The 72089-nt window shown below is 32.6% G+C and overlaps 1 protein-coding gene, 1 long non-coding RNA gene and 1 pseudogene across 2 annotated transcripts; 2 read left to right on the top strand and 1 right to left on the bottom strand.

Annotated features, from left to right (window-relative positions):
• Positions 1 to 24329: 24329 nt before the first annotated feature.
• On the top strand, positions 24330 to 25835 carry LOC107854886 (annotated as a pseudogene).
• A 422-nt stretch (positions 25836 to 26257) lies between these two features.
• Positions 26258 to 28322, bottom strand: LOC107854877 (fe(2+) transport protein 1). Its single transcript, XM_016699875.2, has 3 exons — positions 27373 to 28322; positions 26847 to 26996; positions 26258 to 26740 (listed from the first exon to the last, which is right to left on the bottom strand). Exons 1-3 carry the CDS (start codon positions 27985 to 27987, stop codon positions 26435 to 26437), a joined length of 1071 nt encoding a protein of 356 aa, XP_016555361.2. The 5' UTR covers positions 27988 to 28322; the 3' UTR covers positions 26258 to 26434.
• A 23890-nt stretch (positions 28323 to 52212) lies between these two features.
• Positions 52213 to 55654, top strand: LOC107875388. Its single transcript, XR_007044521.1, has 2 exons — positions 52213 to 52431; positions 52655 to 55654. It is a non-coding gene; the product is annotated as an uncharacterized LOC107875388 (long non-coding RNA).
• The last annotated feature ends 16435 nt before the right edge of the window (positions 55655 to 72089 follow it).

Genomic DNA, 72089 nt, shown 5'->3' with positions numbered 1-72089 from the left:
AGTAAAAAGTGGGGATTTGTTGAAATAGAAAAAGGAGAAAAATCAGTTGCTCTTAGTTGTAAACAAACTAAGACAAACACTAGACTTGTTTTCCCCCTAGCTTCTCAACTCAGTAGACTTATCGTTCAATGTCGGACTATTCTAATATCTTGCATGCAAAATTGATAAGTTATGTACCTCTTATAGTCTTTTTGATGAGTAGAAGGATTTCACTCTTTAATTTTTGTGTCTCAGGGTGTCTCGTTACAAACTCTTATATTGATCTCAGTTAACTATTACCTTTTGAGTATTGAGTTATTAGATGGAAGAAAATGTCCATTCACTATATTTCGTTGTACTGCAACAAATCATAAATTAACTCCCAAATTACTGTTGTCTTTATCTTTTCCTAGTCACTACTCCTCTTTTGGAGTAAGTAGCAATATCTAGGCAGGATCCTAATGTGTGTAAACATGAAGAAATCAATCATAATGAAGATAAAGCAATACATGCAAGAATCTTTATCTAGAACGACTTGGCACTTCCTCTACTTCGTTAATTCTTCGGGGTTCCCACAACCCTTGCTAAGAAAATTAGTCGCTCATATTTATGAGATAAATCAGGTAATCCATAGAAAAAATTACCAAATCAATCTCAAAATAATAAGAGAAGAATCCCAAAGTCTTAAATTGAATAACAAACCAAGATGGTTGAGAACTCGGCCCCAAAAGGGCCTCCTTCTCAATCAATCAATATGTGAATGTGTTTTTCTCAATATGTCAATAAACTGAATAAAATTAACAAATCCAAAGGGTATTTATAGATTTTAAGAAACCCTAGAATTCAAATCCTAAATAAAATAGGAAAACTTAATTACCCATACATAATAGGACTTAAAAGCCTCAAAGGAGTGTAATTGGGATACATGGAAACCTTAGAACCAAATCGTGAACAAAATAGAAAAGAAGTGGTTTTGTAAAGTCCTTTCTTTCAAATAGATAATTGAATTAACTTTCCAATGATACCAATTTTGCCTTAATCTGATATCAAGGTGAAAAGTTATGGCCAAATTACTGAAGCATCATCAACTATCAGGATGCACTTGCGATCAATACCTGCGCTCTGACCCTGGGGATAGGTAGTACTTACGGTCCTAACTCTGGACATAGTTACAAGGAGTAGGTAGCAGGGGAAAACGTCTTGCAAGTTTAGCTCTTGGGATTTTGGACTTTTGACACTTATTTTGCCTACGTGCGGTCTATAGGGACTACTTGCGGTCCACATGTTGCCTTAGTAAGTGCTGGGAGTCATCTTTTCAGCTCTTCTTCAATTCTCGAACATGCTTTGATTACGAACAAGCTAGAAATTATCCCGAAAATCCATAATTGCATCAAAAAGTAGCCAAAAATAACACTTTTCATCTTTTTCTCGAATTTAGCATCCAAAACCCAATTTCCTGCAAAACACTCCAAAAATGCCTCAAATCCAACAAAATAGCCTTAAGTACATGCATATTCTCATAGTTTTAAGCATTGAAAGTGCTATATTTCTATAGAACATCAACACCCTCAACTTTGAACGTCATGTCCTTAGGCAACAAAATATAACAAAATAATATGATGATGCTTAACCAAGAGAAACCTAAGATACCTATAGCAGTCAATCATCAAATTTAAGCTCTAGATCATTACCCTCTCTAAGTTTAATAATTTAAAACCCAACTGTGTATATTAATGAAGCACAACCATGTGATAAAAAGAAATCAAGCTATGACATTACATTATCAACAAACAACCATGTATATAAACAAGTTACACTACCCAAATAAGTAAGCAGCTAGAAATACAACCCATGTTCCCTCACATCAAAGAAGTCCCACTCACTCATATATAAAATCAAGCATGTGAATGTAGATACAGTTAAGAGACACTCACACTCACAAAAGAAGTTTGAATCAATGCATGTCAAATAGCATAGGCTTGCCCTTATTTTCTTTACCTTAGCTTTCAGACAGTCAAGTTAGGATTACTATAGGACTTTTCTTGACTCGTAATGTAGGCTTGGGGCTGGTGTGATATATATGGACTTTTAAAGTGACTAAGCCTCCTTAGCACTACACTAACTTTGGGGTCCCACTTATTAACCATTTTTTCACTTTATTTTCACCCTTATTACTCCTTTTTTCTTTTAAAGCACATGCAAGCTAGTTGTGGTTTCTTTATTCTTTCTTTTTCACAATTTTTCTTTTCTTTTCTTTTTCTACCACACCTAGCCGTACTTCCTTTTTATCTTATTTTACCTTTCTTCACACTTACTTTATATTACGTACCCCCATTATAGCCACCCTTAACTTAAGCGATTTGCCTCAGTTGAGGTGCACAATGTTCAAAGAGGACCAAGGCCAAAATAGGTTCATGGTAACACAAATGGGAAGGTGAAAGGTGTAATAACAAAAATAGGCATTCATGCTCAAAATCGAGATCAAGGGATATAAATCACACATGGAAGGTCATTTAGGCTAAAAGTGGACTAATATAAAAAATGCTCTATGATCTTTCCTAACCGACTATCATTCAACCTAGGCAAGACTAACCAGACAAGTTCTAAATTTAGCACACAAAGGAAAGTAAGTAGCACCCCACACACAACTGTCACAGAGTCAATATTACAAGCTACTACCTATCTGGTTCGTACAATTATTAGCAATGATTATCATGTCATTAATTCTAATGCTATAACAAGATTCACAATAGTCATATATATATATATATATATATATATATATATAAATATATATATGCTTATTTCATAATTCAAAAACAAGCTATTGAAGGGGCATCATTAACAAAAACATATTAACTATCCTAGATACTTATTTTTCGCCTAGTTAACCACAAAACATCAAGAAACAAAACACAATATGCCTAAACATACCGCTCTACTAGGAACAAAACTCCAGATAAAAGAGGCACGACAAAAAAAATTCCAAGAGGACATCAAGACCCACAAGCAGTCCCACCCCAACTTAAAATCATGCATAGTGCCTAATGATTTAAACCAAAATAAGAGGGTTAAAAACATACCTGTGGCACCATAGGTGTAAAGATCGATGTCAATTACACAATACAAATACAAATAATAAAATACCTTGGGTCATCTCCCAAGCAGCGCCTGATTTCACGTTGCGGCATGATGGGACTTGGTTGTGTACTCAGACTTCCCCAACAAACCCATGGATACCTTGATTACTCAGACTTCATCAAGGTAGCCCAAGAGTTGGCCTTCGAATTTCTCTTTCCACTTTGAACTTATGAACTGTACCCCTAATTTCTTTTTTGATATCCCATTATGCTCATGGGTGGAGGTATAAAAGTAAAGGACCCAAGAAATAGATGTGGCATATTTGAATTCTTGGCCCTTAAGTTAGGAATATAGTTCTTTAATTCTGACTCAGCAAATTCAAGAATATAGTCATATGTTTCCTCTTCTTTGCACTCTTCTTTAGGTTCGGATGACTCAATCAAGATCTGATTATCCAAATACAATGTGAAAAAAATGCTTAGAATGAGATCCAACATGCCCTAACTCAGGATTTGTATTCTTCTTTACATCCCCACATAATTCTAGTATGCTCTCCTTAAGCATGACACTATCCATAAGAGCATGAGTAATTTTAGACTCCTCCAATTTCAGCTCATCAAGTTGGCTCTTCAGAATTCTTTCAGTATCACACCACCTATAACTAAGTTGTTAGGTGTTCAATGCAGCAGCGTTTGAATTCAACTCCACTTATAGGTAGTAAATATCCAAAACAAACAAGTTAACCTCTTGAATAAGATTATGATTGTGGTGGACCAGGTGTGTTATTATTTCCAACAGGCTATCCTTGTGCTCACATACTATGTTTGCCATACTCCTACAATAATCACCATATCAAAAGGAAAGAATCTATAAATAAGGAGTCATTATCATTCCATACTTCCTCTAGCCAAGTTGTCGTCTCAAGAAGAATAGGAAACAAAACAAAAGAAAATAAAACTCAATAATTCCAACAACTTCAATAAAGAATTCCGAGACCGCATTCCCCGACAATGGTGCAAAAATTTGATAACACTCAAAATATACCTCTAATTAAACGATGAAACGGTCGTTGTAAAATATAGTAACCTAACTAGGTTGGGGTCGAATCCCAAGGAAATATGTCAGAAATCTTTCTCGAACTTATTACAATTACTAGGTAGTGCAGGAAAGTAAAAAAGGGGGAATTTGTTGAAATAAAAAAAGGACAAGAATTAGTTGCTCTTGGTTGTAAACAATCTAAGACGAACACTAGGCTTGTGTTTCCCCTAGATTCTCAACTCGATAGACTTATCATGCACTGTTGGACTATTCCAATATCTTGCATGCAGAATCGATAAGTTATGCACCTCTTATAGTCTTTTGGACGAGTAAAAGGATTTCACCCTTTACCTTTTGAGTCTCAAGGTATCATGTTACTAACCCTTATCTTGATCCCAGTTATAGAAGCTAACGGACATTAACTATATTCCATTGTACTACAATGGATCAGAAATTAACTCCCAAATTATTATTTTCTTTATCTTTTCCTAGTTACTACTCCTCTTTTGGAGTAAGTAGCAATATAGGTGGGATCATAATGTGTGCACTAATTAAGAAATCAATCATAAAGAAGATAAAGCAATACATATAAGAATCTTTATCTAGAACAACTTAGCTTTTCCTCTACTTCATTAATCTACCATGGTTCCCACAACCCTAGCTAAGGGAATTAGCCGCTTATATTTATGAGATCAATCATAGAATTCACAGACAAAATTACCAAATCAATATCAAAATAATAAGAGAAGAAATCCAAAAGTCTTAAATTGAATAACAAACCAAGATGGTTGAGAACTTGGCCCCAAAGGGGGCTCCTTCTCAATCCATCAATATATGAATGTGTTTTTCTCAATTAGTCAATGAATTGAATAAAATAAACAAAGCCTAAGGGTATTTATAGATTTCAAGAAACCCTAGAGTTCAAATCCTAAATAAAATAGGAATACTTAATTACCCATACATAATAGGACTTAAAAGCCTCATAGGAGTGTAATTGGGATACATGAAAACCCTAGAACCAAATCTCAAACAAAATCGAAGAGAAATGGTTTCGAAAAGTCCTCTCCATAAGATATATAATTGAATTAGATTTTCAACAATACTAATGTTTCCTTAGTAAGTGTTGGGAGTCATCTTTTTAGCTCTTCTTCAATTCTCATACATGCTTTGATTACGAACAAGCTGGAAATTATTCCAAACATCCATAATTACACCAAAAAATGGCCAAAAATATCACTTTTCATCTTTTTCTTGAATGTAGCATCCAAAACCTAATTTACTGCAAAACACTCCAAAAATGCCTGAAATCCAATAAAATAGCCTTAAGTACATGCATATTCTCATAGTTTTAAGTATCGAAAGTGCTATATTTCTAAAACACATCATTTTTCTAAGAACTGAGAATGATCATATGTTTGCATAGATAGTGTCACTTTAGGCTAAGACATGACTTAAAATGAGTTGGTAACGTATAAAGAGTATAGTTTCTTAGAACCAAGCATAAAGTGAGACATGGGTCTATGGATCATGAGCATAGTAACATAGTGTGTGAATACTTGGAATCTTAGATTTCTCAATGACGTTATTGCTTCTAGTTCAGAGGTTGGAGCATGGACATAAGTTACATAAATAACCCGGACCATAGGCATAGGCATAATTTGAATGAATAAGGCATTGGTAGAATGTCTTCTTAAATCAAAGTAGGAGGAATTTGCTAGGATAAGAATAGATTATAATGACTCTTGCCTGAAACTCACAACCATGTGAAAATTCAAAATCTACCTTAGTTTAAATAATCTCCTTCTTAGCTCAAAAGTCACTATCCTAGACTTTTTGAATATCGTCTCATTAAATCTACAAGCATAATACTTAGCACAATGGGGTATCACCATACGCATGAATGTCAATCTCTCCCTGATACTATTATATGAGGACACTAAGTTCTTTCTAGGATATCGCTTCCAAGGATACTAATCATAATTTTTGCTAGGTTCCATAGTCATCACCCTATAACTCACACCCTCATGAGCATACACATCCACACTACTTAACACATAACAATCCATTCTCCACTCCTTAGTATACTAGCATTAAACCTCTAATCGCATAACCTTACAACTTTACAAAATATTTAAAACTATACTAAGGGATCACATCATCTATATTTTCCTCAATTTAGCTCTAAAGAACACCATATAACAACTCCTTATACTTATTCATACTAAGAAATTTAAGAACATCAAAGAGGTACTCACGACACTTATAAACTTAAAACCTCATGTAACAACACACTAACTGGGGTTCAACTTATTCTCATAAACTTAACGCTCTTATTCACCTAATGTTTTAGCCACAATTCATCATTTAAACACTAGGCCACATGTATATATATCACAATTATCCACTCAAATTTTTCATAGCCATCAACCTAAGCTCTTTCACCAACCAAATCAAGCCTACTAATTTACTCCCACAAATCTCACATCACTATTCTTGAGCTAACATTCTTATCACCACAATCAACATCTAAAGTTCAAGCTTAATATCTATTACCAATTATGAATTTCTAATGAAACATCACACATATTGTACTGGTCCATCAAAATATATGACAAATCAATCAATCTAAATTCTTTATTTCACTTAACTACGGCTTACAAGCACATCTTCTTCACAACATTACTACTACTACACCTTAAAATTTACTAAATATCTTCTCACCTACTAAACTGAATTATAAAATTCAAGGGTTCCTCCGTGTAGTAAAACCACATAATAAGAACAGTCAATCTTAATTCTTATAATATAACTCATTATGGTCTATTAGCACATTCTACTTCCTCACATCATATCTGCTTTCTCATGCATACCTTTAAACTATCTTCAAAATTCTATAAACACTACTGAGTTCCTCTTTCTAAGATTTTCCAATTGAATGCTAAATTGATAAGTTATTAGCCAATCCGCCCTTCTATTCACAACATGAGATTAATTATTTTTACTACTAAAATAACTATCCATAATGATCTCCTTCCCTATTTCAAATAAAATCTAAATAATTATAACTAATCACTTCTCAACTAATTATTATAAAATCTACAAGTATAGCCAATCACCATAAGAACATACTACCCCTAACACCCACTTAATGATTACACAAATACAACTATCTTCTTTACTCAGAAGTTGCCTTTGCTATAATTTCTAAACCTATAACTTCATATCACCAAACCTGGGATCATATTACTACTCATAAGTTATAACATCTTAACTTATACTACCTCTTGGGTAGAAATACTATCCCAATATTTAGATATATATCTTTTCACTTAGCGAAGTCTGTAGTAATATTTTTTTAAAAGGACTAAATATACATCTTAACTCAGACTGAAATGTACAATTCATAAAGATAGTGGTATACACTTGAATTGATACACTTTCATGCACTAATAGACTCCTATCAAGCCCTTGTGTTATTTCATAACTTTTTTGATGACTCAATCGAAAAGGACCACATCATTAGGAACCTAAGTTCATGCACTTATATCGCCTTGATAATGAGATATAGCCAATAATATTAGAGAAAGGAAGGAATTTGGATAAATTTCATGTGGACAACATTATTGCACGATCAAGAGTATGAAATAATGAGAAACATCTCTAAAATGCCCAATAACCTCCTGGTTATAAGTATGGTACACAACACACCCATAAGAAAGACTCTACTAGACACAACCATCTTCTGATACCAAGATTATCATGATCCAAGTTGAGACTTTGGCCGCAATGGGCATCCCAAACCATGAAGGCTTGAGAAACCCCTTAGCGTACTATCATATGCATAATTTATACAAAATAGAAGTGCAGAAGATATAATGAAATTTGAGGAAATCTTATAATCAAACTATGTTAATAAAGTCATGACAATACATTAACCAAATCTAGTCTATGAAGCCTCTACTAAAGACTGAGAGGTCGTTTGGTTGGCCGTATTAGGAGAAATAGTCCATTTATTAAGTGTGGTATTAATTAATACTATGTTTGGTAGGATTTTGAACCAATGTATTACTAATACCATGTATTAGTTATACACTCTACATGGTATTATAGGGTGTATTACTAATACATCACATATGGTGGTATTTGTAATACATGGGTTTTAATACCATGGGATTAGCATGTGTAAAGACAAGAATATCCCTCAAATTCTTTTAAATATTTTTTTATTTTTTTAATTTTATTTTTTATATTTTTACTAATAAATTTATTCAAATAAGTTAGTTTACAAATTTTATTATTATTTACAAAAATGTCCTCAATTTTTTTTAATTTTTTTCTAAATCTTTTTCAATTTATTCAATATGAGTTACTTCTTTTCAATTTATCAAAATAATAATATCCCTCCAAATAATTTTAGTTATAAAAAACTACTCCATTAACTTAAAAAACTATTTATTGGTCAAAATCCAAAAACAAATTGCATAACTTTAATTTTGTAAATAGGATATTCATAAATCAAAATAATTTTTCTACTTAGTTTTAACACACTATAGAATACAATTTTATTTTAATAATAATTTTATTGTCTCATCCAAAAGTTATACTTATCTCCCCCAACTTAAAAATAACACAAAGTGGGAACAACAAGAAAATAATGAACAAACAAAGAAAAGCTAATTAAAAAAAACAATTTTTGTAAGTGAATAATTAAATCTTAAAATACTAAAGTAAATAATTAGTTATATTGTTAACTTTTTTTATTCTAAAAAAGAATAATAAACTTTTGCAAAAAAATACACAAAGTTATAATATGTCGAGGGTATTTTTGTAAACAAACAATATTCTTTTTAAAATATAACAATACATATTACTTTCAATGCATCAAACCAAACACTGCATAAAAAATAATCTCAGTATTACGAATCCCTGCACAACTAATCCCAGTATTACTAATACAACATATTCAGTATTATCTTATACACTCTACCAAACGAGTCCTGACTGTCTAGGCAGGGACAAGCCCTCGACCAGACCATAAACTGAAAGAAATGAACATATGAATAAAATATCTTTCAGAAGATGGATGGTTCACCAACTCATACATTTATGAAGGTTCTACTATTGTGATGGACCATAGAACTGAACCTCAAAACCTACATTATGAGATAATATAGCCATCCGAGGAAGGTCAATACTTGAAATGTATTGGTATGCTGAACAATCAAAAAATAACATATATTTTATATAAAATAGCCAAGAGCATCGTGAAAATAATTTAACATAATGGAGATAAAAATACATAGCCATAGTTAAAATCTTCAACCAATCTCGTAAAACATGGACACAACTCTTTGCTTAAGTTCTAGGCTAGATGACGTACCTGACATGGTCTGAAAAATTCTATGAGCTATATAGGGTCTGACATTGACTCGTCGGTCAATCCCTCAATCTAAGTTTGCCACAAGGATTAGAGTGTCAGGTCTGATGGTATACCAGATCACAAAGCAGGAATACCATAACTATCCCTCTTTCGGATAACATGACATAAACCCCGCATCGACAAAATAAGATTTTCAACAATGAGTATTTGAAGTTGTGCCTTCTCAGTTAATAATTTAACCTTCTTTAAGCCCAATTTGAGTCTTCTAAAAGCATGTTTTATGCTTGTCAAAGTTCATTTCTTTCATGTTAAGGGCATTCCGTTATAGGTATCATCATACCTAGACTTGCAAGCCATATCCATATCATATCATATCATATCATATCATATCATATCATATCATATCATATCATGTCCGTAACCCTTTATTTAAAGTATATTTATTTGACCACTAAATTGATTCATATATTACATAAGAGTTCTCTTTCGAAATCGTTATGCAAGCTTAAGTAAAACATCTTTCTTTCAAAACTTAACTCTTAGGGTGGTCATCTATTTCATAATCACTAGAATCTCCATGATAAAATAAGAGTACTTAGAAATAAGAAACACTCTTTTGAAAACACGTAACAATGACAATGCATAATTGATAAAGAGACATTTAAAACTCAAGATAATAATCATTCATTAAACAGCCCCAACACTTGTCATTAAATAAATCTCATGATTGAAAAAGAGGATTTATAGTTCATGCTCTCAAATCTATTTCAAAATCCATAACACATGCACATAAATAAAATTTAAAGTTTATAAAAAGCCAATAGTTAATACATAATTTCATCATAAGAAGGAGTGTCTAAATTCATGTTTTCCAATCAATTTCAAACTTTAACTTCTACATATACCATATAGAGTTTATTAAAAACATCGTATTTACGCCCATGAGTGTTAGGATAGTTCTACATAACTTTCTGATGAACAAAATTCGAGATAGCTTGAATCTAAGCCTTGAAAGTGTGAGTTTTTTGAAGAAACCCTAACTTTTTCTCTGTTTAGAGTGGAGAGGAGAATGAGTGTTTCAAAATTAATAACTGATGCTTAAATAATGCTTAGACAATAATTTAAGTTGTGAAGTTTGAAGTGAGAAAAAGACCAAAATAACTCTAAGGAAACTGAAAAAATTACAGCAGTTGACGATGGGATTTGATAGCCCATCAAATAGTGACGTCTCATCTACACAGGTCTTCAATCTCTAGCTGATTTTGAGTTTTCCTGGTTAAGGTTGACGATAGGAGTTGACTGCTCATCAACTAGTTAACGGCTCGTCAATCTCTAGCTATTTTTGGTCTTTACTGGTTAAGGTTAAAGACGGGAGCTGATAGACCATCAACTAGTTGACGGTTCGTCAACTTAGATCATCAACCTCTGACTGACAGACACTCTCAAGTAAAATAAGCATAACTTTTTACTCAGATATTAAATTAAGGTGAAATCAGATGCATTGAAAAGAAGAATCAATGATCTTTTGTTTGGTACATAGCAAGCCACCTAAATAATTATATTGGAGGAGTAATGATTGTCTACTAAAACTCAAATGGTAGAAAAGTTCTCAACTCAACTTGAGTTAGGAGATTTTTATGACCCTAATTTATCTCAAAAGAAGTTCCCACACTATAGAATTGATCGTCAAACTTATGTTTCATAGAAATCATTGGGTTTGAATCTATACACGCAGGAATGATGGATTAAATTCTGGCCCAAAATATGGAGTGTTACAAAAATAAAATCCAACATCAAGTCCTAATCAATTCTCAACACCCCTCCTCAAGTTGAAGGTGGGGAAGAAATAGCCAACTTGCCGAGAAGTTGGTAATGCACAGGCCCTGTTAATGATTTAGGGAATATATCGATGACCTAGAAAAAAAATTATACTTATGACAAGGATATCAATCCAATGAGGTACTATTGACGGATGAAGTGACAGTCAATTTTTACATGTTTCATTTGTTCATGAAAAATGAGATTTTTGGTGATGTAAATAGTGGCAAGGATATTAGAGTGTGGTACCAATAAATAGATCAAAACAATAAGATCTTCAACTAATAATTAGGCATTATATGAGTCAGGTAATTTAATTTTCTCAGTAGAGGCCTATACAAAGTTGGATCTAGAATTACAAGTCCTTCATCTGGTTTTAACTTGATAGAAGAGATCATTGGTGCAGAAACAGGTGATAGATGCAAACAAATAAATTCTCTCGATAAATCTAGGATAAGTTTTCATTTTGAGAATTAAACCATATGATTCCCTAATGACTTTCGAACCCAGAAAAAAATATAAATTGCCAAGAACTTTAATCTTGAATTCGACATTTAAAAATAGTTTTAAAGCTTGTAACTCCTTAACATTATCATCGGCTAACAAGATATCATCCACATAACCGCAACAATGAAAATAGAGTTATGTGATTTCTTAAAAAATAAAGAATAGTCATTTAGAGAATGACTTAATCCTTTGAAATTGAGAGTTTCTATAAGTATTGAGTACCACTATCAAGATGCCTACTTAAGTTCATAAATGGATGTTTTTTAACAAACAAACATGGTCAGGTGAAGGATGAGTAACCCCCAATTGAAAATTTCATATATACCTCTTCATTAAGATCACCACGTAAAAATATGTTATTTACATTCAACTGAAAATGACCTTATCCTCTCTTCATAGCAATAGCAAGAATACACTTGACAATAGTCATTTTCACTACAGGCTAAAATGACTTATTGTAATCCATACCCTCCTATTGTATATCACTTCTAATAACTCGTTGAGTTTTGAACCTCTCAATAATCCCATCTAAATGATGTTTTACATTATAAACCCATTTATAGGGCAAGGTATTCTTCCCATAAGGTAAAATAACAATGTTCCAAGTCTGATTCAAATCTAAAGCAGCTATTTCCTTATCCATAGATTCCTTTAAAACTGGATTTCGCATTGCCTACTTATAGCTAACAGGTTTATGTATACTAGAAATAGAGTTGAGTGTGACTTGATTAGGAAAAGATAATTTATTAAAATAAAAAGAGATAGGACTGACAGGACTAAGAAAATATGTAGAACTCAGATCCTTTAATTGAATTGAATTGAAAACATAATCCTTAAGGTAAGAAGGTGTTCTAGTGGTCCTAGAAGACTTTCTATGTAAAGTGTCTAGAACTGAATTTTGAGAGGGAGAAATACAATCTCCAGTAGAAATAGAAATAGACGATAAAACAGAAATAGTTGAATGAAAAACTAACTTAGTAAAATTAGGAGTTGGCATGGTAGAATCGCTGACAAGAGAACTAGGGTTAGAAAGATTGCAATCAGATGCACTCTGATTGGAATAAGGGGAAATCAAAGATGGAAGAAAAATTAGAATCATCAGAATCTGAAAAAGAAGGTAAAGAACAGAAAATTATTTATGTGAAATACTGGATATCTCTGAAGAAAAAAAAACACTTCATGAAAAATCACATCCCTAGAAATAAATATTTTTCTAGTTTTGAAATGTGTTACTTTATATCCTTTCTTTTCATATGGATAACTCAAGAACACATAGGGAAAAACTTTTGAATCAAACTTTGTTCTATGACTAGTCGAGGTGGAAACAAAACACAAACAATCAAAACATCTCAGATTTGAATAACTAGGTTTAAAGTCAAAAAAAGAATTTTAAAAAGAGTTTTAAGTTATAAATTTCAGAAAGAAAATCTGTTTATGATATAAGTAGATGTTAATAAATATTTTTCAAATAAATGATAGATAAGTGAGACTGATATAATAAATTTTTTGACGTCTCTAGTAAATGTTTGTGTATTCTCTTTAATATTTTATTTTATTGTGGAGTGTAAACACAAGTATTTGGTGGATGATCCCTTTGAAAAGGAAAAAATCATATTGTATTTTACTACTTTCTAATTCAAACGCATTTTTTGCTCTAATTATTTTAACCTTAAAATTAAATTGTCTTTTCATCATGAAAAGAAAGGATCATAAAATAGGAAAAGCATTTGACTTAGTGTTAAGAAGATGAGTTCAAGTAGCTCTACTAAAATCATTGTGGCAGTTTTATAAAGTCGTCAGGTATTCACATGAATTAGATCGAATCTTGATTTAGTAGAAACAATACTTTTAGGGAAAGCTAATTTTTATTGCCTTATCATTGGACAGATAGCACAAGAAGACAATAAAAATGGAGCAGTTTTCTTCATATTACTTAATGACATATTACCCAACCTGGAATATCATAGTTTTTCTTTTACATTTGAATCAAAAAAACTAAAACAAGAATTGAAGACATTTGCTACTTAATTTGAAAAATATAAATTGCTAGTGCTAGAACTGGATAGACTATCCTTTGGCTGAATTTCTAAAATGAAATCGAAAAAACTTTTTCAGAAATTGTTGGTTGAGTTGACTTAAAGATATATAGACCTCCTTATTCCTTATCAAGCTTCAGAGGGCTCTTTAGTGAAGGACCCTGCAACATGAAACAAGGGCTAGCAGTGAAAAGCATGAAGTTTTGAAATTGTTTACACAATTTGTGAATAGAATGTAGGTTGAATTTGAAAGAAAAAATGTAAAGAACATTATGTAGGAGTAAATTAGATAAAAGATATGCAGATCTTGAATGAGTGACTTTTACCTTTTGAGAATTAGGGAGAGTTATCATAATAGGTTTAAACAAAAGATTGGCATTAGAGAAGAATTTTTTATTAAAAGTCATATGCTCAAATGCTCCACTATCTAGTATCCATGAATTATTGTCAACTTTAAACAAATCAGCATATGAATTAAAAAATTTGATCATACTTGTACTAGTGATGTTTGTAGAAGTATCAGCAGTTTCTATATTTTTTTTATTCATTTTTTGCAGAAGTGAGCACAAGTTATGCAACATTCTCTTGACTGAGTGATATAGGATCAGCAGAATTGTCCAGTATCTGTTGATTTGTTTCTGCTACATTAAAAGCATTGTTGACCATAACTTCTTTTTGGTATCTTTTGATTTTAGTGAAATTTGAAATCTAGGAAATCCATAAATCTTATAGCACTGATCAATACTGTGTCCTATTTTCTTGAAATAATTATATATCTAGTTATTTTTCTAGGTGGGATTGCCTTGTTGATTTTTATACTTAACAAATCTTCTTCCTCTTCTATTACCAACAATAAATGATGATGATTCTCTTGTATAAGCAAGAGTTGCATAAATTTCTCTGTTTTTCATCTTGAATTACAAGAGAGTATGCTTGACCAATAGTAGGAAGAGGGGAAAAAAGAAATATTATTCCTTACTTCTATAAAAGTGTCATTCAACCTCATAAGAAATTGAAGCATTCTCTCATCTTGATGGATTTTAACTCCTTTTTACTTTGCACCACGCACGTATTTACAACTACAAGCAGAAAAAGTGTTAAGAGCATCTAATTCATCTGATAAACCTTTTATTTTTGTGAAGTAGAAATATTAGACTTTTCTTGATACAATATTTAAATTCTTTTGTGATTGAATAGTTTCGCTCCATTATCTTTGATAAATTTGTCTTCCAAGTCAGATCACAAGACATGGCACTCTTGAAATATAAGACAGATTCAGTAATTTTCTTTGAAAGAGAATTCAAGAGTCAAGACAAGACCATGTTATTATATCTTGTCCAAGCCTTTTGAAGCTCTTTATCAATAGGAACGGCTAGGGATTCATCAATAAATCCTAGTTTGTTCTTAAGTGAAAAATCAATGATAACACTGTTTTTTCATCCACCGCATCTGCTTTAATCAAAGACGGTGGAGATGAGGTTCATACTAGGATAATCGAAAGGATGAACATAGAAAGCATGTGAAGAATCCACTGCATTAATTGCAGGGATTCCATCACTCTTTTTCATAATTTGAGCATGAATATCTTGATTATAAGTCATTGCAGAAAACAAAGAGAAAGAAGGAGAGAGACAGAAAAGAACGAAGAAATGAAATATAGATTAGCACTGTTCTGATTCCATGTAAAAATTAAATAATAAAAATAAAAAAATTTCTTCTTGTATTATTGAACTATTCTGTATAAAGCAGCTTTATTTATACAAGATAATAACCGACTTATTCTTAACAACTAAATCATAAACGAATTACATAATTAAATAAAAGAAGATAAATATTGTGTACACATAAAAAGGAAAAAAGAATATTCAGTACACTAAATGAATATTTTGTGTATCTGCAATAAAATAAATCCACAATAAATGTGGGCCTTTAAACCAGCGTCCAGCAGCAAAAGCAAAGGGACCGAGTTGGGCCTCTTCACATGTCCATTGTGGAGGCCCAAACCCAAAATATATAGGCTTAAAAAAGGTCCCCAAACATTGGTTTTCAAAAGGGAAAATTTCAGAAATGACAACTATAGAGCCTTAATTGCAAATTTTATAGCAACAGTTTCATAATTACAAAAAATAGCAAATTGTATTTTGTATTTAGGTAAACTGTTGCTATACAAATACATACACAATAAGATTTACAGCCCTTTTTTTACTCAAATTAGTTGAGTTAAATAAAAAATAATTATCCCATCTAATTAAATTCCCATAAATTATTCTTATTTATATTAGTAGATTCATTTTCCAAATCAAACTCAAATATGAAGATTATTATTTCCATGATCTTCAAAATTTCAAAATATTATTCTCTTATATCTCTAACTATTTTTTCTTGTTAGTTTTCATTTTTTTTTTTCTTTTTCTTTTAAATTTTTTTCGCTTTTGTTTTTACACTTGTATTTCTAGTTTCTATTTCTCTTTCTTCTTCTTCTTTTTCCTTTTTCACTTCTTTTTTTTGAATTTTTATTTTTCATTTTTGTTTTTTTTCTTTTTTTTTTGTTTTTTACTCTTTTATCTCTATCTTTTTAAAAGATAAATATCTATATCATATATACATATTCAAAAAATATAAAAAATAAATAGATATACAGACCTGCATATGTATTTATGGTAAAAAATATAAATATATAAATACTTGCATATGTATTTATGGTAAAAAATATACATATATATTTGTATATATATTTACAGAAATACATATCTGACTCACATGTATATATAAACATATAGGACACAAAATCTCTATAACAAAAATAACAATTATATACATATACATATAGGTAATAAAAAAATACATGATACATATCTTAAACAGTAAAAGAAAACAAATAAGTACATATGTTACCCTCTAAAATGACATAGTATGTACAGTTCAAAAATAAATCAAACACCGTATAAAATACATATAGCTCTGTGTATGTATTTACATAATACATACCTGATCCATATGTATATTCTTATTTTATATGAGTCACCTTTGTATTTCGCCAATACATATGAAGATATATAGTATAGTTGAGTTTGTTACTGTTTAATATGAATATGATATGTATTTCGTAAATACATATGGATGTTTTGTACCGTAAATACATATTCAGATCTGTATGGCTACATATTTTGTATGTTTTTTGAATATGTGTATGTGATATACATATTTATCTTTTCAAAATAAAAGTTAGAGATAGAAGAGTAAAAAAAGGGGAAAAAACAAAAAGAAAAAAAATGAAAAAAAAGAGAAGTGAAAAAGAAAAAAAAGAAGAAAGAGAAATAGAAGTATAAGAATAAAAGAAAAAAAGAAACAAAATAAAATAGAAAAAAGAAGAAGAAAACGAAAATAGAAAAAGGAAAAAAGCTATGAGAAAGGAAAAAAGGAAAAAAAATATAAGAGAGAAAATAAAGTGAAAAGAAAAAAAAAATCAAAATGAAAAAATATAATGATAAAAAAATAAAATGAAAAAAAAACTAACAAGAAAAAAAAGGCAGAGATATTAGAGAGTGAAAGACAGTAATGATGTTTTATTTTGAAATCTTGAAGAACATGGAGATAATTATCTTCAAATATGAAAAAGGAAAAAAAAACAAAAAATAAAAAAAGGAAAAAGGAAAAAAGAGAAGAGAAATAGAAGAGAGAAAATAAAGTGGAAATAAAAAAATGAAAATAAATAAAATAAAAAAATGTTAAAAACTATATGATGAAAAAAAAAAGGTAAAAGATATGGCTAGGAAAATGTAAAGTAGTGAGATTAAAGCATGCACTTGCCTAGTTAATGAGTAAAATAATGTTACTCTTGTTATAAACTGTAATTTTACAAAAGTATTGCTATTTATTAAAATTGTTGTCTTAAATATGCTACTTTCTGTGATTTTTCCTTTTCAAAATTAGTTGAACCTTGTCTCTTTCTTCTTGATTTGGAAACAAATATTAAACACAAAATGAAATCTTACATCAAGTCCTAATCATTTCTCAGCAATTATCGACTTTTAAAACATAAATAATTCGGAGGCAAAGGTTTGAGCTCTTCGTAACTATTATGCTCTGAAATTTTTTGTTATCTTTAAAGTATTTTGATAAGGAAAAGATATCAAATCACCCTTAAACTTGTCCACACAATTTACTTTAGATCTTTAACTTTACGAACAATTATTTACCCCCCTCCCCCCACCTTACCAACTTTATAGTGAATTAATCTCAACCCCAAAGATTGATTTGGTGTAAAAAAAAAAAAAAAAGCACATTTTTTTAATTAAAAAAAAATAAAGACGGTCCCATTAAATTATTTATTATATAATAAAAATTAAAAAATAAAAAAAAATCCCTATCCCTATCCCATCCCCTTCATTCTTCAACCCCTCTTCCCTCTTAATTCTACTGCAAATTCACTCCCTTTCTCTTTCTTCAATCTCCTTTCTCCCTCTTCTAACCCACAATTGTCATTTGTGCACTTCATCAATATCTTTAAGAATATATATATATATATATATGTGTGTGTGTGTGTGTGTGTGTGTGTGTGGCCCCACTAAATTATTTATAATATAATAAAAATTTTAAAAATAAAAAAACATCCCTATCCCCTTGCTTCTTCAACCCCTCTTCCCTCTTAATCCTACTACAAATTCACTCCCTTTCTCTTTCTTCAATCTCCTAATCTCATTTTTCCCTCTTCTAATCCACAATCTTCATCTATGCACTTCATCAATATCTTTAAGAATGGTGCGTGTGTGTGTCTAAATAAGTAGCAAATTTTAACACCCTTTTTCCAACTTCACTATTGAAGAGAAATAATTATTTCTTTCTTCTAATATCTAATTCAATTTTTTACAAGTAAATAACTTTTAAATTTTTGTAATCTTCATAAGCTTAATTTTTTAATACCCTTTTTTTTGCTTTGAAGATGCTCAATCAATTTCTTGCTAGAATTATTCACTACAACATAATGTATCTGTTGCTACGAACTCTAAGATATGAATTGAAAAATCATAGCAATTACTTAGTAATAGCCACAAAAATTTAAATTCAGTAGCTATTTACAAATTTATAAAATTTCATAGCCACGAAAATTAATCTGATAAAGCCAATTTCTTATTTTTGCTACAATTACTAATAATCGTAGTAATAGTTGCTTAAAAAGCTATAACTTTACTGCTGCGATAAAATTTGATAGCTGATCATAAGTTTTTGTCACGTGATAAAAATTATTGTAGCAATAGTGACCTTTTAGCGATAATAACTATTTGAAACAAGATATTATAGCTAAATATATATTTTTTTCTTCAAATTATAAAAATTGTGGCAATAGTTAAATGATATAGCCACACATTTATTGCTATAGAAAAAAATTTGTAGCTAATTATTAATTTTTGTCACGAGCTATAACTTAGTAGTAATAATAACCTTTTAGACACAATAAATTAGTTAAAATATAATTTTGTGGCTATTTTTTTCTTTGCTTCATGTAAGTAAAGATTGTTGCAATAGTTAAATGATATAGCCATAGATTTTTTGCTATAATAAGATTTCGTAGAGAATATTTAATATTTGGCATGTGCTGAACTTCAATTCGATTATATTTCTTTTGATTAACTAATCATGTCAAATTTGCTAAACTTCAATAAATTTCATTCAAACTTCTTTATGACTAACTGTTTTCATAATTATTATTTATCTCGAATATATTTATCAATTCAGTATAATTAGAGGTGTTTATTATTCTACCGATCGTTACAAATTCAATTTTATAAGATCCAATTTGTAAGTGTTTCAAATATAATTAAAATAAGAAGGTGATATATATATATATATAGAGAGAGAGAGAGAGAGAGAGAAAGTAGGTAACCTTCAACCATAGACAATTTATATAACAATTTATAATTTCAAACTTATCAGCTAACTTTTTAAACTTATACGACGTTGTATTTTATCTTGTTGCAACATGTTATTTTTGAATGTTAGTTGTACTTTTTAAAATATGTACAACTATTTTTTTCATTCAAAATTGTAAAGTTATTTTGGTATATTTGATACTTTATTACTTTAAAATTAGCACTTATTTTTTCTTATATGTAATCACTTATTTCCTCCAAAAGTATTCATAAAAAACTTTACTAATTTTTGAGGTAGTAGGTATACTAATATTTGTATTCGTGGGATATACAAAAATTATTAAATGACGTAACAATTAAATATTTATAACTTATTTAACAAAGTAAATTGTATGTTTATTTTGTTTTATTCAATAAAAGTTAATTCAAATTATAATCTCTACATTATTTATCTCCCTTTCTGTAATTTCTACACATGATATCTAAATGAATTTTCTAATTTAATTTTTAACCTTTAATTAATAATTTTCACACTTTATTCAAAGATGCAATACCAATTAGTCTAGAATTTTTTTTAAAAAAAATGATACCTTGATGAAAATAATTAATATGCATACTACAATAAAGAAAGAGATACTAACAATTTTAACTTTTTTAAAAAAAAATTCTATTATAAACAATTTTTTCTGAATTTTTATTTTAAACTTGATATATTAAGTCATACAGTTCAAATAATTTTTATATTTTTAATTCAAACTAAATAAATCAAAATTTAAAATTCATATTTCTATTTAAATTCAAATTAAGATAATTGAACGCTCTAGAAGTATGAACCCCCTTCCCCTCCCCCCTTCTCTCCGACCCTGATAAGACACTTTAATTTGAATTTAAATTTTACGTTTTTTGATATAAAAAAATTTGAATTAACATTTAATTTTCAAACGTAAGATTTTATGGTGATTGTCATCACAATATTGTTTCTTTTCTCCTACTCCATATAAATAGGTTAATAACCTTATTTTATTTTTAAAATTTTCATAAAAAATAAATAAATTGGATATTTAAGTCATATAATTCATTTAAAATTTATATAAGTTTGATATTTTCACTTAAAAAATGTTAGTTAAAATTCATATGTATTTTAGATTTAAATTGAAGTAATCGAATATTGTAGAAGTATAATTTCACCAATGAAATTAGGACACTTTGATATAAATTTAAATTCACATTATAGATATTAATAAACTAAATTGACATTTAATATTTTGAAATTCCTACCTTAATATAATTTTCAAACTTAAATTATATGATAATTGACACTTGTCATTACAATATTATTTTGTTTCTCCTACTATGTATAGATAAATTATATAGATTTTGTAATATTAGAAAAAATTATTTGAAATTTCAATCTATATAAGTCATTTTAAATTCGCATTTTAAATAAAAATTCCAATTTCAATTAAAAAATAATAATTTAAACTTAAAGAATCATCATAAATTCAATTATACACTATAAATTATTTTTTAAAAAAAAATATGAAGTATATAACTAAACTAATAACAATATTATAGGGACGAAAAAAAGTTGAAAAGTAATATATTTAATATTTATTTCATATAAATACTTGACTTTTCCCATTAACTTAAAGTAAAGTATACATAATTTTACTATGTATTTTATTTCTATTTTCATTTGATAATTTTGTTCTTTATATTTTTTTATTAAATAATACTATTGGCATTTGTTTATAGGAAAAAGCAACTTTATAATAATACTTAAAAAAATTAAAACACACACACAAAAATTAATTGATCAAAACAGAAAATTTACTAACCTAAACCCTCCACCACCCCCTCACTCTTTTTCCATATTTCCCCAAAAACTTAAAAATTATCAAAAATTAAAAGTTTTCCTCCCAAAATTTTAAAACTCAATAAATTAACCTAATCTCTCTTTTCATTAACAAACCTAACTCTCTTTCCTCTTTTTCATTCCTTCCATGTTTCCCACACCCCTTTCACCCCTCGCCCTTTCATATTTTCATTTTTTTTTTAATTTAAGTCAAATTTTTTATATGGTATGTTTGTCTAATTAATTTAAATTTTTTTTGTAGGTTTCAAACAAGAAATTCTTCAAGTAAAAAAGATAAGTTTTTACTATATGGATATTGTATTAAATTGTTTAGATTTTTTTTTTTTTAATGTAAAGGTGATTTTCGTGTGGGTATTAGAATTGATACTGAAACTTGAGATTTATATTTACAGATTTTGAAGAAGCTTACAGGTTTGTTTACTTATTCGTTGTTTTATATTTTTTTGCTTGTTTTTTATTAGTTAAGTTTTTGTACAAAAATTATCTAAGATATATTTTTCTCCTTGAATTTTATGTATACACAATTGAATGTAATGATACTTATTTTCTTGGTGTTAAAATACTTTATCATTATCAACCGGTGTAGTAGTAGAATAAAAGCAAATAAATGACAAATTAAGACGGATCTTGATCAAACAAAGGTGCTATTGAAGACCGTGGAAGTAGAGACTATGTAGCATGGACTCAAGCAAGATGGTGTTTTAAAAAAAATGTAAAATGTAATTATATGTAACTTTTGATACTAACAAAGCTTGTGGAAGATTCTCTAAATGATAATAATATAATTATTGAATCTATTTTGAATTTTTCTTTTAGTCTTAATTATATTATAGAGATTTTGGTGGTTAATAATGCTTATGCCAATATTCTTTAATGAATATTTGTAATTATAGCTAAATCTAAATATAATTATCAAAAATTGACTAATATTCACTTTCCATTTCTAATTCAAATGAGCTATAACCTATACATTTTGTAGCCAAAAAAATATAGTCTTAGCCACGTCACAAAAATATTTGTGTCAAATACATCAGTGTATAGCTATATATTTTTTATTTGATAGCTAAATACAAGTATTGTTAACACGAGATTGAAATACGAAATAGCGATAAATTTTAAACTATCATAGCAAATAAATCAAATCTTTTTCCACAATAGAAGACATTGGGGCTATAATATAAAAATCACTACAAGTTTTATTTGTCGTGGCAAAAAAATTTAATTATTTGTCACAAGTGTATATTTCGTATAGCAAGAATTTTTTTATCATCACAGCTACAACATAATATTTTTTGTAGCTGTAATTAGGTATTAGCAGTTAGCCGCGGACTATGTAAAGTTCGTAGCTAACTTTAGCTACGCCACTTCTTGCTCCGAATACTACGAAAAAAATTGATGGCTAAAGTGTTTAGCCATGAAACTTTTCACATTTAGCTACGATGTATTCTAAAGCTATATATGCATTTTGTTGTAGTGATTGTAATTGTGTTTCTTCAAATTCGACAGTATTTCTTATTTGTTTTGCTCGTAATTGTATCCAATCAATGAATCTGTCTATTGATATATTTTTTTTTAAAGATTTTTGAATTTGTAAGTTGTGTTGGTTGAACTTTTTCAAGTTTTTGAATTATAGAAGGAGTAAGGGGTGTGGGGACTTACCAACAGCAGTGGTGGCGCAGCGGAAAGAGGCTGCCCCAACCTACCCAGAGGTCGAGGGTTCGACCATGGGTATGGATAAACACTCTGTTGGGAGCTCTCCCCCTCCCCCCCAAATGGGGCTCGACGCGGGGCGAATCCGGATATAGTTGGACTCCTAAAAAGCGGGTACCGGATACCAGGTGGTTTAAATTAAAAAAAAAAAAGTGGGTGTGGGGACTTGAAGAAGTAGAAAGAAAATGAAGGTTTTGCCCAAGAATAAAGGAAAGTGGTGGGGCTCGAAGAACAAAGAGGTGGGGTTGGGGTGTTTCGAAAGGAGGTGAAGAGGCCTGAAGAAGAAAGGGTGGGGCGAGGGGTGTTTTGAAAGGAGGGGGAGGGGTTCTTTTTTCTTTTTTATTTTATGATATAATAAATAAATTAGTAGGATCATTTTCCAAAGGATAATTTTTGACCTAGCAATGATGTGGCACTGATGTGGTGATGATATGGTGCGTTTGTAATACACTGTCCGTTATGAAACTGATATTATATATTTAAGGCGATATTTATTCACTTAAAAAAGATTTAAGGGATAAATAATTATCGATAAAATTGAAGTATTAAAATAAATTATGCGGATAAATCCACAATGATTCTATGTCTTTTTACATTTTAATATTTGATACTTTGAGAGGTTCCATTTAATTATCCCAAAGTTGTGTGAAATGGAATTTAAGAATTTTTTTAAATCCTAATAGGCCTCCTTTTATTGTCATGTGTTATGTTGTGATTACCTATTAAACAATCATCATGCAGATATATTACATGGGATAAAAGTCCATGCATACCACCGTCATTTTTGGGTTGGAACTTGTGCAAATTTTCTTCATTTGTGACTTGCACTATTATGCCATGGAGTGCCTCACTTTGTATGCTTGAATTCTTCAACTTTAATTCTTTTAGCTGAAATAAAAAAAGAGCGCTAGCAAACGAGAGAATGAATACGGTTTTGCGACTTGCCTATATAAGAAGCAATAGAATGGTTCCTTAGCATTACAATTCCACCCCATGGTTTTCCAGTTCTGTTATAATTAGTTCTATTTTAGTTTATGGTTTTGTGGCACTTGTTCACTAAAAGTGGCATGGTTGCAGCTGTCCTTGTATTTATTGGGCTGTTGATGTGTAATGGCCAAATGATCACATTTGTCTTTCTTTCTAACTCTGCACATACACACATCATAGGCGAATTCATAATTTAGAATTACTGAAATTAGATTAATGGCCATATATTGATCGATTAAATATATAATGTCGGATATATGTATGTTAACTCTAATCACTCGGGTTATGGTATATTTTGATTATTCTATGATATTGTTGCAAGAACCGAATATAAAGCTACTTTAATTGTCGATCACTTTAGTTGATCGTCGAACCCACTTTAATCCACCTCTAATACACAAACATCTTATATAAGTGACACCACCCGTTTATGTTTTTTCATGGCCTTAATTAACCATTATCCATCACTATGTAGAATTGATTATGCCCCTAACCCTCTATATTGAGAAAGCTCACTATACTTTCACATATTGGTATATATATTTTTCTAAAGTACTATTTTGACACTATTTTCTTCTTTTCCCTCAAATTGTTGGAGCTTCTTCTAATATTGGAGTTTGCTATGGAAAAATTGCCAACAATTTACCAAAAGATCAAGATGTCATAACTTTATACAAGGCCAATGGGAACCTACTATCCAGATACAAACGTTTTCAATGCTCTGAAAGGAAGTAACATTGAAATAATTCTTGATGTCCCAAATCAAGATATTGAAGCCCTGACCAATCCTTCTAGAGCCAATGGCTGGGTTCGAGATAATATAAGAAATCATTATATATCCAGATGTTAAATTCAAATATATATCTGTAGGAAATGAAGTTGATCCCGGAACAAGTACCGGTCAACATGCGCGATTTGTTGGTCCAGCAATGCAAAATGTTTACACACGTTATCAGTAGCAGGGTTGCAAGATAAGATCAAGGTCTCAACCTCGACATATTCAGGGCTGTTAGCCAACACCTACCCACCAAAAAATAATATTTTTTGCGAAGAATATAAAGGTCTCATTAATCCAATAATTGCATTCCTAGCACGAAATAACCTTCCCAATCTTAGCCAATATTTACCCTTACTTTGGCCATGTTTATAACAAGGCTGATATCCCGCTTTCTTATGCACTTTTCAACCAACAAGGGACAAATTCGATAGCATATCAAAATCTTTTTGATGCCCTTTTGGATTCTATGTATTTTGCTATAGAGAAAGCTAGAGGACCAAATGTGGAAATTGTTGTATCGGAAACTGGTTGGCCTTCGGAAGGGAACCCTTCAGCAACTAAAGAAAATGCTCAAACGTATTATAGGAATTTGGTTAATCATGTAAAAGGCGGGGTTGGGATACCAAAGAAACCAGGAAAGATCATAGAAACTTATTTGTTTGCCATGTTTGATGAAAATCAAAAGCAAGGAGAAGCCACAGAGAAACACTTTGGACTCTTCTATCCCAATAAAACTGCAAAATATGATCTCAAATTTATGTATGCCGATAATTAACAAGGAAGAATGGTATACAATAAATTTGCCTATTTATTTATAACAGTTCAGTTCACTAGTGATTTTGCCCACTTTATGCATAAGCTCGCATGATTTTATCATTTATTTGTCACTAGGTCACTTGTTTCCTCATGTAAACATCATTAGTTTTCCAAGTTTTGCCCACTACAAGATTTGCCTAAGATGTTACATATACTTTAGGGAATCGACATCCTCTTTGAGGTTTACTCAACATCATTTTAAAGATGTAGGGTTTTTCTATACTCAATCGAACGTTGAGGTTGGTCTTATCATCACCTCCAAGGTTGTAGAGAAGCTTTGATATCATACATGTAATAATCTAATACATTAGTGATATTGCTCACTTTGGACAATGCCTAAACAGCTTTAAAATATGTCACTAACAGATAAGGCTTGTTTTCTTGTATAAATATCATTTCATTTATGTTTTGCGGACATGATAGAACACTCAACCAACAAGGTGAAAGTTCAGATACATATCTAACGATCAACTGAGCTATTATGATTTCCTAAAGTTACACAATGATATTGTAAACAAAACTAAATGAAATCGAAAAATGATTAATTGAAGAATCTTTTTAAGCCCATATGGCCATGACAGACATTCCACCAGCACCTAGTAAAACAGCAAGATAAGCCCATGTTTGAAGCTTCATATTGTTCTGCAATTTGGTGCCCATGAATTCATAAGCAAGGAGATCCACAAGTGCCATGTAATTCAATAGACCTGCTGAACATGCATTCAACAATCCCACCACTATGAGTGCTGTTGGACTATCCTCACTATACACATTTGATAATCCTATTCCAAGTGCTATTCCCAATGGTGTTGTTAGTGAGAAAAACGACACCAAAGTAGCTTTCATCTTCATCCCATATTCCCCCTGAACGCAAAAAACAAAATAAACAAAAAGAAAACAATTATGTTACTTGAAATTGAGAAGTAGTTATTGGCATATATACGCGATTCAAATATATTTATATATATACCTGTAGGATGCAACCTCCTAGACCCATTCCTTCAAAAAGTTGATGGAAGCACATAGCAGCTACTAGTGGCCTAATTGTACATGGATTATCAGATGCTCCCATGGATAGTCCTATCACTACTGAATGCACGATAATTCCTAACTCCAAAACCTGCATTATATATATGACCATGACATTCAATTATTAAGGTGAACAAACTTGAAAAAAAGTAACTTCTTTCTATATTCATATGTAAACATCACTCTAGCTACAAGAAAAAGGCATCATACATATACCATATATAATCATATATACAATTATAGGCCTCTCTATAATAGCATTCTTATTATACAACACCACTATAAGTTTATAACACAGTGAAGTTATTATTTGGCGTATCAAATGTTGTTATAACAATCTATCACTATAACAGCCAAAATATTATTTAAATGTCAACATTATTATAGGTGTACACCAGTCAGTTGCTGTAACAGCGAAAAAATCTCAAAACCATTATAAAAGAAGATAGTTAGGAAAAAAATTATACCTGAGCCACAACCCTATACCTAAGCAATTGCGATGCTTTATCTTCACATTTGGCTAGTCCATGAACGTGGCCATTTTGTGACTCCATCTTACCATTATTGTGAACATAATCTCCCCCATTTCCATCTCCACTTTCCAATTTATGCTTCTTAAAGTAACTCATGGCATATGAATCCACACTTAATGTCAAAATAGCCGAAAGCATAGCAACAAACGTGGTAAATGGAAATTTTCTCCAAGGTGTCTCCGGCAAGCACTCTGACCTAAGATCATCGAACGAGTCAGGCAAAACGTGCATGTACCCCGTGGCTAATATAACTCCAGAAGCAAATGCCTTAACCAACACGAATAATTTTGTATCGGGTTGTAACGCAGGAATCGTACGAGAGAAAAGTGGTAAACATACACCAATCATGCTTGTCACAAGAATTGAAGCAATGGCGATGAGTTTCAATTTTAAGGCGTCATTTTTGTTGGCTTTACATCCTTCTTTACCAGTATCTGAACCACATGTTGCTTTACGATTAATTTCAGATGCACTTTTGGCTTTTGATGGAAATGAGACAAGGATGACAATGATGAGAAGAATAGGTACAAATTTAGAAGAAATTGCCATTGGAGAAATTTGGAAAATTAAGAGATTATGTCACAGTAACTTGATGGAATGAATTTTAATATTGATCTAATGGCCTTATAAGAATTTTGAAGTGAAAGAGAGTTGATCAAATGACATTATACCCTTAGAGTTTAATCTAAATTAAGGAAATTCTTTAGTTTTACGAGGGGTAGAATAGAAAAAAATGACAAACTTATGCTATGCGCGTGGTGTCATTCTTTTGATTACGCACTGTATGTTAAAGTCACCATCAATATGTAATTTTACATGTGACTAAGATGACTTGTCATCCTACGTGGCATAGATTTTGGGCCCACATATTCAAAACAATTATACTCCGGTAATTTTTTTTAGGGAAAGGTTAAAAGTATCCCTCTACTATTATTTATTATCAGTTACATTTAGTTCTAATTATGCTATAGGATCAAATATGTTTCTTCTTACCAAAATATATAAAAATATTCCTTATTTTAGCGGTTATCCACATGGCCATGTATTTGGGTGAGGTGGCATGCTAAGTGGCGTCTACGGTCCACCTCACCCAAATATATAATCATGTGGATAACGTTAAATGAGGGATATTTTTGTGTACTTTACGAATGACGGAGACATATTTAACTCTATAATATATTAAAAATCTCTCTCTATATATCTATCTATCTATCTATCCATATATACACATACATATATATATATATATATATATATATATATATATATATATATATAACAATCTAGCATAAGATTATGCCAAGTGACATCTTGAGAAATAGCCGCTTACAATAAGAACCAATTTTATAAAACAAAAAATTATTTTATAGATTATTTAATTATTGCATATTTATGTCATATTATGATTAAAAAATAGCTAAGTTTGACTTCTATTAGATGAAAACTATTAAGATTAATCCCTATTAGATCAAAACAACCTAAATTTTTTCTCAAAATTGTCTTCTTCAATTATACATATTTAAATTCAGTCAAAAGTTTTGTGAGGATTATTATTAATAATATAATTTATGACGCTATAATCATGTATTAGTTAATAATTTAAAATAAAACAATTTATATAGAAAAATTATAATCATTCCAAAATAAAAAAATATTGAAAAAAGAGGTCATCCCTCAAAACATATAAGCAATATAAATAATGATATTATATAAAGAAGTATTTATGATTTTATAACAATTGAGTAATTCAAAAAAGTATTACATGAAAAATAAATTAAGGGATAACCAATTAATAAATAGTAATTAAAGAGTCACTCCAAAATTAAAAATATTATAAAAATAATGTCACTCCTCAAAATATGTACTAAACTAATTTATATATATAAATAATAATAATATTATTCTTTTAAAAAGAACATTTATGACTTCACTGCAATTGAGTAAATCAAGAGGGTATTAATCAAAAATCAATTGAGAGAATAACCAATTAATAATCAAGCAACTTATATGGAAAGTATTATTATAACCAAAGAATCATTCAGTAAACATGCTATGACAAAAATGTCATCACTAAAAATTGTACATATTAATTTAAACAATAATATTATATAAAAAATAACATTTACGATTTCATTATAATTGAGTAGATCAAGAAAATGTCAAGAAATATCAATTAAGAGAATAAAATAATTATTAATCAAACAACTTATATGGAAATGATTATAAAGACCAAAGAGTCATTACAAAATTAAAAATATTAAGAGAATAATCAAGCAACTTATATAAATTAAAAAATTTATCATGATCAAAGAGTCATTCCAAAATCAAAAATATTATGAAAAATATCATCAATTTAAAGATGTTCATAATTAATTTAAATAATAATATAATATAAAATAGAGAAAATTTATGATTTCATTACAATTAAGTAAATCAAGAAAATACCAAAACATATCAATTAAGAGAATAAACAATTAATAATCAAGCAACTTATATGAGAAAGATTATAATGACTAAAGAGTCCTTCCAAAATTAAAAATATTATGAAAAAGATTCCATCACTCAAAATATGTCATGATGATTAATTTAATACTATATTATATAAAAAAAAATATGATTTCATTGCATTTGAGTAAATGAAGAAAGTATTATAAAATATTAAGTAAGAGAAAATCTCATTAGTAATCAAGCAACTTATAATGAAAAGAATTATAATGACTAGAAAGTCATTTCAAATTAAAAATATTATGAAAAAAATGTCATCACTCAAAATATGTTTATAGTTAATATAGTTGTTGTATATTATATATAAAAAAAAAAACATTTATGAACTTTATTACAATTGAGTAACTCAAGAAAGTATAGCAAGAAAGTCAATTAAGAGAATAACTCATTAGTAATCAAGCAACTTATATGAAAAAAATTATAATGATCAAAGAGTCATTTTAAAATTAAAAATATTATAAAAAAGATGTCACCGCTCAAAATATGTTTACAATTAATTTAAATACTATACTACATACAAAAATATTTATAAGTTTACTACAATTATCTAAATCAAAAAAATATTACAAAAAAGTCAATTAAGAGAATAATGAATTAATAATCAAGAAACTTATATGAAAAAAATTATAATGAACAAAGAGTCATTTAAATATTAAAAATATTGTGAAAAAAGATACCATCACTCGAAATTTGTTCACAATTAATTTACTATATTATATAAAAAAATATTTATGATTTCACTATAATTGAGTAAATTAATAAATTATTACAAAAATTTAATGAAGATAATAATCAATTAATAATCAAGAAATTTATAAAAAAAATATTATTATATTTAAAGAGTCATTTCAAAACCAAAAAATATTACGAAAATGATGTCATCACTCAAAATAAATCTTAGGATTTTATACAAATATAGATTGGTCTTTTTAACAAACTGATATGATTTTCTAAATTGAATTAAGATTGAAAAATGGCCTCTTATATATATATATATATATATATATATATATATATATAACACATAAATTAATTTTAAAGCTCTTTTCTCCCTACCCGCTCTTTTTTTTTCTTTAACATCATTAACTCTGATTTTCTTCGAAAATGTCAGGATACAAATTTGATTTATTCAGTCACGGTGATCACCTACCTCCTCATAACCAATCAATAGATACAAATAGCTAAGCACACATCTTTACCAATCTAGGCTATCCTTACAAACGGTCACAACAATACTTATAACTAAGAAAAGTAATTCAACTTGTGCAACAGATTCTGTCAGGATGTAATACCTCTTCCTTGAATGTACAGGTGTGTGGCTATGGCATGACATGTGATGGTAACCGCTACTTTTCCCCTCTTGAACCTCAAGGTATGCCTATCTCTCCAGATATTATAGATACTCATTGCAAGAGTACAACAAATGGCTTCAGCATATGTACCTTTTTTGTCATTGTGCACAGCCACTCCACTTCTTGTTGCCATGTAACAATGCTTCTATTGATTTTCAACCACCACAATAATCTTTTTTCACACCTGATTGCCATACGTACATCTGAAAAACAAGTGATCGAATTATTCTATCTCCTGATAATAGAAAATGCAATTCGATAGGACTTGAATCCCAATCTTTTGTAGTCTCTCTACTTTTGCTAACCTCTATTGCACTACAAGTCATGAACAAACTTAAACCTTGGATCACTAGCTTGTGTAGTGTCAAGCTTTTTCATGGAACCTTAGGTAACTGAAACTGCAAAGCGAGGTATGCTTTTTTAATCTTGGACTTGCCATCTGTATCATATTTCCCAGAAATTGTTGAATGGAGCCCTGAAATAGTTGTTGTGACATGATGAACTGCCTACAGTCTATAATCTTCTGCACTACCCAAGCTGCAAAGTTGGGATTAGGCATCATTTTAAGACTACAATGCCTTATACAGTAATAGTGTACTCACCTGATCTACAAGATATCTTTCTCCATAGATGTAGCCCATAAGTGCTTCAAAATGGCAGCTCTGTTCCATGGTTTGAGATCAATAATACTTAATCCACCTGTTGAACCTGGATAATACATCATTTCCCATGCCAATAATGGATTCTTTGAAAGTTCACCTTGACTTGTCCACGAAAAGGTTTTACACATTGCTTCAAACATCTTAATTACTCTTTTTGGCAAGATAAAAATCCATGTCCAATAACTTTGCATTCCAAATAGTACGGCCTTTATAAGTTGAAATGTACCTGAGTATGATAGTAACTTTATTGACCAACAATTTATCTTTGTAACAAAACTCTCAACAAGAGGTAAACACTATCGGATTGCCAATTTTCTAGTAGAAAAAGAAACTCCCAAATATTTGAAAGAAAGTTTTCCTTTCACATACACCAATTTATGTAATATGTCAGTTCTAAGGCTGCTGTGAATACTTGCCATGTAGATAGGGCTCTTCTCAAGATTATCTTTCAATCTAGATGTATTGGGGAATTTATAAGAAGCTTCTTGCAACAGGAAAATAGATACCAAATCAGCCCTACAGAACATAAGTAGATAATTCGTAAATCATATGTGCATCAATTCAAATCTCCTGCATCTTGGGTGAAAATAGAATTGTCTATTTAGTACCAATTGTAGAACTCGATCTACGACCCCTCAAGGTTAGGAGCACTCAAAAGCATAATTGTCAACGGTGTAATTTATAGTGCCTCCAAGGCATCCATCCAATCATTATCCTTTCAAGTGAGAAAAAGTACACCACACTTATTGATCGATTTTTCTCAAGAATCACATTCGACGAATTTCGGGCATTTCTCTTATTAAAGGAATCGGTGAGTGAAGATAAGATCGGATCTTTAAAGCTGGATTCTTTTTCTTCATCAAGGGTGAGAGATCTGTCTAAGAAGAATAGAAGAGGGATATATCATCGAATCAGATCTTAGAGAAGTCTTGAATTTCCTTGTACAAGTACTCCATTGTTATTACAAAGAGGTATGGAGATATATGACCCCCTTGCCTTAATTCCCCCTACCCTAAAATGGCCTTGTGAGCCCTCCATTCATCATCAGTGAGTAGGTTATTGTAGACACACATTATATTACCCAATTTATGAACTTCTGAAGGAGCCTCATCTTAGTCATCATAGCTCTCAAGAATTATCATTCAATTATATTAAAAGTTTATCAACCATTAGTACACACCTAGGGGATATCAATTTTCTTGTATAGCCTTTAAATAGCTTATGACATAGTTGAATATTATCAAAAATACTCCTCCTCTCAACAAATGTTGACTATGAGCTTCCTATTAAACCATTCAACACCTTTTTCATCTTATTGATCGGAATTTTTGCAACCAATTTATACATTGTAGAACAACAAGTTATAGGTCTAAAGTCTTTCACCTTGGTGGGTGAAGGGACCTTAGGAAGTACTGTAAGGATAGTACAATTCCAAGCCTTCAGTATTTTACCCTTGGAAAAGAATTACTGCACAGTTGCATATACCTTTTCTTTAACCTCTTCCCAATTCCTAGTGAAAATTTCAAAAGGATATCCATCTACCCTGGGACTTTGTCAAGTGGCATTCCTTTAACAGCTTAATCAATCTCCTTTTTACTGACCATTTGTATGAGCATCATTTATTTATCCCTGTCAAGACATGGCCCTTCTCTAATCACTATTAAATTAGGATAAGGCATTTTCTCAACTTTGTCCTCCATAAGGGAGGTGAAAAAAGATATAAATTCTTCTTCCACTTTCTTAGGGTCAACTAAATTTACTCCATGCTCAGTATATATATAGAGGATATTGCATTGTGGATAAAACTATTTTGTCAAACCTGCCAAACTTAGAAATTGTTAAAAAGGTTTAATCCCTAAACTGTATCCTTGCTCTCTGAATAATCACCCAAATCAAATTATGCTAACTTTGCGTACGAGGCAACCCTGTCATAAAATCTATGTTCACCACTTCCCACTTCCAAGTGGGGATGCTAATCTCCTGTAATGCACCACTAGGCCTTTGGTGCTCAACCTTAACCTGCTGCCAATTTGGGCACCTAGCCACAAACTGTAATGTCCCTCTTCATATCACTCCACCAATAGATCTTTCGCAAATCATGATACATCTTGGTGGCTCCTGAATGGATCGAGCATCGCACACCATGCATTTTCGCAAGTATTTTGTCTCAAACCATCGACACATAAAACACATAACCTGCCCTGAAAACAAAGCATACCATCTCCCTCTGGGAAAAAACCTCTACTTTCTGATCTCTAACTACCTCTTTCAACTTAACCAAACTAGGATCCCTAACTTTCTTTTCTTTCACTTCGACAACCAATGAAGATTCTGAACCATTTTGAACCCATGTACTACCTTCAGCCGAATCAACCAATCGAACACCTAATCTAGCAAGCTGATGAACCTCCTGGACTAACTTTTTCTTATCCTCCGCAATATGAGCAACGCTACACATAGACAACCTACTAAGGGAATCTGCCACTACATTGTCCTTGCCCGGATAATACAACACACTCATATCATAATATTTTAACAACTCAAGCCACTTTCTCTAATGAAGATTCAGATCTTTCTGCATGAACACGTACTGTAAAATCCTATGGTCAGTGAACACATCAGAATGAACCCCATAAAGATAGTGTCTCCAAATTTTCAAGGCAAAAACAATAGCTGCCAACTCAAGATCATGGGTAGGAAAATTATTCTCATGGGGTTTAAGCTGCCTAGAGGCGTAGGCTATGATCTTGCCTCTACATCAAAACATAACCAAGTCCAACTCTAGAAGCATCATAGTAAACTACAAATCCATACGGACCATATGTCAAAGTCAAGACTGGGGCAGAAGTAAAACGAGTCTTCAACTCCTAAAAACCCTTCTCACAAAAATCTGACCACTGAAATTTGACTTTTTTCTGAGTCAATCAAGATGTGGGGGAAGAAATAAAATAAAAACCTTCAACAAACCATCTGTAATAGCTTTCCAAACCTAAGAAACTCTAAATATTTGATGGAGAGATGGGTTTAGGCTAGTTTCTCACTACTTTAGTCTTTTGAGGATCAACTCTAATGCCATCGCCAAAAAAATATGGCCAAGGAAATCTACTGATCTTAGCCAAAATTAGCACTTACTAAACTTGGTGAATAATTAATGAGCTCTAAGGGTCGGCAACACAATTCTCAGATGGTCTGCATGATCATTCTCACTACGAGAATAGACAAGAATATCATCAATGAAGACTATAACGAACATGTCCAAGTACTACTTGAACACTCTGTTCATCAAGTCCATAAAAACTTCAGGGGCATTCGTTAGTCCAAAAAACATAACTAGGAATTCAAAGTAACCATACTAAGTTCTAAAAGCTGTCTTCGAAATGTCACAATCTCTGACTATAAGTTGATGATAGGCAGATCTGAGGTCTACTTTAGAGAAATAACTGGCACCCTAAAGTTGGCCGAACAAGTCAGTGATTCTGGGAAGCAGATACTTATTCTTGATGGTGACTTTGTTCAACTAACGGTAATCGATGCACATTATGAGAGAACCATTTTTATTACACACGAAAAAAACTAGAGCACCCCATGGAGAAACACTGGGCCTGATGGAGCCCTTATCTAAGAGATATTTTAACTGTTATTTCAATTCCCTAAGCTCTGCTGGAGTCATTCTGTAGGGTAAAATAGAGATAGGTTGGGTATCTAGAAAGAGATCTATTCTGAAGTTGATTTCCCTCTCGGGAATAACTCTGAGAAGATCTTCAGGAAACACATCTGGAAATTCCCTTAATACTAAAACTGACTCAAGGCTTGGAATCGCAGAACTAGAGTCCTTGACTCGAACAAAATGGTATATGCACCCCTTTGATATTATTTTTCTTTCCTTGAGATAAGAAATATTCTGACCCTTAAGCACTGAAGTACTACCCCTAAATTCAATGACTGGTTCATTGGGAAACTAAAACTAAATGACTCTATTTCTACAGTCAACTGAGGCATATCATGAGTGGAGCCAATCCATGCCGAGAATGACATCAAAATCAGTCATCTCTAACTCCACAAGATCAACTGAGGTAAGTTTCTAAGATACTATTACCGAGCAATTTTTGTATACCCATCTGGATGTGATAAATTTACCCGTTGGGGTAGACACTGAGAATGGTTCTACTATAGATTCAGGACTGACATCAAAATTGACTGCTATATAAGGAGTCACAAAAGAAAGTGAAGCTCTGGGGTCTAATAAAACATACACATGAAGATGAAAGACTTGTAACGTACTCATAACCATATCAGGAGAACTCGTCTAATCATGCTGAGTATGGAGAGCATACAGTCTGTTCTGGGATTGCTCACTAGTGACACTTGAAGTAGCACTCTATTGAGTCAGGCGACCTGCTAGAGCTACTGAAGAAGTAGTCTGGCCCTGCTGGTGATCATTTTTGCCCCTCTACACAACCACTATACACTTCCAGATCTTGTGGCCTGGTATGCCACATCCAAAACACACATCACTAATAACCTTAAACACATCCTGATGATTTCTACCATACTTCCCGCAGAGTGGATTAGTACGACCATTGTTCACATTACTCTGAGTCTTAGATCCTGGTGCCTTATTTTGATTATCTTACCTGAACTTAGGTACTAGTGCACAAGCGGAAGATGGAGCTGGGGTTGATAACTTCTAACTAAACTGAGGGAGGTTACCACCTTCCGACCTTGGCTGAGAAAAGTTAAAACTACTTGTTCTGGCCCTTTTGTTCTCTCTTTCCCTCTCCTTATATTTCTCCTCCTTAATCTGTTGAGCGTGAACTAACAGCCTAGATAGGTCCATCCCCTTAATCTTCTTGGAAGTCTGACACTCCTTAACCACACTATCAGCTACACCAAACACAAACTTACTCATTCTAGACCTATTATCAGTCACCATCGAAGGAGCATACCTTACCAACTGAGTGAACTTAAGCGAGTACTCCTTCACTCTCATATTACCCTACTTCAAATTAATGAACACCTGCACCTTAGTTTCTCTCAACTCTAAGGGAAAGAACCTGACTAGAAAAGTAGTGGCAAACTCCTCCCACTCTACAGGTCCTGACTGAACACCTAAGTCTTCCTACAACGGATACGCAGCCAACTCTGTACTCTCACTCAAAGTGATACCCATAATGTCAGTCACCTTCTGCACCATATCCATAAAACTTCTGTGGATTCTTCTTAGACTTGGATCCTAAAAATAGAAAGAGATTCATCCGAGTGAAAACTTGAATCCTAACTGCAGCCTTATTGGCCACTAGATTGGCTGGGGCAACAACTTGCTGGTTGTTCTGACCATCTACTGAACGGGATAAGGTAGTGAAAACATTCTTGAATTTAGCGTGGCAGACATGATCTTTTAGGGAATCTTCCTAAATAGGTGGTACAGACGGACTCTTGTTTCCCCTTCTGTTATTTCTTTTGGGAGGCATAGTCTCTAAACGGAATGAAGGAGGAGTTGGAAAGAGAGTTTAAATAGAGCTCATGCTCTTTCACATGACATGAACACTAAAAGAAGGGTAAACTTTCCTAAAGACGTCTCGTAGACTCTTGCCCATAAGTGTGGCGCGCTTCACACCCATGCACAAGACTCTACGAGATGCGGCTTTTAGATTCCCTATGACACTTTAAAACCTTAGGCTCTGATACCAATTTTTGTCACGAACCAAGGCTACCCCTTAGTTGCGACAATGGTGATTACAGTCACAAACTGGTATCTGCTATGAGCACAAAATAAAATGATATTGATGTAACATATGCAGAAGATAAGCTGATAAAATACTAAAATTATAAATACTGAATATATTAAATGACAAGTCTAAAATGTTTGTAACAACTGATAATACTGAACTGATTCTGATTGACTATCTAACTGATTGTCTGAAAGCCTCTAAACTGACTCAGGAGTTGATGGGACAAGCCCCCAACTAAATTCGATTGTCTGAACATAAGAAAATACTGAAATAACTGAGATAAATAAATCATGTCCTCAATGGATGAGTACTCACCACTGCTACTGCTGAGTTATGCTGAGATGTCTAAGAATGGTCAGGAAATTGAGCATCCAAACTTATGTTATAAGACAACATAGAGCAAAGAAAAAGTTTGCGATCACTACTTTAATGTACTAGTACGTGAGATAAGGACTGACTGAAATACATGAAATAACTGAGCATAAATGCATAAGCATGTAATATCTGAGAATGCAAGACCAAGTATGAACATATTTTTGAAATAATCTATAAAGAGAGACTGAATTTTATATAACTTAATAACTGTAAATCTGATTTGTACACTTGGTCAAGCAAACCTGAACTGAGATATACTGAAATACTGACGGAAACTATGGGAGGTATCATATAATCGAAATGACCCAATCTAAGCTAATTGGGGTCCAACCTGTAACCCCAGTTAGAAGGGTGTCAGTAACGTGCCAAGAGTACTAACACTAGTTGTGTGGATCTACTAATTTGTTGTCCCGAAAGATTGGGGTGTAAAGCCTAAACTGACGGGTGACTCCTGAGGGGAAGTCAAGTCTAAACTGACAAGTCACCCCTCATATCCTATGCTGGCTACATAGTTTTAGAATGCAGGGACTACTACTAACGATTTCGCCTAACTGATGGGGAGGCCGTCATTCCTGCATTCACTTGGTACTAAATCCTACTCCTAACTGAACTGACACTGGTACTGAACTGAACTAACGTTAACTAAAAATTATTTTTTATAGTGCTCGTCATAATCATATCAACTGAATAAATTAGAATATTTATGGTTTAACTGAATCATTACTTGAAAATCTGAAATCATGTAAAACACGTAGGTATCGGGTGTTCATATCCTACCAGCGCTGAATGATCATAAAATATAACATTTAAGCTTAAAATTGTAGTATGGAATCATGGTTCAACCCAATACATTGACATTTCACCAAACATGTGGAAAGCATGGACTTGAACATAAGGATATTCTAAACATGAGTGATCAACAACATGAAATCACTTGAATAAGACACGAGAAACTGAGATTTAAAGCATGAGTAAGTCAATTATTTTATGGGATCATACATGGGCTGAATTAAATTTAAATTACCAAGGAAAACATGAATTAAACTCATCTTGAACATATAAAATGCCATAATAATAGAAAAATCCATTCTTTAATTTAAAAGGGAGTCTTTTTAGGCACCATGGGTGAAAGGGACCCATGAATGAACACCTCACATACCTTAACCATCTTAACTTGAAAGGAAAATACTAATCTTGATGCTTTCTTTAAGGTTTTTGAATTTGGGGAACTTGAATTCTTGATTTCTTGGGAAAATAGAAACTAAATTTTATTCTTGGGAAAAAGAAGAGGGTTTTCTTGAGAGAAGACTTGGAGAAGGGGGAAAATAATGCCCTAACTGATATCCCAAGTCGTGATATGAATGATTGGATTGATGGGGAAAAGACTCAATTGCCCCTTAGTCATTTAAATTCAAAACTGGATACAACAGGTTCACCGCAATGTGGTCATTGACTTCTCTCACCACGACGCGGTCTACATGACATCGGGACTAATGCCGCATCGTAGGATTATCACGGTAACCCACTGGTTTTGTGATCCAAACATGACCCAAACCTTGGTCGAAAAATCCAAAACTCCTTAGAGACATACCTTTTACATCCCTAAACATGAATCAACTTAAAAGATAACGTCTCGGGGTTAAAAAGACCAAAATAAAAATCCTCGAAGTTTGAGGTCATAAAAATGACTAAATCCCCAACACTTGGTGAGATTTCAGGCCTTAAGCCCCTTATGCATGTAACTAAAAGTTGAATCGAGCTAAGATTAGTATGGGGTACTACAACCATATATCGCCGCTAAGGAAACCAACAACCGAATGGAGGGTATCCTTGTTGTAGTAGAGTATGTATCAAAATATTCACGACCTTCTTTTTGTTGAAATTCTTTTACCATAAGTCTTGTCTTGTATTTATCAATAGTACCATTAGCTTTCATATTTCTTTTGAAGATCCATTTAGGACCTAAAGGTTTATTTTCTAGAGGAAGATCAATCGAATATCAATCAACTCCTAAGTATGGTTGCTCAAAATTGAATATCTCACTATTGACTACCTTTTTCCAAAAGGAAGTGTCCAAAGACGACATCCTTTGAGGCTCATTTTCAAGAAAAAATGTTACAAAATATAATCCAAAGAATGTTGACGTTCTTTTATGTGTACTATACCTTGGATTATCAGCATTAAGTGCGTTCTCATTTGGTTCATCTTGAGGTCGTTTAGACCCTCCACTAGACTGCTCATATCCTGTTTTGTATGAATAAATTTGTTTAAAGAACTAAGCATTATCCGATTCAATTATCGTATTTTCATCGATATCCGTATGTTTGGATTTATGAATCAAAAATTGACACGCTTTACTACTTTCAGTATATCTAATGAACACACAGTTCACGATCTTAGGTACGATTTTTTCCCTTTTAGGCATAAAAACTTGGACTTTCACTAGACATCCCACACTTTGAAACATTTTAAGTTGGATTTCCTTTCTTTTTCATATTTCATATGTAATTGAATGTGTCTTACTATGAGGCACTCTATTGAGTATTCAATTAGTTGTAAGGATAGTTTTCCCCTACAAGTTTTGTGGTAAATCCGAATTTATGAGTAAGGCATTCATTATTTCCTTTAATGGTTGATTTTTCCTTTCTGCAATCCCATTTGATTGAGGTGAATACGAGTGCAGTAATTTGATGAACAATTTCATTTTCTACACATATTTCCATAAAAGGAGATTTATATCTTCACCCCTACACTACTTATCATTTTGATTTTTTTATCCAACTGATTTTCCACTTCAGTTTTATATTGCGTAAACGCGTCTATTGTTGCATCCTTACCATTTAGAAAATAAACATAAAAAATATCTTGTGCAATCGTCAATAAAAGTTATAAAATATTTTTTTCCACTACGGGATGGTGTTGAATTCATATCACAAATGTTTGTGTGGATTAATTCTAAGGAATTGAAATTTCTTTCAACAGACTTATACGGATGCTTAGCATATTTATATTCCACATATATTTGACACTTTGATTTATTGCACTCAAATTTAGGAAACATTTTCAAAGTAATTAGTTTTTGCAAGGTTTTATAATTGACATGTCCTAAACGACTATGCCACAAATCATTTGACTCTAACAAGTAAACCCAACATTTTTTGAAAAAAATACCTACTTATTTTTCATTCACACCTCTTAAAAACCCAACAACAATTGAATAGATGTTAGAGTTACTTATCTAGAGTAATAAGAATTGATTCTCATATAACAGTTAACACCCATCTTTTTTTTATATACCATATTTTAAAATTTTTAAATCTGTCTCGAAATCACGAGGTTGATAAAATAGTGTTGTGTTGCAGTTAAGGGTACCATTGTTTCCATGATCGATCATTCATAACAACTAAAAGACAAAGGATGAAACCAACCCACCCCCACCCTGGGTGGGGCAGCAGCTAAATTGTACTTTCTAATTTTACTCAAACCTAATATAGATTTGGTCTAAATCTTATATCTCGCTTTAAAAATGTAATGAACATGTATAAATAATTATTTTGGAACCAATAACTTAATTAGACTAATATTTCAAACTCATTAAACTTCAAATACCAGTTTTACCTCTCCTTCCTGGGTTGTTGAAAGATTAAGGCCAAACACATCTATAGGCACCTCAACATGGCACAATCTTTTACTTTATCACCTTAAGTGAACGGTGTTTATTTTAAACATCTAAAGTAACCATAAACTATGTCACTGACACCTTTCGATGACATGGCAAAGTGAGTGCTCTACACTCATGTTTTGACGCGTGACAGTCTTATTTTAGCCTTTTTTTAATTTAATTTTATCTTTTTCTTTATCATTTTTTCATCCCACTATCTTCTACCATTTTTTCAAGCTCAAACTCATTTAATGGTAATAACTAACCTTCTCTATTTCTTACAAAATAATTTATTTGAATGTTTGTTCCATATCATTTCTAACAACATAACCTAAAAAGAAATTCACCGTGAGAAGAAATCAAATATGTGTATCAAGAAATTTCTGACACTCATTTTTCGACAACCACCATACGAATCAATAATCCATTTCATTTGCAAAAATAAAAATCCACAGTTTTAATCCATTAATTTTCTAATTGTATCCATTCATTTTGTTTTTTTTTTCATTACAACTTTTTGGTTAGCAGCTATTAGTATGATGTATAGTGTTGTTTGTAAGAATAGAAAGTACACTTATCATTAAGATAGTTTTAAAGAACCCTAAAAATGGAGCATGCAAAAAAACTTAGTCTTGATTAATTTTCGTCCATTATGGAAACTACTTTCTGTGAGGTTAACCCACCGAACAAATCACTAAACAAAACAAGAAAGAGGAGAGTGAGTTAAACGAAGCAGTTCCAAAATATGTTGACTTATTGAAGGATAAGCCATACGTTCATGAAACTACTAGGGTTCCTCCAAAACCCATTGTAATGCTGCATGGGAACCAAGTGTTATGTGGAAATCCTCAGAAGTGAAGAGTTTGATTATATAGGAAAATCTACCGTATGTATGCAATCACTGGTAAGTTTTCAAATGGTAAACCTGAGCTTAGAAAATTAATTCTATCCCAATGCAGAATAAAAGAAAAATGTACAATAGGGGTGCTGGATAAAAGACACATTTTGATACGATTGAATAGGCTGAAAGATTATGTTCAATTATTATCGACCATTACTTATTACATTAAGGCCAAGGACATGTTCTGGCATATGCGTACACTCAAATGAGATCCCTGGTTTGAACCAGATATTGAACCACAATAGGCATTGCATGGATTTCAATGCCAAACTTACCACCAAATTTTTTTGCAAAGGAAGCTATCTTTTCTATTGTATCTGCAGTAGGAAAGCCTTTAATGGTGGACATGGAAACAAATAATCACACGAGATCAAGCTGTGCAAAGGTGAAGATTGGGGTAGATTTAGTTACTAAGTTAATACCTAGAGTAAAAATCAATGAGGAAGATGATATTACTGGAGAAATAAAGTCCAAATGGATCCAAATTCAATATGATCATAAACCTAAATACTGTAAAGAGTGTTGTTTATAAGGACATGATAAAGAGTCCTTTTGGAATATTATTTTGGAGATATATGATCAAGTACAAAAGCAAAGAGATGAAAAGGTTAATATTAAAGAAGCTGAGAAGAAAAACAAGGAAATGGGGAAAGGTGTAGTAATTGAGAACAACAAACATAAATTGTTGCAAAGAAGAAACAAGTATAGAAGAGACAAGTATGGGCATATGGTGGGAGAAGTGGAGAAAAAGACAGATGAAATTGAGACATCTAATGCTTTTGATGTGTTAAATCAAGAGAAGACAGAAATACAAGAAAATGCCAACAATACACAGGAAAAGGAAAGCACAAAGGATGGGATGAATAAGAGCTTTGAAAAATAAGATGATACAACAACAGAAAAGAAGCAACCCAATAGAGAATATAGGGTGGAGCAAGGTTAGGTGGACAAATCCAGTAAGATAAACAAAAACATAGAAAAAGAAACAGCAAAACAAAGTAAAGTTAATGACAAGAAACAATCACATATACAACAGAGAGGGCAAGATGGAGAAGAGTCTCAGAACCAGACAAAGGATCTAGTGGTGGTAGACTAAGCTAAACCTGAGAAACAAGATGCGGTATTAGAAAGTATCTTACCTCTAGCAATTGAAGCAGAAAATATAATGGAAGTTGTGAATAACAATAAGGAAGACATGGATACTGAAGACTTAGTGGACAATATGGAAGTTTTGAATAACAATAAGGAAGACATGAATGTTGAAGACTTAGTGGACAATATTGATAATGTTGCAGTTGAGGGAAATTTGTCTCCAAAGTAAATTAAGGCCTTAATTAGTGCAAGGTATGGAAAGCAGCATAGGAAAGGCAGGAATATAGGATCAAGTACAATGTAGACAAGGAGTCATATGTCAAAATTTTCATCTAAATGAATACATTAATCTGGGACATCAGTTCTGTTAATACACATAAAGCTTTCACAAGATTGATAACAATGCATAGAAGATATCACGTTGGTTTCATAGGTCTTATGGAATCATTTTAGGAAAGTAAAAACATAGATGATTATAAAAGAAGGCTTGGAATGCAACATGCAATTGTAAATAGATCAGGCAAAATTTGGGCTTTTATGGATTCAATAATGGAGTACAATATGATAAGTAATGAAGAACAATAGCTTACTCTAAAACTGGAGAATCATCTTGTAGGAGTAGTTGTTTTTGTTATATTGGTGTATGCAAAATGTAATCAAAACGAGAGATTATGTTTGTGGGAAACTTTGGGAGAAATGGCTACTATAGTACAAGAACCTTGGTTAGTAGGGGAAAATTTTAATGTGATAAGGAATGAAGAGGAGAAACTTGGAGGTTTGCCAGTCACAGTAGATGAGATAGAGGACTTTAATCATTGTATCAATATTTGTAATTTGGAGGAGACTGCTTTCAAGGAAAGCAAATATACTTGGTGGAATGGCAGAGTTGATGAAGACTGCATATTCAAAAGACTGATAGGATATTCTATAATGAAAAGTTACAAGAAGTTTTTCATGTTATGGAACTAGAAAACTTGGTAAGAAGTTGTTCTGACCATGCTCCAATGTTATTACAGTTTAGCAGAAAAACTGAAAAGATGATCAGGCCATTCAGATTTTTGAATTTTTGGCAGAAAGAAGAATCCTGCATGGAAGTAATTAGGCAGAATTGAAAGGCAGATATATAAGGGAATTCTTTTATCATATTTCGCCAAAAACTGAAGAAAACTACGGCTGCTTTGACTCAGTGGAGTAAACAAACTTTTAAAAATATTTTCCCAAGAGATTTATATACTTGAGGAGGTGATTAAGGTAAGGAAAAAGCAATTTGAAGAAGAACCTTCAGGGGTTAATACAGCTAACTTATTCAGGGCACAAGCAGAGTTGGCAATGCAATTGAAAAGAGAGAAGGATTTCTGGAGGTAGAAAGCTAGTTTTGAGTGGTTCAAGGTTGGAGAAAGGAACATAAGATTTTTTCATGCAATAGTAAAGGGAAGAAGGTTAAGACTAAAAATTCAAAGAATTCAAAATGATGAAGGCAGTAGGTTGGACAATCAGGATGAAATTACTGAAGTTGCAACCATATTTTATCAAAAGAAATTTGAAAAGCAAGAGGATGTTGAGGATTTCTCAATGCTGGAAGTTCTGCCTAAAATTGTAACAGAAGTTCAAAATAGAGATTTAAAGAAGGTCCCAACAATGAAGGAAGTAAATTAGTAGTCATGGGTTTGAATAGAAATAGTATTGGGGGTCTAGATTGTATGACTGGTGCTTTTTATCAGGATGCATGGAATATAATTTCTAAGGATCTACACCAAATGATTATAGCATTTTTCTGTGGGTATGAGCTTCCAAGGTTTATCACACATACTAATTTGGTTTTGCTACCCAAAAAGTTGGTGGTGAATACAGTTTCATACCTGAGACCTATATCACTTAGTAATTTTGTGAATAAAATCTTCTCTATAACTATTCATGAAAGGATTAAGTGTATTATGCCTGACATTATGTCTGTAAAGCAAGCTGGATTTGTTCAAGGAAAAAGTATTGCTGAGAGTATTTTGGTGGTTCAGGAAATAGTGTTTGAAATTAGAAATAAAGGAAAGCCTCCAAACATGGTGATGAAACTGGATATGATGAAAGTATATGACAAAGTAGAGTGGCTATTTCTTACTAAAGTGTTGAGGATGATAGGTTTTTGTGAAGAAATCATTAATATGATCTTCAGATTTTTAGCCAATAATTGGTACTCTATATTGCTGAATGGACAACCTAAGGGTTTCTTTAAATCTTCTAGGGGATTAAAGCAAGGGAAACCACTTTCACCTACTTTGTTCATCATTGCAGCTGAAGTTTTATCAAGAAGTTTGAAGGAATTAATGCTTAGGAAAGAATTCAAACTTTTTGACATGCCTAGAGGTAGTCCAAAAATCAATCATCTTGCATTTGCGGATGATATGATTATACTTTGTAAGGCTAAACTAGGAACATTGCAATTGATCACATCAACTTTGGAGAAGTATGAATTGAAATCTGGTCAAAAGATAAACAAGGAAAAAAATGCCTTGTATTTGCATAGAAGTGTGTCAAATGGTGTAGTGGTTATGTCCAGTCTTATTCTACATGAGGAAGAAGAAGGTCTACTAACAACAACTCATGAACAGAATCAACAGTAAGTTACAAGCATATAAAGGTAAATTATTGTCCTTTGGGGGTAGAGCAGTCTTAATTAAACATGTTTTGCAAAGCATCCCCATACATTGTCTCTCAGCTATGAATAATCCCAAGAATGTCCTAAGTACTATTTAGAAGAGTTTTGATAAGTTCTTTTGGAGTAGTATAGTAGGAAAGAGGGTAATATAGTGGGTATCATTGTCCACTTTGTGTTTACTAGAAGAGGAGGGAACATTTGGATTCAGACTGCTACAAGATGTGTCCATAGCTTTCTTTTGTAAACTATGGTAGAATTTTAGAACTAAGAAGTCTATATCAAGTGAATATATATTAATAAATATTGCAGAAGATATCATCCTAAGGAAGTCATGTGGAAAGCAGGAGGGGGATCTCAAGTATGGAAAAAGATGTTATAAGTAAGGGACCTTAGTGATCATCTTATAATATGGAAACTCAGATGAGGTAATGCCCATATTTGGTATGACAATTGGAGTGGAGTAGAAGATTTTTACTCTCTTATGCAAGATAGCAAAGAATGGGACGATAAACATCAGTGGGTTAAGGATTTGGTGCAGAATGGGCAATGGAATACAAAATTGATAAAGGAGTTGTTTACTGAGGAAATAGTGGATCATATAATGCATAAAGTGCCACCACCTGAGCAACCATCACAAAAAGATAAAATTATCTGGAGTGTGGAATTAAGAGGAAACATTAGTGTGAAATCAGCATGGAATTGCGTGAGACACAAAGAAGAGCCTAATGAATTCTATAAGCAATTATGGATAAAGGGTTTGCCTTTCAAGATTTTGTTTTTCATGTGGAGATTATGGAAGGGTAAGATAGCAGTGGATGATACTATCAGAAGATGGAGAGTACAGGGTCCTTCCAAATGCTGGTGCTGTCAGAATCCAGCACAAGAGTGTTTTATATGTTGTTGAGATCTTACTCTGCTAACAGGACTTGGTCCTATTTCTCTTTTTTTGCAGGAATTAACATTTAAGGGTTGATCTAGAGAAACACAATATATGCATGGTGGGATGCACATGTGAAACAGAGAGACATGTATACTTTAAAACAATACCAAGCATAATAATATAGGTATTATGGAAGAGGAGGAATTCTTTGAACCATGAAGGAAAAGGGGTATCAGTACAGAGGGTGATCTTTAATGTAACAAGGCAAGCAAGAATGTTGTTGAAAGTTAGAAAGCCAACTATGAATTTCTCTTTATAATGGCCAAAAATCATTCAACACCTAAAGCAGTTGAAGCCTAGGGTTAAAGTAATAACAGTGATATAGAAGTTTGCAGAGACAGGATGGGTCAAATACAACACAGATGGAGTATTAAAAGGGAATCCAGGGAGTAGTTCTTGGGCATTCTACTTAAGAGATTTAAATGGAGATCTAATACATGCAGAAGGAGCAATAATGGAGGATACAAATAGCATGGAAGTAGAGGCTATGGCGATACTACATGCAACTATTTATTGTAATAAATCAAAGCAGAAAAAGGTAATTATTCAGACAGACTCATTAGTCATGCAAAAGCTTTTAAAGAAGGAATGGGAGATACCATGGAAGGTAGTAAATAAAATCAGTCGAATATGAAAACTCCTTTCAGCTAAGCAAGTACAGATCAACATATATACAGAGAAGGAAAACAATTAGCATACTAACTGGTTAACTTAGCAACAGAACAAAGGGAGTTCAAATACACATCTTTCCATCAGTTACCAATTGCAGGCAGGAAGATACTAAATAGTAATAAATAGCAATGTCCCTACTTGAGGTTAGCACCATCAAAGAGTTAAAATGACTTGAATGGCTAAAGCAAGTTAATTCGCATGCATTACATTTACAACTTAAGAAGGTGAACAAAAAAGTGAAATTGCTACTTAGCCTAACTATACCAGCCAATAAAAATGGACTCTCAGCAGATTGGGGGATCACAAGGTCAGATCTTAGCTGCAAGCGGCTAAGACACTTGTTACTCTCCAATTGCATGTGTGTCCGAGCATTCCCCAATCTTCATCCTATCGATAATTGTAATCAAGAAGGATAACGTTATGTTACAAGGCAGTCAACATGTTCAGCAAGCTCATCTATAGAGGCATCTTACTTGGAAAAAGGAACAAAGCTCAGTGAACTAAACCCATCGTTTTAACACCAAAAATCAAGGAGTGCGCCCTTACACTGGAGAACTCAGCTGAAAGGATAGAATGGAGAGCATAAAAAAGAACAAAGTACAATATTCGATACTAGACATCAAAAGAGTGGAAATTGCTTACTCTTGCAAGCTGGAACAAGATCCAATCAACGCAACCAAGGCACGGTGTTTACCACCCATAGCTAAAGCAGAGAAAATTGATGATTTTCGAAGGTGAACATGATGAAGGAGACGGAGAGAAGTGGGGAGCTGCTCTTAGCTCATTTTGGAAACCCTTCACATTATATATATTCCTTATTTTTTGGACCAGATTAGCTAGTGGGCTGGTCCAGTTTTGTTTTTTCACTAGGAGTTTTGTTGGATTATTTGGATGGGTTGGACAATATTTTTATGGACTTTATTTTGATTAATGAATAAAATTATAAATTAAACCAAAAAAAAATTGTTTGTAGCTTCTTGTTTTTGGATTCTCCTATGAAGTTTATTTGAATCTAAAAAAAAAAAAGTAAATTCTCCGCTTTGGTAGGCAAAGATTACATCAGGAGAAATAAAAAACAACTAATAAATAGAGTTCCTTATTCAAATACGAAGAGTAAAATATTCAACCTCCATTAATGGAGTTTAAGCTCGAAGAAGATAGTGGTTAGGTGGGGAAGATGTTGTGGTGGGGATTGGTTAAAGTAGCTTTTTTGTAATTATTTGGTCAAAAATCATGTGTCATTAATTCATTGGATAACTTGTCATGCTTTTTGATCTTTTTCTTTAAAAAAAATTATGGGTGTATATAATAATGTGATTTAAATGAGAAGGCATAAATCAATTAATCATTTAATCCATGTTGAAGGCGATTGCCACGCGCCAAAGTTGATGTTGAAAGATGTCAAAATGACATAATTAATGACTAATTTAGATGCTTAAAATAAATAACATGTATTTTAAATGTAAAAGCAAAAATCTGTGCCAAGTAAGAGTGTCAAAGTAAAAATTCGTGTCAAGTGAGAGATCTAACTCTGTGTTTGGCCAAAGATTAATTATTCAGACTAGACACCTTGAATGATTTTGGTTTGTGTCGGTGGAATTTTGTTGAAAGTGTTGATTAGACATAAGGGTGAATCCAGCTTAGGAAAAAGATAATAATACTCTCCAAACTTAAAAAAAAGAATGATCTAATTTAACTTATTCTATAATTAAATATATTTAAATATTTTTTAAACTTAATTTAACTTATCCGGCAGTTTAAAAAAATTAAAAATATTTTTAAATTTTATAATTTTAAATTAAAATTATATTAAAAATGTCTTTTAATTTTATGGTTTAAACATACCATGTAAAAGGTTGATAATTAAAATTAAAGTGTTGACAAAAAAAATCATTCTTTTTTTAAAAGAACCAAAAAATAAATTATTTTTTTATAACGAATGGTGTAGGATCCAATATTTTATATTTTTAAAGTAAAATAACATTCAAGCAAAAACATGAAATAACATGTTTTCTTAATAAATTGAATTTACTAGGAGTACATCATTAGATAGATGCCTAATGATCTTTTTATCAATAAGAACATAAATAAGTTAAATTAGATTAATTGAATAATTCTTTCAAAATCCGGTAAAATTTCTTAAATTATTGTGTAGTTTCGTTTTCTCATCTAAAATGTCATAAATCTGCTATTTTTAAAAAAAAAAACTCTAAGCACTGTACAAATCACATTATGAATATATTAGCTTGACACAAGAGGTAAGTTATATCTTATTTTTATTATTTTTCTGAAAATTACTTTTCTTAATAGCTATGGAATTTCCTTTATACAAGAACAAGGGAGACATTCAAAGTTGCAACAACTACCGTGGTATTAAATTGTTGAGTCACACGATGAAAATTTGGGAGAGGGTGGTGGAGCGGAGGTTGAGGAAGATAGTGCGTATTTCGGAGAATCAATTTAGATTTATGCCTGGTCGATCGACGACTAAGGAAATTCACCTTGTGCGAAGGCTGGTAGAACGATATAGAGAGAGGAAGAGGGATCTGCACTTGGTGTTTATCGACTTGAAAAAGGTGTATGACAAGGTTCCTAGGGGGGTTCTTTGGAGATGCTTGGAGGCGAGAGGGATACCAGTGGCGTACATCCGTTCGATTAAGAACATGTATGAGGGGGCGAAGACTCAAGTAAGGATGGTGCGAGGGGATTCCGGGCACTTTTCGATCTTGACAGGGCTGCACCAAGGATCGACTCTTAGCCCATTCCTATTCGCCTTGGTGATGGATGTGTTGACGCAAAATATACAAGGGGAGGTTCCTTGGTGTATGCTCTTTGCGGATGATGAAGTTTTGATTGATGAGTCGCGCCGAGGTATTAATGATAAGTTGGAGGTTTGGAGACAGACCCTGGAATCTAAAGGATTCAGGTTGAGTAGGACCAAGATCGAGTACTTAGAGTGCAAGTTTAGCGACTTGAGGCAAGAGAACAATATGGTGGTGCAGTTGGAGTCGCAGGCGGTTTGTATGAGGGATAGTTTTAAGTATCTTAGGTCTATAATCTAGGGGAATGGAGAGATTGATGAGGATGTCTCCCATCGTATTGGGGCAGGTTGGACGAAATGGAGGCTTGCCTCGGGAATTTTATGCGATAAGAAGGTGCCTCTTAAGGTTAAAGGTAAATTCTATAGAGCTGCGGTTCGGTCGGCCATGTTATATGGGGCAGAGTATTGGCCTGTTAAGAATTCTCACATCCAAAAGTTAAAGGTTGCGGAAATGAGAATGTTACGTTGGATGTGTGGATTTACTAATGCGGACAGGGTCGGGAATGAGACTATTCGGGAGAAGATGAGAGTGGTTTCGGTGGAGGATAAGTTGCGGAAAGTGAGGTTGAGATGGTTTGACCACGTGATGAGAAGGGGAACGGATGCCCCAATCCGTAGATGTGAGAGGTTGGCCTTGGAGGGTTTCAAGCGGGGTAGGGGTAGACCAAAAATGTACTTGCGAGGAGTAATTAGGCGTGACATGGAACAGTTACAGTTTACTGAGGACATGACCCTAGATATGAAGGTTTGGAGGAAGAGTATTAAACTCGAAGGCTAAGGTGGGTGGTCGAGTCGTAGTTCGTAGTTAGGAGGTTTAAGGATAGCTTGGTTGGGAGTTTCAGTTATGGGGGAGGGGGTCCTTGGGTTGTTAATTATACTTTTTTTGTGTGTGTGAATGTTGGTTCTTTTGTTACTTTAGCATATTGCTTGCCTTTTGGTTAATTATACTTTATTTTTGTGGATGTTGGTTCTCTGTTCTTTATCATGTTGCACGACTGTTGGTCTACGATTTTTTGTCTTGAGCCGGGGGTCTATCGGAAACAGCCTCTCTACTCCTTCGGGGGTAATGGTATGGACTGCGTACATTTTACCCTCCCCTGACCCCACTATGTGGGAATATACTGGGTTTGTTGTTGTTGTTGTAATAGCTATGGAATGAGCCAAAATGACAGTTAAAATGAATGGCAAGAGTGCATTTATTCTTGATGCGAAAATTAGGCCTTAGCGGAAACATTTTAAAAAGGGAAATCATAAACATCCATGTATTATTAAAAGAAGAGGACAAACTCTCAACATTAACTCAAGTACCATTTGGTAGTTTAGGACAAAAAATAATTTGGTTGATTACTATTTTTTTTTAATTTACTTTTAACATTTTTGTATAAATTCAATTTTTTACTGTTAGTTTAATGTTGTCAGTTTTTTTTTTTAAAATTCAAATTTTAACAATTATATAGATTTTGAAACTAATGCAACTTCATACAGATTCCCTTAGTATATGTTTTTTTGGGAATAACTGCATAGTAATTTTGTCTGAAGCAGAAAAGAAATGACCTTTCTAATAACCTCTAATCCTTAATCACAATTGAAGGTTTCCTCATACATTCCATTAAACTCTTCACAATTAAAGGTTTCTTATTCTTTTCAATCTTTTTTCTTTTGACAATCTAATTGCTAATTTTACTATAGCTGTTATTTTGATTATGTTTGCATATCTAATTCACTAGATTTTGGGAATCATGTGATCTTGCTCTGTCAAATTTTGTATTTGGATTTTCTGTATTTATCAAGTCATTATTTTTTCGGTTAGATAATGTTGGCAGATTGATTGTTAAATTCCTAAATGTTTGCAGATCTGCATGTCCTGGGCTTTATCGGGAACTAAGCAGAATTTTATGATGATTCGTCCTAAATTTCTCATGGGTTTCATCTCTTCCTGCTTCATGCTCCTATTTGGAAACCTCAAAATTGATGCTTAAATGTTTTCATTTATAAGTTTACTTTGCAATTTCTTTTTTTCAATTTAAATGGTGAAAAATCTAGAAAAATGTGTGGAACTACTGAATTTTCACGTATGTGTCAATTAGATGTTGTCACTCACTTTATTTATAGGATAGGATACTTTTCATCTTTAGCCATCTTTAACTTGGTATAGGAAGATTTTTATGTGTATTCGTTTTTTTTAATTCTTATCTTAGCCAGCTTTTCTCTAAGAAAAAAAATCTTATGTCAACAAGTTAGTTGATTTTCTTACATCTCCTAAATAACACATGCTACACACTACTGCTATAAATATATTGTTCTGTGTACGGCATCTACAAGTCAATGATATATGTGAATTGTCTAGAAAGCACAAGTCACGTGGTTAAATGTTGCAGATATAGAAGACAATGAGAGATCTGACATAAGTAAGATTGAAAGTTGAATTTATGTTAGTTTTTTTAAGATTGACAAAACAATAATCCGGAAAAACTTTTTATTACGTGAAATGAATTCTGCAGATCTATTTCCCTTAACTTTACCACTGTTGTTTGTTTATCACTAACTTTATTTCTTGATAGTTGGATGTGATTGGTAAAGCTTGGCTTCTTGATGACCTTTGTGATCTCTCTTGCAATGTTGCTGATCCTGGTGGCAATACTTTTATTCTTGTAGGTCCATATGCTGATTAATTGAGATATTAATTGAATTTTTGAAAACTATTATTCAAGATTGCACTTTTTTTCCATCGACAAACTTTATTGTCAAAAAACTGATGTATAAGAAGAAATCAATTACCGTCGAGTACCACCATCCATTTCCAGTTCTATTTCAACAGACTTCACCCACAACCATTGAGAACCACCAGATCTTCATCCATAAGCCTCTCAAGCTTTCTCGAATCAAATCGACAAACACCCATTTGATATCGAATAAATAATTAAATATCGGAAATGTGTTTTGGTTGAAGAGTTAAGATTCTATTTGAGTTCTTTAGTCCATTTTCAAGGTACCAGTCAGTGCGTTGAGTCCCTTGGCCATCAAAAATTACAAATTTTGATTAGAATGTCCATTTCTTTCTCATCTATTGTTATTGTAATTTCTTTAAATGTTTTCACTGTAGTGTTCTTTTGTTGTTGATTTGAGTATGTATATTTTGTCGTCTTATATTTAAAGCTGAAAATTGGTGATTATGTTGGGTTTCAATATGAATTATCTATATATGATAAGATCAATTCTAAATTTTAGTGATGAAAGAGATATGAAAAGTCACGTAGATTTATCATGGGATGTTACAGATCTATCATCTTCAAGATGCCTTTAGTCGATTTGGTAAAATTGTCCATTTCAGGTTTGTACTTTTTCACAATCCAGTTTTCATTGCAATTTATGCAAGTTTCTTTAATTCTATGTACCCAATATGTATGTGTGTATCAATGTGTATTAAATGCAACCTTCAATCCCCCCTCTCTCTCTCTGTATATCAATGTGAGTTACTTTTCTTTCACTTTCCTCTGTATTAAAGGAGAATTCAGTGGAAGACTTATCTAAGACACCCTTGGCCTAAGTAAGAGCGCTGGTATTTTTTTTCTATATTTCATCCTTGAATTTCTGTTTATTTCACATTCTCAAAATTGGGAGCTCGCATCTGTCTTTTGATTGGTTTGATTTATTGTTGTTTTGAAATTCGATCATACATCACATGATTAACAGATTAAGTGGAAATTCAAACTTAATTTTTTAACCATATATAATTTGGCAGGAATAGTTAAAACCTTCGATGACACAGTAGGTTGTATATTTAAGTCAAAATATCGGGATACAACAATTAGGAAAGTCACTACACTAGGTATATGTGAAGGCAATACTACTAGAAACCCTATTTTTGAGATAGCATACATGTGTTCTCTATCAAAAGCCTAAAGATCCAAGGAAAGATACCAATTTAAGAAATTTTCTATTGCACATGAATCAGGTATTGGAAAATAACAGGAAGTTCAAAGGCCATAAGCTAGGTGTGATGGTTATGGTGTTCGATGCTATGATCCCAGATTTGTGGGCTGTGACAACATGATGTTCTACTTCCATGGAGCAAGGGAACCTGACATTTCTATTCTCTATGATGACAACCACCAAATTAATGCATATCTAATTGGTACACAACCACAGGGAAAGAAGTGTGACTTTTCATGGGTTCAAACATTTTCAGTCATGTTTGACACCCATATATTAGTTGTAGGAGCAAAGAAAGTGTCAAACTTGGATGAAAATTTTGATGCTCTTACTGTACGGTGGAATGGTGAGACAAGACAGTTGATGTTCCGACAGATGGAGATGCAGAATAGAGTGTTAACACTGCTGAGAGATCAATGGTGGTCAAAGGGATAGATGATCTTAACAGCATGAAGGTCACAGTTTCCAGACTACAGCATGTAAATGTAGTCCCCATTAGTGAGAGAAAACAAAGGTTTACAACTATCAGTTACCAGGATATGTTGCTTTTGCACATATAGAAACACAATTTAAGTTTTTCAATCTATCTAAAGATGTCAAAGGAACTCTAGGCAAGACTTACCAGTTGGGTTATGTTAGTCCAATCATGAGAGGGGTGACGATACCATTTATGGGTAGGAAAGACAAATATAAGAAACCATCACTCCATTAAGCTCCAAGCAAATTACAGGTTCAACAGACCCCCCAAGTGTTACTTCAGCTTGATGATTCAAAGATATTAACCAATAAGAGGTATTTTGGTACTGCATAAGAATAGTAGCGTATTGTTTGTTGACGGTCTCTGTATTGTTTATTAATTAAAATATTGCTATGAATATAATTATATTTGGATATGTGAATAAAGAGGGAGGAAATCATGCATAAGTTTTTGGTGAGCTGGGACAAAAGTGTTGAAGCCATTTTTTATCATAATCTCATTAAATTGTTGAGGGGAGCCAAAGTGTTCTTACGCTAGGAGACATATAAGTTGCTAAGCAATATCTTTCTGATTTGTAACTTAGTAGTAGTTTAGCTGACTTTCTATCACTTCTAGACTTAGGAATGTGCCTTCTCAGTCCAATAGTTCCGCGAAGTCTTATGTACAGAAAGATTCTACAGCTTAACTTTTTGTGACTCCTATATGTGGGTCACCAAATACATTTATTGGAACTCCAAGACTGCATCTTATTGATCCAATGCAATACTTCAAATATGGTTGAATTAAAATTTGGTATGAGAGTTCTAACTGGATCTACCAGTTTCATGTTTTATAAAATAACTCGGATCTAACCTTCTTTAGAGCTGAAAGAGCATCGTTGATCCTGCATTAACAATGGATAAAGCTTTCACATGTTCCATGAGGAGTGCCAAAACTTGCAAATTTGATTGAAGAGATGACTTGATTAGGATGAGGATGCTCAAGAGATAGAGTTGTTCTTTTTTTCTTTCATTCATTCTTTTCTGAAGGCCACATGTTAACAGGAAGTGGATGAGCCTCTGAACCCCATGATTGTACACTTTGTACCTTTGCCTATTTTCTCAAAGTTTTATGCGTAAATTAGTATGTGAGATTAGTACAACGTTAGTGAATCTTCATAGTCCTACTTTCTTTTGTCCTTTTTAATAAAATATTATGAAGTGAGACTCTTAAGGGCATAATTTTTTTAAATTACAAGAACAATCACCTCAAGTTCACCAGCCGAATTATGCATATGCAAGCTGATTCAAAAAAAACATACCCATTACAATCTAGCAAAACAGGGTCTGTGTACGCAAACCTAACTTTAAAGATAGAGTAGTTATTTCCTATAGACCCTAAAATTCAAGTTAAAAAAATGACACACATAGAGTTAGGTTCAAACCTGCGTCATCAAGCTGGCAACTCTAGCCTTTTGCCACTAGCACTAAACTACCTTATACTGATTCAAAAAACACTAGGGGAAAGGCTAAAATATGCCATTGAACTATCAAAAATGGCTCATTTATGCAATCAGTTAAAAGATTGGCTCATTCATGCCATTGCCGTTACAAAATCAGCTCATTCATGCCATTACTTTTTAACGATGGATTTTCAAAAACCTCTTTGTCACGTGGCCTCTTATTAGAGGTCCACGTCATTATACTGGACATACTAAAAATTTAATCCATTAAAAAGAACTCACCCACACCCAACCTATTACCTTAATCTGCTTTCATATTTTTCTCTCGTATGCAGGGATCAATCAAATATCCATAAAATCCTAATACCATTTTCTTATATCATCTTCTCTGAGCTTCGATGCCCGAAATCTATGATTATAAGGATGGAGGACTAATTCATTAACAAGGATTCTTATAACTATGTAGTGTAAAGGTTCTTGAGACATGTGATGACCAAAATTGTGAACTAATTCTTTCGCGTATTAGAATATAACTTACTTTCCTCAAGATATACACTTATGGAAAACACATTATATCGCATGTTGCGACGCTCATTGCGATAGGAGGTTAGTACCACAAATGTTTCATTATACATTAGTCTTTAGCCAACTTCTAACTATCATTTCATCATATTTTTTCTAGAGAGACATATGGCTTTGTCGTTGAATTCTTCTCGAGGCAATCCAATTTTGAAGAATTGAAGAGATTTTTTTGTGTACAACTTATAAATAATTGTAAATAAGCAGCAATTCAGTTTTGCTTCTGCCTAAATAATTGTAAATGAAAATCTGTAATTATTTTTTCAACATGGGGATAGAGAAATGAAGCAACTTATTGCTTGGTAACAAAAGAAGATGATATACGAAAATGATATCCCTGTGTGCGAGAGAAAAATCTGAAAGTGGATAAAGGTAATAGGTCGAGTGTGGGTGGGTTCTTTTTAGTGGATCAAGTTTTTAGTGGGTCCAATTTAATGACGTGAACCTCTAATAAGAGGCCATGTGGCAAAGCAATTTTTGAAAATCCACCATTCAAACGTAATGGCATGGATGAGTTGGTTTTTTAACGGTGGTTGCATGAATAAGATGAACTTTTAACTGATGACATAAATGAGTTATTTGTGATAGTTCAGTGACATATTTGAAACTTTTCCCCAAAAAATATTATTTTTTAATGTAGCTTGACCTTCTTAACTAGCGGCAGATACTATTAGATGTGAACAACAATTGTTTTATCCTATATCATAATGATCTCTTGCCATCAATCTTACAATTGTGGCATTTTAATCTTATAATTATCATTAGTTGGCTCATACAGCGTAAAATATATTATACCAGGACATACACACTTTTATCCATATAATATTTACTATTTTTGTTATCAAATTGTAATAATTAGTTTCTTTTTTGTAAGGTGATAGTTGTGAAGAAGAGCATATTGGAGAAAGGAGCACAATCTCAAATAAACTCTTTATTACTCTATTAATTTAGGTGAATGAGATTTTCACCTAAAACGGTGACTCCATAAAATGACTTTTTATATCAAACAATGAGGCTATGATCAGTTATGATTACGGGATATTTTGGTGGAACTGAGTTAAGTATTTGGGCAATCAATTAGGATCTACGGAATTGGCGAACAACTAGGGTTGTCAATTTGACTATTTTTCCAAAATACTATATTAACTGTAACTAAAAGCAAGTTATATAAAACATACTTCATATGGTTAGGAGAATGAATAAATTTGGAAAAGGCTTTCGTCTGAAAGAGAGTTATGTATTTGTTTATTGACGTCCTTTGTTTCCTTCATACATACATAACACCACTCCATATTTCTGGTAGTTGATTTTTGAGAATAAAAAGATTTAAGATAGTTGAACATTGGATAAGTAAGAAAAAACTTTTTTTGAGGGGATTTATAAAAATAAACCAACCAACTTTGTATAATGGAATACATTGTCAATGGAATGTGTTGTCAAACATAAAATAGATATTATGTCTTTCTAATAGGCTTAATCTTACAACATGAAATTTTACTTATTAGTTGTCAGTCTCTGTATAAATTTGAAAACTATCTAGAGAAAATTAAAGGAAAGGTGTCTTTTAAGTCTTGAATGAAGGATTGGTGACATTGACCAACTTAAAGGGTCAAACATAATTAGGAAACTTGATTAAGTTAATTGTGGACATGATTAATATTTTCAAAACTTTCTAATCTTTTCAAAAATACAAATCAACTCACAGCCCTCTCCTTTCTAAATCAACTGTCTCTCTCCCCTCTCTTTCTCGACAGTCACTCTCAACTTTCTCCCAACCAACAGTTCTGCAAAATTTCTCTCTTCAATCCCCGATGACTTCAAGCTCCGGCGACAAATAGTTGGGTGGGTTTTTGTTTTACTTTCAACCGTCAATCGACATGACAAGTAGTGTTTTCCGACAACAACTACTTCGAGTTCTTCGTCATTCCATTTCTTCTTTCACAGGTAAAAAATTATAATTTTTTTAATTAAGAAGAAATAAAGGAACTTGAGCCAACTTCTCTTCTAGTATTGGTTATGATAATATTTCTTGCTTAAATATGAAACGTAGACCGAATAAAATCTTAATTTCTGGCATTTTTTCTCTACTCTTTTCAGTGTGAAATATAATTTTTTATTGTTATTGTAGTTCTTGTAGTCGAATTATTGATTTGATTTGTTGGTGATTTTTTGTCACCGTTGATATTTTTAGGGTGTGTGTATTGTGTTGGTGTTGTTGGGTTGATTTGTAATTTTTTTGGTAAAAATAGAGTTGCAACAGATGAACTATCTGATGCAACAGATTAAGCATCTGACGTAACAGATGAACTATCTGACGCAACAGATTAAACATATGTTGCAATAGATGAAACATCTAATGCAACAGATGGAAATCTGATGCAACAATAAAAAATTGATGAAACAAATGAACAATCTAATAGATCATTCATCTGTTGTGACAGATAACTCTTCTGTTTGGAAGAAATCTAAACAATATTGATCTAACAGGTAACTCATTTGGCAACAGATGAGTGATCTATTTTTATTATTTCCAACGGTTTACTCATCCGCTGTAATAGGTTGGTTATAGGTTGCAACAGATAACCTACCTGACGCAATAGATGAGTGATCTATTTTTATTGTTTCCAATGAATTACTCATCCGCTGTAACAAGTTGGTTATAGGTTGCAACAGCAAAACCTACCTGATGCAACAGATGAGATGTGTTTTTATTATTTCCAATGGATAACTCATCCGCTGTAATAGGTTGGTTATAAATTGCAACAGATAACCTACCCAGTGTAACAGTTGAGTGAAATTTTTCTATTATTTCCAACGGATTACTCATCCACCGCAATAAATTAGTTATATGCTGCAACAGATAACCTACCTAGTGCAACAGATGAGTGATCAATTTTTATTATTTCTAATAGATTACTCATCCATTACAACAGATATGTGGCCTGCTTTTATTGGTTCCAACAGATTGTTCATCCTCTACAACAGGTTGGTTATATCCTGCAACAGATATATTACCTGGTCCAATAGATGTATGGTTTATTGGAATTGTTATTTACTGTTGTACATGTTTGATTTACTGTTATCCTTTTTAACGATGCATTAATGAATTATAATCTATTTTATGTTCCTGTTAATTTTAGATAATATGGATCTCAAAAGAAAAGAAACCGAATCAAGTCCACGTAAAGGAACAAATGAAGCAACTAGGTTATATCCACCACTTTATGAGCTTGCTTTACAAGCGTTATCTTAATCAAGAGTAGAAGATGATGAACATGGGGAGGAGGAATGTTTCAAAAAAGATGATCCAAATGCTAATAGCCCTTCCACCAAAGGGTTGTACAAAACCTTCAGCATTGATCGTTATTCTGTTAGAATGCAGTGCGATGGTGCCACAATTTAACGGGTAATTTCTTGGTAATGTCGGCCATGGGAAAATCTTTTGATACCTTCAGAAAAATACTTCGAGAACAAAAATTGGATGCTTATTTCAAGGACAACTACTTAGGACAATATCTTGATTTGCCGGAGTACAACAATGCTCGTTTTCAAATGAAAATGGTATATGACCTTTTCAAGCGTAGATTTGTGTATGAAAATAAAGATAAGATGGATGTGGTATGGATAAATTACTATGACATGCCTGTTTGTTTTGGTTGGAAAAAGTTTGCAATAGTTACTGGATTAAAATATTATCCTCCCTCTCTTTCTCAAGTCATACCTATTCTAACCCCAAAAAATGCACCCCACACACCCAAAAAAGGCAAAGGCAAGTCGAGTGATTGTGATGACCTGATGTCCTTTGTTAGTCCAAGCTTCAAAAACATAAATTTGATAGAAGCGTTGAAAGGTAAAAGACTTTCAAAGAAGCACAAGCAATCATTGTGCTTGGTTCGGTTTGTATAAAGTGTTCTTTGGGCGAGAGACGTTAACAGCAACATACCACTTGGTTTAATAAAGTTATCCGAGGATCTTGAGGCATTTAACAGCTATTCTTTGGGTTATGAAAGCTTCAAAATGACTGTCAAATATTTGTTAACTTCGTTAACACCAAGGGCAATCAACTTATACGGCTTTTCATGGGCTTTCATGGTAAATATTTCTTTTATCATGACATGATTTATTTTTTTAATTCAATAATGCTTTTGATTTATTGGCGTTATTTTATAGGTTTGGGTATTTGAAGCCATTCCTTATTTGAGACAACAAGTGAACTACCTGGAAGAAATTTTTTGTCCAAGAATCCTGAGATGGTTGTCGGCCAAAACTGATAAAAATGCAAAATTTCTTGATCTCTTCAACCCCCCAAAAGAAGCAGTAACTCTAATTCTAATTAAATTTTTATTTTAATTAATGATTTTTTTGAATGATCTAATCATCATTCTAATATAATATGTATTGATTTATGTTAGATTGTGCATCTGTCGCTTGCTCCGACCAATCGAGAGTTGAAGATGTCATTTTTTTTACTTTACGATCTGTGCAAACTATATCGGACCCTAAGGTCATTGACAAAAAAATAATTTTAGAAGGTGGGCTTGTTGTTGTTGATGGTCTTAGTGGTGATGGAGCTATTGGTAGTGGTAGTGGTTCTGTTGTTGGTGCTAATGATGCTCCTCTTACAGTTTTTAAAATAAACCATTATGAGTATGATCATACTGTTTATACAAATTTTGTCTCTCCTAGTGAATGTTCTGCATGCAAATGTCAAGACTGCAAGACGAAACATTAGTGATTAATCCTATTAATGAATTAACTGTTTCTATAAAAGAATTTACATCTAAGAGGGGTGTCATTCCATCAAAGAGGATTTTATATCCATCCACTCCATTAGAGATAAGGCTAAGAGGAGAAGAAAAGTAATTTCCAAGGCATTATCAAGCATCCAAAAAAGCAAAATTACAACCCCTTTGTCCGTGTGTTGCAATGTACAAGGGCCACAGGAGAGCAGCACGAGTTGAAGAAGGTAAATAAAGATCACCAGTTCCAACTAACAAACAAACACATATCTATTTTAACAGATGACACATCTGCTGAAAATTATCAAACAGATATATACATCTGTTGCAATAGTTGACTAACCTGTTGCATCAGATACAGTATCTATTGCAATATATGACTCATCTATTTTAGCAAATCAAACAGCTCTATGTATCATTTTTATTTGTACCAACAGATGACCTATCTACTGCAACGGATAGGTCATTTGATAAGGACAAATTAAATCAAGACTTCATATCGTTTTAGTTTTCTAAACATATGAGTCATATGTTACAACAGATGGTTCATCCGTTGGAAATTATCATACAGGTCTTCCTCACGTTGTAATTTGTCCCAACAGTTGATCTATATGTTGCAACAGCAATATAAATTGTTTGAGACAATTTAAAATAGGTAGAAGACCTGTTTGATTTGCTAAAACAGATCTTGAGTTATCCTTTTCCATTCTTTTTGTATTTGTGATTAGCATTGACCATTTCTGGTTTTCCGAGTGGATGTCACTGTAGAAGATACTACTGAACAACAATGACAATATGCTACTATTTTTATGGAAATACGGAGAAGCAAAAGCGCAGAAACCGTATGCAAGAGATATTAAAGATCCACGATGAACAAAGCTGAAGTCCATAGCACCTTATAAAGAACAACTTGTCCATATTAAGTATATCTTTATAGCTTGAGTATGTCAAAGTAATAACCTCAGCCCTCCTTAGGATTTATTGGCATCAAAACTTAAATTGTTAATTTATTTGTTGGGAATCTGTACCCATAACAATTTTTTTACATTTCATTTATTTGTTGATTTATTTCATGTAATTTCTAAAGGCTCCTATTTATTTTATTTTATTCTTAGATTTAAACTTATTAATTGAAATGGAATACTAGATTCAAATATTGCAACAATAAGGTATTTATTGCAACAGACGACGTATCTGTTGGAAAATATCAAACAGATTTAGGCATATGTTGCAACATAGAGGTAATCTGTTGGAAACTATCAAACAGGTCTTTCTACTGTTGCAACAGATAAACTTAGATAGAAATATCGACGTAATACAACAGATGACCAACCAACTGCAACAGATAGGCTATCTTTCAAAATAGGTAGAATATTTGTTACAACATATGAACAATCTACTGCATTATAAAAAATTCAAGTTTCTTTAGACATAAAAAATTGTCACTACATGTAAAGTGAAGTACTTGAAATAAAAAAGGAGGAACCCATCGACAGGCACCTATCTTTCACATTGGCAGCTTGCATGTAATTCACACAGCCAAGGCTCGTTAAACTCCTACTTTTGCTAACTTGACGTCTGATTTGGCCCCGAACGATTATTTTTCCTCTTATATATTCATCTTCTTCCTAAAATTTAAGCCAAAATTCCCAAATCTTCTTATTCATCATCTTTTTTTCTCTCTCCAAATTCTTCAAATTATTTGTATTTAGTTTTTCCACATATTTTTTTCATTTTCTCCAACTGAGCTTGACAATGTCGAGCTCATCTTCCACTGTTTTTTGTGATAAATTTTTTTTATAATGTAATTGTGGTCATGAAGCTCTATTGAAGACTTCTTGGACTCAACAAAATCCAGGTCGTAGATTTTTTACTTGTAAGATTTCAAAGGTAATATTTTTTTATTTAATTAGTTGATTAATTATTGAATTGTAATTGTTTTGTAATTATGGTTTTGTTTTTTATAGAAGTTGGGTGAATATGATTACTCTGATTGATACGAAGAACGACACCCTTCACAAGCAAATCGTGTAATCTGGGGTTTGTTAAAGAAAGTCAAGGATTTTGAAAAAGAAACAAAATCGAGCAAGAAGATACTACATTGTTGACGTTATTGCTACTGGTTTAGTGTTGTTGGACACATGAATATTCAAGTCTAATTGCAGAAATTTTTATGGTGGTGTATTTGTATTTTTAACTTGTTTGGTATTGTTGAGCACATGGATATTAAAACGTAACTGTTGTAAAATATCAAAATATTGCTACTACATGTAAAGTTAAGCATGTAAAGTGAAGTGATGAAATAAAAAATTATTATTTCACAGGCTCTTCTTTATACACAGGCGCCAAGCGTCTAGTTAGTACCACATAAGCCCAGACCTCTTGCATGTTTGCCAAAGAGTTGTCGCACAGAAAGGTCGTTGGCTCGGTCATTTTTGTGTCAGTCAACAAACATTCGATGTGTGCAAGCACATGGGACCCGCACGCAGCATAAATTTTATTTTTTGAAATGTCCATGTCCTTGTTTCAACCTTCAAAATCCCATGGTTGCTTCATCAACACTTGCGCTGGCAAATGATACATCAGTTCACTCTGCCTCAATAAGATGGGGAACAACTCCAACAGTAGTTGCATGTGGATAAAAAAATCAGCCTCGTCCAAGGCTGGTAAGTTACAGTCATAAACCTTGATCTTTCATCCTCGAGTAGTATCTCAACAGTCTGATGGCGTATGCCATCCACGTTCATGACTCCAAGAATCTTCTTTGACTTGTTCCAGATCTTATTGTGTGGATTTGGCCTCTCCCCTCTAATATATTTTATCATTTTTCATCCCATTGGAACTCAGAAAGTAACGAATAAAATCCTGTGCCACCGGGTGTTGAAGCTAGCATACTGAGATCATCATACCTATCTTTCAAATTCTTGTAGAAGTCCTAACGGCAGCATCATAAGCCTCCGGGTACGCTGATTGCCTGCCCCTCATATGGCAGAGAATTTCTTCAACATACTGTGATATAAGAAGTCAATTTTTAAATAGGTGAATAATTGTAAAGAAGGAAGGAAAACATAGTGGAAAGATACAACAAATGGTCCATTTGAATTTGTTCATAAATTATCCATCTAACACAACTTATGCAAGATATGGGTAATATGTTACAATAGAACCACCACAAATTGCACCAGAATAAACAGTTGTTGCAACAGATGAAATATTTGTTGCATAGCTTCTTTTTCATGGAGTAGATTAGAAAGCTAGGTTAGGAAAAGTAAGCTTACCATGTCCATGTAATGCGTACGCATATCTATAATATTCTTGAAGTCTTGGGCTGAAAAGGCATGGATGCGGTAATCTTGTGTGCCTTGCTTGACATTATTGGCCCATCGCAGATCTCTCTTTTTTTTGGCACCAAGTTCCGTGTATATGTCCACCTTCTTAAATGGCCCCTGAACTTCAACAACTTTTGAAGAGGGAGGAGTTGCATTTTTTTTGGATTTCGATTTGAAAGTACTTGGCTAATTACTTTTTTGTTCCTCCTAACTGCCATTGTTAGAGTGTATGGCTCCCTTACCTTCTTGGATGGTATGACACCCCTCTTAGATTTCAATTCCTCAACAACTTTAGCTATAGCCTCTACTTTTTCAAAGATTTTATCCTGGTTGTCCTTGCACTCTTTGCATTTGCAATGAGAACATAAGGGTAAAGAGGGGTGAGAGGGATCGGTGTAGGGTGAGAGGGACTTGTGAAAGGGGTGTTTTCAAAAATATTTATTTTTTCTTGAGCATAAACATGCTCATCATCACGACTGGCAGTAGCATCAGCATCCCTACCACAAACATCAACAACTCCACCAGCAATACCCCCAAAAGAAGTATTCAGATCTGTTGCAGTATATTGGTTATGAAGAGCCTAAACATTCGAATCACATTTCCTAACTGCTCTTCTTATGGCTGTTGCACCAGCTAATTCCTTCTTTATTAACTCCACTATTGGGTCTACCATTGTATTAACAAGACCTAGAATAATAAAAGAAGTCATCCCCAACACATGCTCAGTAGGCACGATCCATGGATGCACAACCTATAAAAATAAAAGACAGATACATATAAATCATATAATAATTTGCAGTCAGTTGGGTTACATGTTAATATAGATAACTTATGCAACAGATGATATTTCTGTTGCAAAAGTTGATCTGTCTGTCGCAACAGATTAATAATATATTGCATCAGATTACTTATGCAATAGATGATCTTTCTATCGCAATAGCTGATCTATCTGTCGCAACAGATTAACAATAATTGCATCAGATTACCCATCTGTTGTATAATTTATAGTAGATGGGTAATCTGTTGAGTCGGTTTCAGAGAACCAAAGCAACAAATAGGTAATATAATATGAAATATGAATCGTCAGTCGTAAAAAATTACCCATATGTTGTACTAAATGCATTGGACGGGTAATCTGTTTTAACAGATGACCCATCTATCGCAACAGATGACCCATCTATCTCAACAGATGGCACATCTATTTCAATATCTTTCTTTGAGTCAAATTATTTTACTCAAAAGAAGATGTACTGCATCATCTGGGGGTTTAAAGAGATCAACCTCCTTAATTCTTTTGTTGTTCTTTGCAGCCAACCACCTAAGGATCCTTGGACGAGAAACCTCATCCGAGTAATCCTTGACCTGCTTTCGGAGGTGAGTAATGGTTTCAAATGCCCAAGCCTAAAAAATGCAAACAGAAGGCAAGCAAATAATTTTTCAATATAAATTAATGGATGAGTAAGAAAATAGTGATTAAATTTACCATGAAAGCCGTATAATGTGATCGTCTTTGAGGATAGCTTTGTCAGTAAATATTTGGCAATCAAGTAGTAGTTGTCATATCCCCAAGGATTATTATTAAATTTATTAAAATCCTCAGCAAGTTTCAACAAATCATCTTGTATGACTTTGTAGACGTATCTTATCAAAATAACAGAATGGGAAAACCAAACTAAGCACTCTTAATCCTTAGACTTCTTTGATATGGTTTTATCCTTGAGATGTGCTATCAACGTATTGGCTTTGTACCCACGTCCAACAATGTCCAACAACCCATCTATTTTTTCTTTGTGATTGTTGGTTTTGGTAGGTGGTCGCTGGGATAATTCCTTCTTTTTATTTTGATGGTAGTGGTTTGGTTGTCCTGCTTGCCTGGGACCTTTTGTGGGGTGTTTCCTTGATGAGAGGTTCTTCGGGATGATCGCATCTTAAGCCTGACACTATGGCAAACTCTTTCAAGCCAAAACAAACTGGTATGCCACAGTAGTTGATCCAGATTTCATCCATCTTTTTTTCGCCCTCCTCCAAATCTTTACTCCCCAACATACTTGATCCTGCGCTTAAGAAAACCATATACCATGCTCATTTGGAAACGAGCAGTGTGGTTCTCAGGCAGCTCAAGAAATGTCCAAAGAAGCTCTTCTTAAAAAGTCTGTCTATGTTTTCATTCTTCATAATATTCCTAAATTCATCAAAAGGTTTCCCCAACTAACAATTATGTACAAGATCACCAGTTATCTCTGCAGGGTCATCTATCGGCATCACAACTTTAAACCTGTCAATACTAATAGTTTTGACAGCATCATTCTGGGATCTGAATCTTAATTCATGCCCCATAGGTGATGCATTATCATCATGTTGATGATCATCCTCTTTCTCACTTTCTACTTCCTCGTCTTTTTGTTTATCTTCTCCTTCTTCCTCCTCACTTTCATTTTTCTCATCACCATCTACAGACCCTTATCCATCTCCCTCAACATTATTTTCATATCTTTCCTCAGTTTCACTATTCCCTGGCTAAGATTGTTCAGGAAGCTCCTCTGAATTCCTCTATACTGTAGCATTTTTTGTCAGGTGGTCAGAAGTTGAACCATTTTAACTTTCTTTTCTTTTGGGAGACATGTTTTACCTACAAACAACAAAAAAATAAAAATTACATTACAATTGATGTATGCATAAATTTTTAAAAATACATTACAAACACCACCAATACCGACACCAACAACAGCTACCACAAACACCACCAACCAATGCCACCAATACCAACACCAACAACCACCACAAAAACACCACCAGTGCCACTACCACGACCACCAAAACCACCACCAACAGCAACCACCACTAATGCCACAACAGTCAACGAAACTCTGCGATAAAAACTAGGGTTTTCTCGTGTTCTTCCTACGTTTTTACCATCAAAACTCAAAATTGTAAACTCCTTCTCAAAGATAATACAACTAAAAGTCTTATTTTTTATCATTGACTTAAAAGCCTTAATTTTTAGAAAAAAGAACAAATAAAGAACTCTTCTCGAACTCTGTTACCTATGAAACGACATATATAAGCAAGAATGAAGTCAAAAATAACATCAATGTGGTTGGAAATGGGAATAAAATCAATCTATTATGAAGGGTTGAGTAATTTGTTAAGTAGTTGTTGTCTATATTGTTGAGAGAGAAAGAATAGAGTGAGAACTCGAGATTTGAAATGATAAAATGTTTTTCTCGTAAATGGATGATTTGGAAGGGTTGATTTGTATTTTGAAAAAGAGTGACAAGTTTTGAAAATGTCAATTTGGTCAGAATTGATCTTAATTTTTTTTTAAATGCTAAAAGATATGCGTAATTTTTAGCCATCTCATTATAATAAAGTGTATTATATTCAACTCGAACACTGATGAATTTTAGGTATTAGCTTGATATTGAGTTAATAAGAATCATTTCAACTCGGAGTGATCGATCAACAACTCAGGTCGGGAGGAACGCAATACCAATATCCTGTAATTGCCAAAGACTCAATTGAAGCTGTAATTGACCCTATCATCTCACCCCTAGTTCTAGCTAAATCAATTTAGGTATTAGTTTGATAATGAGTTAATAAGAATCATTTAAACTTGAAATGATCGATCGACGACTCGGGTCGGGAGGAACGCAATACTAGCATCATACAATTGACTTAATTGAAGTTGTAGTTGACTCTATTATCTCACCCCTAGTTCTAGATAAATCAATTTAGGTATTAACTTGATAATTAATTAAGTTAATAAGAATCATTTCAACTCGGAGTGATCAATCGACGACTCAGGTCGGGAGGAACGCAATATCAACATCATGCAATTTCCAAAGACTCAATTAAAGTTGTAGTTGACCCAATGAACTCACATCTACTTCTAGCTAAATCAATTTAGGTATTACCTTGACAATTAATTAAGTTAATAAGAATCATTTCAACTCGGAGTGATCGATCGATGACTCAGGTCAGGAGGTATACAATACCAACATCATGCAATTGCTAAAGACTCAATTGAAGTTATAGTTGACCCCATGAACTCACCTCTAGTTCTAGCTAAATCAATTTAGGTATTACCTTGATAATTAATTAAGTTAATAAAAATCATTTCAACTCGGAGTGATCGATCGATTACTCAGGTCGGGAGGTATGCAATACCAACATCATGCAATTGCCAAAGACTCAATTAAAGCTGTTGTTGATCCCATAAAATCACCCCTAGCTCTATATACATCAATTTAGGTATTACCTTGATAATGATTTTATAAAAATCGTTATATCTCAGAGTGATCAATCGACGACTCAGGTCGGGCGGGACGCAATACCTACATCATGCAATTGCCAAAGACTCAATTAAAGTTGTAGTTGAGCCCATAAACTCACCCATAGTTCTAGCTAAATCAATTTAGGTATTACCATGATAATTAATTAAGTTAACAAGAATTATTTCAACTCGGAGTGATTGATCGATGACTCAGGTCAGAAGGAACGCAATACCAACATCATGCAATTGCTAAAGACTCAATTGGAGTTGTAGTTGGCCCTATGAACTCACCCCTATTTCTAGCTAAATAAATTTAAGTATTACCTTGATAATTATTTTATGAGAATTATTTCAACTCGGTCTGATCGATCGATGACTCAGGTCGGGAGAAACGCAATACCAACATCATGCAATTACAAAGACTCAATTGAACTTGTAGTTGACCCTATCAACTCATCCTTAGTTGTAGCTAAATAAATTGAAGTAGTAGTTGAACATATAAACTCAATTGAAATTGTATTAAAATAGTTGTTCAACCTGTTGCAACAAATGACTTATCTATTGGAATTTATCAAACAGACTAAGTCATATGTTACAACAGATTAACTATCTATTGTAAATTATCAAATAGATGCTCCCATCTATTGGGACAGATGACTTATCTGTTGGAATTTATCAAAGAAATTAAGTCATTTGTTGCAACAGATTAACTATTTGTTACAAATATTCAAATAGGTGCTGCCATCTGTTGCGACAGATGACTGAGCCATTGAAAATTTTCAAACAGAAATTGTCATCTGTTGCAACAGATGACTGAACCGTTGGAAATTTTTGAACAGAAATTGTCATTTGTTGCAACAGATGACTTATATGTTTTAAGATCTTTTTTTATTTTAAAGCAACTTCCTAATTTCCTGTTCAAGATTAAAAAGATAAAATACTAAGGCGGTAAAAAATATTTCTTGGATAACTCAAAAATCTCCTTATTGAGTAGTCTTATCTCGTCATTTTAGTGTCACTGTCTCCTTGTGTCCCTCAAAAGTTATTAATGAATATTTAAAACTCATCTCTATAATTCTCTCTCCTTCAGCCATAAATTAACTCAACTCATCTCTTTTTTTTATTCAAATTCAGAATTTTCTTTCTCTCTTCTTTAGGGTAATCACAACCATCTTCTTTTTTAATTTCTTTTCTCCCCTCTTTTGCATAAGGATCCTTTCGAATCTCAACCGATCCCCTTAATATCTTTGATCGATTGAAATGGGTGTTTTGGTCCCTTTGCTTTTTTAACATTACAGGTATGGTTCACTATTGCTCTTTCCTTCTCGTCTTCTTCTTTGTATGTTATTTAAATTAGATATTTACATCTATTTTTATTATTGATTTACCTAATACCAGTTTCCTATTAATTGAGAAATGGGTATTGGTGTTGTTGGAACATATAGTGTTTGTATTGTTGATGGTGTTAGAACATATGGTGTTGTTTCTTTGTTGTTGATGTTATTGTTGATATTGTTAGTGGTGTTACAATAGTTTCCTCAACTGTTAAAACTGATGAATCAGCTGTTGGAACAGACAGAGAAACTGTTGGAAGAAATCAAACAAGTAGCAAAGCTAGTTTGATTTATTCCAACAGATGACCCATTTGTTGTAATATGTTATCCATCTGTTGCCACAGATGTGTCGCTTGTTGCAACGGATGACTCATCTATTGAACAAATGGGGAATATATTGCATCAGATGGATCATTTGTTAAATCATTCAATTTTTTGTTACCCTTTTGTAATGTTCTTTTTGTTCTTCTCTTATTTGACATCAAATGTTTTTCTCTTATTTACAGATAAAAGGAAGTGAAATTGGATAAACTTTATCCCGACCAGCATTAAAGGCTAGAGTAAAGATGGGTTCGGAGGAATAAACTGCTTGCAGATGGAATCACTTCATATATGGGAGATATGTATTACTGATCAACCTATCGTGAAAACATACATGAAGTACACTGATTTTGTGAATGTTGGTTCTTTACCTATTAGGCATTAATCTTTCATTCAAGATATGGCATTTTACAGTTAAGATTGTTAAATTCGAACTGGTAAGGCTGAGGGACCAAGTAGGTGGTGTCGATACCATATTACGGTTTAATGAAGATTTTACTAATGTTTATGTGTCAAGTTTGGAGAAGGGTTCAAGTTTTTGGTGGCAGTGTAAATATTCAAATAGTGATTGGACTGATTTTAAGGGTTTAATGTACTTTTGAAAGGCCTCCAAAACCCTAAACTGCTGCAAACAAGAATGAAAATGAATATAGTTATTGCTCTGGTCCAAATTTATATAGATGGGTTGCTCAAGAACACTATTAAATAGCAGAAGGTGATTGGAAGAATACCTATGCAGGAATAGAGAGATGGAGAAGACTATATATCAACTCAGACCTCATTTAAGAAGAAACACAAGGTAGAAAGGAAAGTGTAGCAAAACTGGCTGATGAAATTGACATGAAAAATGAAAAAATTGAA

Source organism: Capsicum annuum, chromosome 1, assembly GCF_002878395.1.
Source record: "Capsicum annuum cultivar UCD-10X-F1 chromosome 1, UCD10Xv1.1, whole genome shotgun sequence".
Taxonomy (NCBI): domain Eukaryota; kingdom Viridiplantae; phylum Streptophyta; class Magnoliopsida; order Solanales; family Solanaceae; genus Capsicum; species Capsicum annuum.
This window is presented reverse-complemented; position numbering and strand designations above follow the sequence as displayed.

Coding starts and splice junctions, on each gene's coding strand:
- LOC107854877 (XM_016699875.2), bottom strand. CDS start 27,987: ATGGCAATTTCTTCTAAATTTGTACCTATTCTTCTCATCATTGTCATC. Junction 26,997..27,372: donor GGTATAGGGTTGTGGCTCAG/GTATAATTTTTT, acceptor TATATAATGCAG/GTTTTGGAGTTAGGAATTAT. Junction 26,741..26,846: donor TAGGAGGTTGCATCCTACAG/GTATATATATAA, acceptor TTTTGCGTTCAG/GGGGAATATGGGATGAAGAT.